The sequence below is a fragment of the Eucalyptus grandis genome, chromosome 8, assembly GCF_016545825.1.
Source record: "Eucalyptus grandis isolate ANBG69807.140 chromosome 8, ASM1654582v1, whole genome shotgun sequence".
Taxonomy (NCBI): domain Eukaryota; kingdom Viridiplantae; phylum Streptophyta; class Magnoliopsida; order Myrtales; family Myrtaceae; genus Eucalyptus; species Eucalyptus grandis.
The window spans coordinates 20,886,084-20,947,535 of record NC_052619.1 but is presented as its reverse complement, the minus strand read 5'-3'; the positions used below and the strand labels follow the sequence as shown (position 1 = coordinate 20,947,535).

At 39.2% G+C, this 61,452-nt stretch overlaps 3 protein-coding genes across 3 annotated transcripts; 1 reads left to right on the top strand and 2 right to left on the bottom strand.

The window, feature by feature from the left end:
• The first annotated feature begins 16,049 nt into the window (after nucleotides 1-16,049).
• Nucleotides 16,050-19,955, top strand: LOC104456944 (serine carboxypeptidase 1). The gene is given in 14 exon segments (XM_039300713.1): nucleotides 16,050-16,352; nucleotides 16,440-16,462; nucleotides 16,465-16,587; nucleotides 16,682-16,758; nucleotides 16,971-17,093; nucleotides 17,190-17,292; nucleotides 17,485-17,612; nucleotides 17,823-17,903; nucleotides 18,061-18,294; nucleotides 18,529-18,594; nucleotides 18,674-18,795; nucleotides 19,216-19,329; nucleotides 19,538-19,583; nucleotides 19,785-19,955. Coding segments are annotated over 14 exon segments (1,497 nt in total). The 5' UTR covers nucleotides 16,050-16,179; the 3' UTR covers nucleotides 19,869-19,955.
• A 17,103-nt stretch (nucleotides 19,956-37,058) lies between these two features.
• Nucleotides 37,059-41,110, bottom strand: LOC104456945 (serine carboxypeptidase-like 20). Its single transcript, XM_039300712.1, has 14 exons — nucleotides 40,714-41,110; nucleotides 40,477-40,625; nucleotides 40,304-40,380; nucleotides 39,983-40,105; nucleotides 39,785-39,887; nucleotides 39,675-39,712; nucleotides 39,468-39,569; nucleotides 39,172-39,252; nucleotides 38,780-39,013; nucleotides 38,456-38,521; nucleotides 38,255-38,376; nucleotides 37,719-37,832; nucleotides 37,470-37,515; nucleotides 37,059-37,278 (listed from the first exon to the last, which is right to left on the bottom strand). The coding sequence occupies exons 1-14, from the start codon at nucleotides 40,884-40,886 to the stop codon at nucleotides 37,195-37,197; spliced, it is 1,512 nt and encodes a 503-aa protein (XP_039156646.1). The 5' UTR covers nucleotides 40,887-41,110; the 3' UTR covers nucleotides 37,059-37,194.
• A 5,390-nt stretch (nucleotides 41,111-46,500) lies between these two features.
• Nucleotides 46,501-50,465, bottom strand: LOC104416517 (serine carboxypeptidase-like 20). The gene is made up of 14 exons (XM_039300711.1): nucleotides 50,130-50,465; nucleotides 49,893-50,041; nucleotides 49,721-49,797; nucleotides 49,386-49,508; nucleotides 49,188-49,290; nucleotides 49,076-49,113; nucleotides 48,867-48,968; nucleotides 48,586-48,657; nucleotides 48,200-48,427; nucleotides 47,901-47,966; nucleotides 47,700-47,821; nucleotides 47,165-47,278; nucleotides 46,911-46,956; nucleotides 46,501-46,719 (listed from the first exon to the last, which is right to left on the bottom strand). Exons 1-14 carry the CDS (start codon nucleotides 50,402-50,404, stop codon nucleotides 46,636-46,638), a joined length of 1,599 nt encoding a protein of 532 aa, XP_039156645.1. The 5' UTR covers nucleotides 50,405-50,465; the 3' UTR covers nucleotides 46,501-46,635.
• Nucleotides 50,466-61,452: the final 10,987 nt, after the last annotated feature.

Here is a 61,452-nt window from a genome sequence, read left to right as displayed (position 1 = left end):
AGTTGAAGGGTGTCCATCCTACAAGTCTGAAAAATAAAAGGGAATGAGTCAAAGCTCAATAAATGAAATTTCTAGTTTTAAGTTAAAAGAATCTTCTTACCACTTTACCTGGCACACAAAAAATGAATGCATAATAATCTAGTAAGTGTGATAAAAATATTATTAGACTTTACCTTTCCCATTTCATTAAAAATATTATTAGACTTTACCTTTCCCATTTCATTTACCACAGAAGTCGTCAATCAATAATATGTTCATCCAAACTCATACATGTACACACCATGTTTTACAAAAACTTTGGCGCCCAGGTACATCACCCTACTTTTGCCATCTTAATAGCCATTATTTCTTCTTTAGCGCGGAGGCATTTATAACATGAATTATGCAAACAGGCATAATCACAAACATAATAGGTCTAGGTCAATTTCCATTTCATTGGCTTACTTATTTAATTACATGGCCGAATGCAACCAAAACAATGATTAGTTAGGGTAAACCAAAAAGAAATCTACACCCCCTAGTGACACACACGTGCCACTCCATCCACACGCCCACCATAGGAGCAAAACCAAAAAGTGATTGTCGCGGAATCCATTACCATGGAAATCAACTCGCATATAAACATCTACCATCCCTGAGAAAATATTCAGTGGTATGTGCGCGCCACGTCATCCGCTGATGCGGTGCGCACATACCACTAAGATGTCGACACATGTCATGTGGGACCGCTGAAAATGGAAGGGCTGGCTCGGCTTGGCTTGGCTTGGCTCGGCTCACCGGTAGAAGAAAAGACAAGTCACACTTGTGCGCAAAAGATTTCTCTCTCCTCAATTGAATTTTCTACAATTTTCTCTCTCTCTCTCTCTCTCTCTCTTCTCTCTCTCTCTCTCTCTCTCTCTCTCTCTCTCCTCGTGGGAGAACAAACAGAGAATGATCAAGACTTACGTTTCCTTCTCCACTCTTGTTTCCACCTTCGGCTCTGGCTCCACCTCCTCAAAAGCCTCGCTGGTCATCTGCCTGTGGCACGTCGGAGCCTCACCAGTTATAGTCGGGTCTTGACCCCCTCCACCTCCGATTGTTCCGCGGAGATTGGGCACAAGGTTTGTGTTCGCCTCCGTCTCCCTCCCTCGAAAGCCTCATCGGTCATGTCGGAGCCTCACCAATTGCTGTTGGGTCCCGACCCCCTCCACCTTCAACTATTCCCACAGAGATCGAGCACAAGGTTTGTGTTTGCCTTCGAATTTGGCTCTAGCTCCGCCTCCTGCCCCCAAAAGTCTTGTCGGTCATCTGCCTCTGGCATCCTCCGTTTGTGGCATATGCTCGTCCTCCCTGTCTTGTCGGCCTCCGCCACGAAGCCATTAACCTTCGGCAGGAGGGAGGTGGCCTCGATCTCGTTCTCAAGCGGCATTAGGCTTTCTGCCACTGACCGGGCGTTGTCCCTAATGCTGGCCCGCTTGGTCGCGAGGGAGATCTCGACGAACTTGGGCGGGGCAGAGTTGACAGCACGGAGAAGAAGGATAGGCGCAGGTTGGAGAAAGATTTCTGCTTGTTGTGGATCGGATGAGCAAGAATCATATTCCCATTGCCTCTCTCTTTGAATTTCAGTCACACTTCGTTGACTTTCTTTCTTGTTGGAGAAAACTTCCTTATTGTTTTGAAATTGACAAAATGTTTCCATCAGTTTAGTCTAAAGATTTGCAAACTCTATATCAAAGTCTGAAGACCTCCAGACTCAAGATTTAAAGTCTACCCTCACTGATAGTTTCTAGACCGACGAAGAGAAGATTTATCCAGATACAAGTTTATCTTTAATAATTTTGTTCGTACGGTTGAAGAAGATTTCACGGCTGGAGATAGCATCCCGTAATCGATTATTGGAATCAATTTGGATAATTAGATCTGTTGATTGGTGAAGTAAACTTGGAAGGTTCTACTTATGAAAACCTAGATCCTGATTGTATTGGTGAGCAAGACTGGTGGGCTATTATCACATTCCTTAAATAGCTCGAGATCTCCTTAAATTGATTATGTCCAACGGGTAGATTGGAAGAACTCTTTTGAAAAGTGCCAACGGTTATAAAGACATGGAGAAGTATATAAGAAAGACGCTCAAGTTATTCAAAGGTGTGTGTGAAAAAAAAATCCGAAGTCTGAAACTCCTAGATCTTTTGCTATTTCAATCGCTGAGCTTAAGTTGTACTCAAAAGAGAGATTAAATACTTGTGAGACCTTGAGGAAGTGTGGTAGAGTTTCTACACTGTGGAATCAAGGATGTGAAAGTGTAAAATCTCTTTTGATTCTCAATAAAATCTAGCTAGTGGGTTGTTAGTGCGGGAGAGTTGACGTAGACTTGGTCTAAACTGAATCACTATAAACATTGTATTTCAATTTTCTTTCCCTAAACTCTTTATTTTAATTTGTAACCTTATATAACTATTTATAGTTTTTTACATCTTCAGTCTATTATCTTCAAAAGACAAATTCAGTTGTTAAGTCTTGCAAAACTTCATTGATCACTTATTCACTCCCCATCTAGGTGCTCTTACTAGCCTTATCATCTCTGACTTAACACTCGTTCTGCTCATGTTTGTGCATTTCTCTCTTGATCGGTGAGTTTCCTTCTTCATCCCCTCTCATGGGTTGGTTTTGGAATGCACAGTTGAAATCCCGAATGGGTTGTTTCTGCATCTTGTTGGGTTGTTCAGTTACCGGCGAATGCACAAGTAGTGAGGAGCACGAAAGTGGATTCATTCGATCATCATATGCCGCCACGCCTCGTGTTTTTTTTTTTTTTTTGGTTAATTGGAACCTTGCAACTTGGGTGGACTAATCTATTAGGTGATGCCATTAAGGAATATAAATGCAGCAAACTGAGAATTCGATCGGAAATCGACTGTTCGACCGTAATAATCGGCAATGGTCAATATGACAACATTATAATCGAATTGTGATCGGGTATAAGTCAATTCGATGGAATGACGTAATTGAATTGTGGGTGATTATGCATGATTGTGAAATTCGCGTCTAACGGTACTAACCCGATTTTCTATTGATTTTATACTCGGGACACGTAATTGAAGCCTTGCTATTTTTACGACAACCAAGACTCGCCTACGAGTTGGAGATGCACAAACGTGGATAAAAAATTATCAACTATGGGTCAAACGCGCTAAAATCCCTAAAAGCTACTCGATAGGTTAGGTTGTACTAAAATCGCGTTCGGTCGATTTTAACCATGAAATTGAATTAGGTTTCAGGAATCGGACATTCGAGCATGTCACGATTCATTTTTAGGACGTCATCTCATCTTTCGGAGAATTTTCGTCGAGTCCGGAATTTTGCGGAAAAATCAATTTTGGACAAAATTAAATAAAGGAAATTCGGATGGGCTACTTCAAGACTTTATTTGGCTGCCAAAATGGATTAAATTGTGAAGAAATGGAATGAAAATAGCCATTGGAGGAAGCCTTGACTAAGTGGGCTAAAGACTTTGGAGGTTTAACACTTGAGTACTTAGATATTTCCCTAGGATTCTAATTGGCCTTGTCTTGACTTTTTGACTACCTTCTTCTCTCTCCAATTCCCTCCATCCCATGCATGTTCATCCCTTCAGCCGATCCCCTTCCCTTCTACCTTCTTCTTCCTCTCTTTTCCTTCATGCATCTTCCCTTTTCTTTCCCTCTAGTTTTGCTCCTCTCATTTCCTTTGTGCTGCAAGCCTCTAGCAAGCTTGTCCACCTCACACGCCAACACCACTAGCCTAGCAACAATAGCTGCCCGTTTATGCACCTTGCCACCAGCACCACCACCGTTGCTCCTCAACGCCTTAGCCCAGTCTAGTCACTAGCATGCTCAACTCCAGTAGCCATCGGACCCCTTGGCCGCACCACCACTACCGTTCCAGCAGACAACGCCACCCGATCATCCCAGTAGCGCCCCTGTGTCCAATTGCCATTCAAGAACCACGCCACCAACCACACTGCCAGCTCCTCCAACCAACAGCCTACAAAACATAACCTAGACCAGCCCTTACTGTGAGCCCCTTGCTATTTTCAGCCTCAATTGGTCCTCCGTTGGAGACGCGGTAGCCTCAAGTCTTAGTCACTGTCACGCCACCGTCGCCGTGAACCCGTCGCCGTTCTAATTAGGTGAGTTAACTCCGTAATCCTTGATTAGATAGTTAATTCTCTTAGGGGTTAGATTAGTGTTAAACTAGATTAATGTTAATTACTTAGTTAGATGAACTAGTTAGTTAGGTTAGTTAGCTAGTTAGTTAGGTTAGTTAGTTTAGTTTAGTTAGCCTACCCTAGGTTAGATTAGTTAACTTGAATTAGTTAGTTAACCATGGTTAGTTTAATTAAATTATATTTATTTAATTAAATGCAATTTATTTAATTAATTGTAATTAGCATAAATTATGATGAAATAGCCGTTTAGTGAAATTTTATGTTGATTCTCGTGGTTGAATTTATATGTAAAATTGATTGCTTATTTGTGCAATTGAGTGCTTGGTGATCGTTATGGATTACTATTACAAAATTTGATTTTTTGGGTATTTAATTAGAAAAATACCATGTGTCAATTTTTGATGTCGATTTTTATGTACTATATAAAATTGTGAGTTTTGAACTGGGAGTGTACCAAATTTGATGGTTTGATTTAAATGCATGACCACGCACGATTATATAGTGGGATGATTTTTAATACAAAGAAAAGTGGCCAAGTCCATTATTTGAACACGAGGTATTTGAGTGCAAAGCATGGTGTTCTTGGCCAAGTATGTGCTCGTGTGATTACTATCGGAACTCGTCACCCGACAAGAGTCGGGAGGTGATGCCTGATTAAGTTCAGATGCCCCATCTTAACGGATGTCGGTTGCAGTGGAGGCTAGGCCGATGCTCCCTTATGGAATGCCGTCTAGGTGTAGACGTTGCCGTACCCGACTGAGCGGGACAACACCCGGTTATGCCAGATGACCTTCAACTGTTGAGTTGGCCGTGGCCAATGGGTCATAATAACTAGGAGGTTGTGATAGCTACGCCTTTGGGGCAAAATGCAATGAAACATGTTTAAGGACCGTGATTGGTTGAAATATGAAATGATGTGTTCCAGTAATTAATCATGCTTGTGATATTTATAAGTGCATGAGCCTAATCGGTATGATGCATGTTTAGGTTTTGACGTCATCGAGATTTAGGGTTTTGACTCATTGAGATTTATCTCATTGTAGTTAACCCTTTTAGGGCCTTAGTATGGAGAGGCGACCAGTTCGTTTTAGGGTAGGAAATAGACTATGAGCCCTCCTACTTCCCTATTCTCGAGACAGCCTAGAACCGTGAGTTAGTTGTGACCAGTATTTGGGTCGATGAGAGTGTTTGTCGCTGGGTACCTCATCACTTCAAAGCATGGTTCATTAAATATTCTAATGGGGCTCGGAGGGTCCTTTGCAAGGTTTTGATGAACCTCCCCATCGGAATCGAGGATGGGAAGTAGCCCACCCCATGGACATTGACATCCATGATGGTGTCGTGGAGAATCTAGAGTCCGAAGCTGAAGGGTTCGGAGCATAGGTGGCCTAGGGCTTTCTTTTTTTAGGTATAGACTTGTAAATATGAACCCTTAGGTTAACCCGATATGTTTATAAAGTGTGGTTTGTGAAAAAGTGTTAGCATGTTTTACTATCCTTATGTTTGATGATTGTTTGGGTGTTTATTTATTTTGCTTCCGCATGTGCTTAATTAAAAGATAAAAAGAAAGGGTCGGCGATGCATCCTAGGACGTCACATTTTAATCGACCATTAAAGGATGTGCGCGTGCCGAGGTTCGGGGCATGACATTTGCATGGTACAGTCAAAAGGTTTTCGGATTTTTAGGATGAAGAAAAGGCTGTATCATTTAAGGGCTCCTAAACAGTGGTACAAAAAACATAACACCTATACATGTTGTAGCAAGTTCACTAGATGTGAAATGGATTATTGTTGTTACTTTAAGAAATTTGATGATTGTCATACTATTTTGATCTGATATACGAATGATATGCCTGTTGTAGAATATAACACAAGGGTAATCAATAGACTAAAAAAAAAAAATTGGAAAAGGAGCATGAACTAAAGGACTTAGAAGCAACAAATTATACGCTTGGGATGAGAATCATGCAAAATAAATAAGAAGGCATTTTGAAATCATCTAAAAAAATTACATTTAAAAGGTGTTGGATAGATTCAAAGTTCAGAGCATAAAGTCCAAAAGCACTCCTTTAGGAAGCCAGCTCAAGCTTCCAAAGGAGCTGTGAAACAAATAAGGAGGCGAAGTATATGGTTAAGATATTGTTGTTAGCAGTTTGATATATGATATGATGTGTACCAAACTAGACATAGCTCGCATAGGGAGAGCTATGAGCATATATGTTTTTGATCCAGGTATAAAACATTGGGGGCAGAAGTACAGCACAAGTGCCATAACTTGGCATGGGGGGACACTTATTTGCCCAAAATTCCTTCGTCGAATCTTGGAAATGGAGAGCAGGACTTGCAGCAGCGCCTCAATTTCCTCTCATCGAAGCGAAGGAGAAGGCCAGCATTTCTGTTTTTGTGGGTTACCGAGTCCAAGAAGAACATCGTGGACTCAAATCAATCTGGGGAGAAGATTTTATGGATGCGCTCGATATAAAGAAGCGTCGAAGTGCAAATACTTCAAATGGATCGATGAGAAGTTCTCTCGACCGAGCCACGAGAGGTGATATTGGATCTACTTCATAAAAGACAGCAATCTCCATCTGTGTTCGTGGATGACTTGGACGATGTTGATTCAATGCAAGCTCAAGCGTTTTCAGTTAAACTTTTCAAGAATGAAGTCTCAATGCATGCTCAAGCATCTTCAACTAAACCTTTCAAGAATGAAGTTTCAATGATGAAAATTGAACGAAAGTGTTACCAAGCATGTATTATGGTGTTGTTTTGTTGTCTATTGTACTTTATGATGAAATGTAAAGTACTTGAAAATGAGAAAAAGTTTCTCCGACTGCCATAGTTAAAAATGGTGTTGTTCTAGATTAAACGTAGGGTTTTTTCTTTTTGAAAGATGCGAAGAAGTTTGTGTTGTTCCACAAGATCATTGTGGCTTTGTTGTTGTTTGTGCTATCATATGGAGTTGCCATAAGTTTACCATCATCTTCTCTGTTTTGATGCAGACCAACATATACACAAGACAAACATGAGTGATTACCCGAGTGCCATAAGTTGTATTTAGTAATCACGTAAGTGCTAGTCGCGATGAAAAAAGGATCACTTAAGCGTCAAGTTATTGTTAAAGTGATCGGTTAAGTGTCACTTGTAGTTAAAAGTGAACAGTTAAGTACCAAGTTTTTTTAGAATAGGATTAGTTAAGTGCCAATTTTTTTGTGGGTTTTCTCGAAAAATTGCGCCAGCCACCAGAACTGGCTGCACCACCAACCATCACCATCACCACTAGCCACATTACACACTAGGCGCTCCAGCCACCACCATGCTGGTGGTGTTGCTGCACAAGATACTAGTGGAAGCTGAGCCTTGCACTAGTTTGCATCAGTACACATGGTGTAAGATGTGCAAACTGCACACTTGTGCCAGGTGTAGGTGTAGCTGCTTAAGCCTATAACCCCCACCACAAACCGATAATCACCAGGCATCACCACCAGCCACACCATTTTGACCACCACATTAGCACCCCAACAACAAACCGACTACCACCAAACATCACCATCCACCATCACCCGGATACACCAGCATTCTAGCTATCACCACGAACACCAACAAAGAACAAAGCAACAAGTAAAAGCAGAATCCATGATAAACAACAACATAAATTGACAAGCAGCACAAGATCATTTCATTGATATTTCATCAAGTCTGAGTCTGACAACATCAATGAATGACAAACTAAAGAAAAAAAAAAGATAACCATCCATAGAAAGTCTGACAACATCAATGTTTACATAACTGTTTTGACTCCTAAGTTCCACAAATCCTATCACGTCTCATCTCATCAATCAATATGCACGACACCCTTGTTCGTGCTCCTTTCGATGGGCCTTTCACTTGATTCATAATTCCGGCACTCTTTTCTAACCGGACGTGCAACTTCTTCTTCAACCTTCTCGGTATCCACCGACTCGGATGGAGCTGCAAATGTCCTAGGCCGAATTGAATCAAAAGGAGCCGGAGCTGGAGCTAGGTTCTTTCTTTTCTTTTTGTTGGCACGAGTTGATGTTTTCTTTTTGTTGGTGCAGCCATCGATTCTTGAGTTGGGCCTGAGATAAGAACCTCTGAACTTCTCTCAGGCTACAAAAAAACAATAAATTGTTAGCAAAAATCTACAGCATAAATTAAAATTAAATTAAATGCAGCCAATAAAACTTACATTGAGAATAACTGTTCCAGTACACTCATCTATATAAAGGCCATAGCCATATTGTCTTAACCTCTTCCCAAGTGCCCCTCTTGTTTGAATAGGGCGTCACTTTCAGGGAACTTGTGATTTGTTGCCCCTTTTTTCCCGCTTTCTTGGGCCCTTTAACTACAGCCGGGGCTTCTTCAACCAATTGTCTGGGCGTCTTCTAGATGGCCTTTGTGTACCTACCCCTTCACCTGGCCTTGTTCTAGTTGTCCTCCGTGTAGCCCTTCAACTTGGTGACACCTCCTTCGTTGGGCCTTCGGTGGTACTTGGTGGTGGTACTTGTGGTGCCCCTTGCGGTGATTCTTCTAGTGGCCCCGTGATGATCCTTGAGGTGGCTCCTGTGATGGCTCTTCAGTTGGGAGTTGAGTTCCAACTTGCTTTCTTCGAACCTGAGAAAGAGGCCAAAAGATACCATAAATATAATATCGAGTATTTCTTTCGCTGGGTATTTACCACTGAATACAAATTAATTGAATTTACCACTGGGTATTTCTTTTTTTTTTTGAAGAACAATCATTTGACCGGCCGTGATGCTACTTGGGCTAATCCTTTAGCTGGCCCCGATCCGCTTGGGTCAATCCTTCAGCCTGGCCGTGATGTTGCTTGGGCCAATCCTTCACCTGGCTGTCTTCTACCTTGCCTTCTTCGAACAGGCTGTTCAGTTTCATGACTTACTGAGGTTCTTCTTGTGACCTAACAAACACATTACATATAAGGCCAAATAGGATATTATGTACATTTTTATGATAAACGACAAGAAAGCAACATAAACATAAAATAAATTTCATGACTTACCGGGGTTCTACTTGTTGACTGAAGAACAGTCGACTCACTTGGCTCTGTTGTGTGCATTTCTCCAACTATCTCTTCACTAGGCCCTTCACCTTGCCTCAACGGTTGTTGTTGCTTCCTCAATTGACAACCTTTAATATTGTGGCATGTTAGGCGACAATAAGAGCACGTGATCTTTGCACCCTGCCTGCTCATTCTTTGTTAACCCGAGACCTCTCCCTCCGCCATTCTTTGTCTTCGTTTTGTCCTTCCAATTTTCTTCTTCAGTGGCAAAGGTTGAGGTGCTTCATGATCCGTGGGCTCCAAAACTTGCTACTTCTAATTGGCTGCATCATGAAGCGATAGGAAGCAAGATATTTTGATTTATGGTACCAATCATTGATGTAATCATATGTATTGTCGCCCTTCAACTGGATGGCACATATGGCATGTGCACATGGAATTCCACTTACTTGCCATGCTCTACATGAACACTTCCTACTTCCTAGATTGACAACATACTTATCGCACCCTTCATTATCTCATATCCGTCATCTCCATTCCAAATGGGATGACAATGCGTACTTCTGCAGCCAAGTTCTCATCCAATTTCTTGACAATTCTAGGACCATATTGTCTTGTCCACTTTACACCCACATCTCTTTGTTTCGCAGCTAAAGTCATAATCGCAACTCGTATATCTTCAAGCATTGAGATGACTGGTTTGCATCGGCATCTATTATCTTCGAATTAAAGACTTCACAAATGTTGTTGTCGACGTTATCGCACTTGAACTCCTCACTGAAGAATGCCCTGCACCAATGATTCGGTTCTAGTTGAAATAGGGTAGCACAACCTTCCTTTGTCAACTGAAGCAGTCATTCTTTGGCTATTCTAAAGTTAGCCATGTTTGCACTCTTTGTTAATTACCAAAATTGCAATTGCAGCTTATCCCCTTTATAGTTCTTTGCCTAATTTCCGTATATGTGCAGCGCACACATTCGATGTTCAGCATGGGGCAACAACTCGGCTACTGCTGGAACCAATCCTTGCAATAATTCAAAGTAAGAAATACTAGAGCAAATTATATATTCATATTACAAAGCAAAGCAAACTATTGACTAAATTTTTCAAAAAGCAAGCATTACCTTTTGTTGGTCGCTCATGAATGCCCACCCTTCCCCGTTTGTTATCTCCAAGTCAGCCATCAGATTTTTCAAGAACCAGGACCAATTGTCCTTTTTCTCAATCTTTACAATAGCCCAAGCTAGTGGGAACATTTGGTTATTCGCATCTCTTCCAATCGTTGCCAACAATTCTCCCTTGCACAAGCCCTTCAAGAAACAGCCGTCCAATCCTATAATCCGTCTACAACCAGCTAAAAATCTTCGTCTGCATGCATCAAAGCACACATAGAACTTATCGAACTTGGTCCCATGATCGGAAGCGGTCTCTCAATCACCTCTACATACACTCTACTTGTAGGGTTTTGCAGCCTACACTCCCAAGCATACTCCCACGCCTGCCCATATTCCTTAGCATATTGACCAATAAGTATCTTTACCACCTTTTGCTTTGCTCTTTTGCACTGATTCCTAGATACATTGACACCTACACGCTCCTTCACCAGCATCCTAAAGTTAGCAATTTTCATCTCGGGCATCACCTTGATCAGATCAAAGAAGTGCTTGGACAACCATGCACTTGTTACCCTTTTGTTTTGAAAATTAATGGAACAAGTGTGTTCCTCTTAGTAGGCTCTAATTTGAAAAGACCCACTCTTCTTAACAAACGCACCGTAAATCTTCCATGGACAGTTTTGCTGCGAACACCTAGCTCTTACAAATTTCTTGGTATTTATAATGAAATCAATATTTCTTTGTGCAAGCAATGGAGTTCTTCAGTATAGCTTCCCTAAATTGTATCGCATCATGGAATTTCATACCTACCGACAAAGTAGGAGAGGCACAGAGATGGATCATAGGAAGGAAACTTACTTTTCCTTCTATGAACAGCTCGTTGATCTTCTTCAACTTCGTCCTGGGAAGTTGCAGTGTCGATGCTTTCTTCATAATCTGTCTCCAGGACCTGGCCAACAACACCAACATCTACAAGGCCTTCGTCTCTATTTGGATGAACAGCTACATGTAAAGTTGCAAATCTATCTGACAAAAAGTCCCTTTGTTTTTTCCTTGACTGTGTAAGCTCCTCATCGTCGGCGTCACTTAAGATTAATAAATTTTCAGCTTCAACAGCCAACCCTTCATCATCATTGTCATCATCACCGTCACTGGATTCAGCTACTTCCCAATCTAATTCAGTGATTGTGACATCACCCATGTCACAATCGCTCTGGTGAACAACATCTGCGCCCCTCTCCTCCCCATCCTGTCCATCATGCCCTACTTCATCCCTAACCTCAGTACTAGCTTGAATACCATCTCCTCCTTCTCCTACTTGGGTGTTATCTCTGTCATCATCTTCGTCCTCACTATCACTATTGTTTTCAACAAACACTTTTGCCTCTTCGCCATGAAGATAATGATATAAGACATCCCTAAAACCATTATCATCTTCCAAAACTCTCAAACCATCTCTCAAGCCTTTCCCAGGAACACAGTACAATAACTTTTGTACTCTACAAGGCAAAAATGTCACTATATCCCTAACAAATCCAATATAAGATGCCTTCTTTATATCTACAAAGATAGTACCCTCATTCCCCCCTCATACTCCCACTCATCCTCCCCAATCACAAAATCTCCACTTTGTAGTAAACGATGACATCAACATAGTCTTTATGCGCCATTTACGCAACAAAAGAGGACAAATATACAATTAACTTTTGGGACCACATTCACAAAGAACAGACAATTGCAAGTGGAGGTCCCTACACTCTTTATTAAAGAAAGAAAAGAAGAAAGAGAGAGGAAGATGCGGTCGGGCGACAAACTACGGCTTGAAAACAAGAGGCCTCGGGACAAGGACAAATAAAAATAAAGATGGGACCACCCGACAACCTGCTTTGATTATGCCGTCGCATTCCTCTAAAATATGAGATTCCTCATCATGGGTCCTCAACAATGCAATTTATTAAAAAAATATCCAGAAGTCCACATCCCCATAACCTTCGATTCGAACATGTCCAAAGTCCAATACTCGAACCCTAACAATCACCAATCATCGCACATTTCACATCCGACCACTACAAATTACTTTCGCACATCACAATTCAACACCCCTGGATGAATCACACATCACAGTGGATGAGGCGACGTCGAGCCCTACACCGAGCCCTAATTTTCCCCCCGCTGAGCCCTACACTGAGCCTATATTTCAATGCTGCTCCTAAACTGTCAATTGGAACCCCCAATAGGATTGTAGCACCACATCCGAGCCATAAATCTCACATCAAGCCCGAGCTTTCCCAGCCGACCCCCAAATTTCAAGTTCGAGCCCTAATAAACAAGTTGGAGCCCTAATTTCACCACGGGGAGAGGAAGAAGAGAAAAACCTGAGCAAATCGATGACGGCGAGCGATGACGGCGAGCGATGACGGCGAGCGACGAAGGTGAGCGACGACGGCGAGCGACGACGGCGAGCGACGACGGCGAGTGATCACCGCGAACGGCGAGCTGTGAACGGCGATGGATGGAGAGGACGTCAGACCTAGTGTGAACTAACGAAAGGTTAAGATCCAAATACACCAAACGACGTCGTTTAACACTAAGGAAAAACGACGTTGTTTAGTTTGGCCAAATGCACAGTGGATGGGGCGACGTCATTTTCCTCCTCCACGTGTGCTTTTTTTTTTTAAAAAAAAATTGCCACATCAGTTAAGCATGTCGCCAGAAAATGCCACGTCTGCATTTTGGCCGGTTTTTAGCCGGATTGGCACTTAAGTGTTCCATTTTACTCCGATAATGACACTTAAGTGTACCATTTTAAAGTTATGGCACTTAAGTGTCCATCCGTGTCAAGTTATGGCACTCCAGGTGTCCCAACCTAAAACATTGGGAGATTGTAAAGTGACTACAAAGATACATTAGAGGCCCTTTGGGTATGTCACTTTGTTTTATGAAAAATAGTATAACTTTACAGGACTTTGTTGATGCAAATTTTGGTGTGTTACCGTTGAAAAATTTAGGTTTAAACCCCTTATTTTCCCTCCATGGTAGTGACAAGGACATGAACCCTAGTGGAAAATTTAAGTTACAAAAATGATTGAAGGAGATGAGAAGCTATTGCTGTTTTGAAAATCAGCCTTCAAATGGGAGATTGATGAGATTCTGAAGTTTGATAAATGAAAGTACCGTTAAAGTTGAAGCCCAAAACTTGGGATCCAACTCTTTGGTGATTTGGGGAGTACAGGGTAGCGCCTTTGGCTTGTAAGGTAAATAAAGGTTAGTGGCTATGCCTCTGAGGTGAATTTTTATTAAAGGGTACATATGTAACTTCCACCATACTTTTAAATGCCCCATACCGTTGTACATTAGAGCAATCTCTCTTGTAATCGGAAAAGATTTTGATACTAATGGTGAAAACGATTGCATAGTGCACTAGCGTGCTTTTTTCCTTTTTGTTTTACATGTAAAATAATTGTCAATCTTCTTCCCTAATTTCTTTTCTTTTACATTTTTTGTTCCTAATAAGTAATATCAAAATTGATGATTAATTGGTTGGCCCCAATCCAATATAATGTATAATGAATATCTCAAAGAAGTAATCTCATAACCATCATGATGTTAGCAAAATGAATATTGAGCTCATATTTGAGGAATATATTGTTGAAATTCATGTGTGAATTATGTTAGCAAAATCCCACATCAAATAAAGTAAATGACATGGAGCAATTAGTAATTCTAATTGGTTTATATCTCATTAGCTTAAACTAAATAGTTAACATGCTAGGTCTCAAGCCCTCCCTTGACCATCTTTTTATGTGAAGAATTGTTGGAATCTTGCATGCTTCCCACAAGTTTTCCTCTAGCTGATATTAATATAGACAAGACTGGACTACCGCATTCTACAACTAGAATTACAATGCAACATTGCCACCATCCCTTTTCATACACACTGTCAAACTACAAATCCTACTGGGATAAAGGTATTGATATGATTGTCTTTCCATCTGAAGAATGCAGCTTCAAACCACCCAAGTCCAACTATTAAAAGTCTCCATTGATAACGGTCTCGTTCTAATGGCCACTAACCAAGGGACTTGAAAAACACAAAGGATGAATGAAATGAATTATATCTCTTTAACATAACCATATACATATAAGAAAACATTTTTAAATCAATGATATCATGATAAACATCAATGGTCAAGTCCATTGATCAATATCAACAAAACATACATCAATGGTCCATTCCATTGACAATCTCAAATCACATGTCCATATCCATCCATTGATCAAACTCATGCTCAAATATCATCCATGGTCATGCATAATGTCCTGTAATAAGATGACCAAGCTCTCCCATTGGCAAGGTCTCCATTTATAATGCCGGTGGCTGGCTCATAAGAATATCTTAAACTAATATACATACCCATAAGGATATTCTTAAACTAATATATATACCCACAAGTCCCTGCGTCGTCTACCATTGGGTTGGAAAGGAACCCACAACAATGTTGAGTATCAACATCAATCCACTACATTCTCCACAATTTACAAGGCCAAATCTATAAATCATTTCATATATCTTAATATTTCCAAATTATTTGAAACCCAATCGTAAATTAGTTCACACTTCAGTATATAATCTTTCATAAATCATATTTAAAATCAAGGACTTCTCATGTATTTTTTCCAAAAGTTTTCACAAACCCATTCGTAGGTAATCAGTTTAGATTATAATACATTTTCATATATGATAGTCAAATGGTAGTAAATGCTCGATCTAATTTATATAAGAATTATGCTCGTTTCTAACTCATAACATAACTAATCAATTTCGTTTTTGAAACATGAGTTTATAAAAAAAAAGAGATAACACCATTTACCTAGAAATTCCCAAACCAAACAATTAGCAGCAAAACGACCCGATGATCTAGCAATCTTGTCAATTAAACAAAAATCGATGTTAAAACTAAGTGAAACTCTACCTCAATTATGAAATGGCTAAAATACACCTAAACACTGACAAATTGACTCATATGCGCTAACATATCACTCACCCAAAGCAATTACTCAAACTTAAACCCAACACGGAACTCACACACGAAACCCTAAAATCTCTCTCTAACTAAACCGTTACTCTAAACTGACCCTTGGCAAAGGCCATAGCTCCACAACGCCATAATCCACCACTCAAAATTTGGACTTTGCGGCTTGATTTTCACAAAACTTTGGATATACGACCTAACTATGAAAGTTACTTTGATTGAATGAATAAGGGGTTCAATCACTTATTGGGCATTGCAACGTAATTTAATTGGCTTAACGAGGCGTTCATGGCACGCACAAAGCCCTCTCTCTGTTTTCCCTTTCCTCTTCTTTCTATTTCCCCTTTTGTTTCCTTCCCTTCCACGCAGGCGCTCTCGGTTTTAATTTGTCAGCCGAGCGCACCCTTTCTCTCCATATTGATCAAATCAATTTACTTTTCTTTCTTGCTTTTTTTGTTCGGGCCCACCACTCTTGACTTGGCCAAAATATTACGCGTACAATAGTTTCGAACAATGAATTATTGAACCTAAGCATGGGAAACAACTCATTCCGTTTGTCTCTTTCATTTGCTACTTTCCCAAAATTTGTATCAAGTTCTCTCCTTCATCGTTTATAACGATTGTCCTTGCTCTCTCGAGGCCAGAAGTAATTTTTACCACACAAGATAATTGCTCAGAACATTTCAGCTTCTCCTATTTCTCTCTTCCCTTATATCTTTACTCCGTCTCTCTCTCTCTCTCGACCACTCATTGTACTGGACTCCTGGTTCCATCTATATATATTTTATAGGTCACGCGGGATATATGAGCTTCGAGAATTTCTGTACTCGTGCAGACATGATAATCTTAAAGTTCATGTGCAGCATTACGCTTGCTTTGCTTCTCACTGTTTCATCTGTTAGTGCAGCTCCTAAGGAATCTCTCATAACTTCTTTGCCTGGCTTCGATGGAACTCTCACCTCTGAACATTATGCAGGGTATGAAGCCACATATATGTACTTGTGACTAGCTTTTTTCGACTTGAATCTGTGTTATCACACGAGTTCGAAATTCGAAATTGGCAGGTATGTGACTATAGATGGAAGTCCTGGAAAAAAAACTTGTTTTACTATGTCGTTGCTTCAGAAAGAAATCCTTCAGAAGACCCTCTAGTACTTTGGCTTAATGGTGGACCCGGGTGCTCCAGCTTTAATGGCTTCATCTATGAACATGGTATCAGTCATTCACTGGTGATCATAGTTTATGTGATGAGAGTAATTCCTCGGACATGTCATGCCTCGCTTAACAGCCTAGTGCCTGTTTCCAGGACCATTTAAATTCCACGCAGGAAAGCCAAAGGGAAGCTTGCCCGTGTTGCACCTCAACCCGTTCAGCTGGTCCAAGGTCATTGGAAACTTATCTTTTTAGTTGCAACTAAGCAGTATGGTTTGTTCCAGATTAAAACTGAACAATATGAAACAAGCATGCCGCATTGACTCATGGAATGAGTTTACAGTCATTTCAAATATCAATCATCTTCGCACCCTGACCCTTATTAGTCTCAACATTATTTGCCTTGTGCAGTCTATGATACCATATTCTTGCACATCTTTCAGGTCTCCAACATAATATACCTGGATTCTCCATGTGGCGTCGGTTTATCTTACTCCGCTAATCCTAAGAATTATGTGACGGGAGACCTACAGACTGCCTCTGATACGCATGCGTTTCTTCTCAAGGTACTGAGGTCCTAAACTAATCTGGATAAGCTTTGGAAAACCATCTGGCCAAAATAATGTGTCACAGCTAACACTAGTTCCTTTTTTTCCATCTAGTGGTTCGAACTTTATCCAGAGTTCCTTTCAAATCCATTTTATATTTCCGGAGAGTCATATGCTGGAGTTTATGTGCCAACTCTTGCTTCAGAAATGGTAAAAGGTAATACATACTCACCAGAGGCAAGGTTCCTGCATTGGATTGAATAAGTAATAGGAGATTTACTCTCCCTGTAGGAATTCAAATTGGTGAAATGCCTTTTATCAATTTCAAGGTAAGTTTTCTTCATATTCTAATGGTTTGGGCAGTGGCAGCATTCAATGAATGATCTTGAATTTGATACAGCTAGTTGAGATCTCAGACAAAATGGCATCATGCAGGGTTACATTGTAGGAAATGGGGCCACAGATGAAAAATTTGATGGCAATGCTCTTGTGCCTTTTGCTTTTGGAATGGGGCTGATTTCAAGTGACATATACGAGGTGGGTTGGATCAGGGAGTTCGCTCAGAGATTTTACTGCACTAAAGCTGCTGTAGGAAGATAATTAACACCGGCATGACTAATTTTGCTACACAATAACTAAGTATCAACTACATCAAGCATTAATTGTGGAAATCTCTGTGTGATGCCAAAAGCCATCTATATGCTAATTAACAGTGAGCTTAATATGGATCATATTTGATTGTTTCAGGCTTACCAAACCACATGCAGTGGGAAATTCTATGATCCTCCGAGTGAAACCTGTCAGAAGAATCTTGAGAAAATTGAACAGGTGAGATTGTCACCATACTGTCTTATACTGGAAATCAATAAGGCCTTCTTAGTACTTTCTGCATCTTCTGTAAATTTTAAGGAAGATGGAAAGGTACTCAAGTTGATACAAATGAGTCAAGGTTCTAACTATCTTGAGTGCTTTGGCCACTTTTTAGGCTGTCTCAGGTCTAAACGTGTATGACATTCTTGAGCCATGCTATCATAATTCAGAGAACAAGAATAAAAGTGAAAACACAAATATGCCTTTGGGCTTCCATCAAATGGGGGTGAATAAGAAGCCTCTCCCAAAGCGAACAGGAATGTCTGGTCGAGCTTCACCTTTTTGGACCACAAGAGATGCTGGAGCTTCAAGCCCTGGATCTCAGGAAGAGGTTCACGTTGAATGTGTGGTGAGTCGGTCAAAGTTTTATTAAGTATGATTTGATTTTTCTTCATTAGCTTTGTTCAAGGATTTTTTTTTTTTTTTGGTGGGGGGGGGGGTTGGGAACAATGAGCAAAACACTTTGGATTGTCAGAACAAATTAATTGCCTCACCAGATTTTTGCTTCACTTGGTACTCCCATTCTTCCCTTTGATTTCCAGTACATACAGTCCATTTTACATGCTGAATTTTGATGGCACAGGATGATGAAGCTGCAGTAGCATGGCTGAATGATGAAGCAGTTCGCAAAGTTATTCATGCAGCACCAGTAATAAAAAACATTATCCTCCTTTCATATCATTGCATCAAGTGTCAAATTACTGATCAATCTGGAATGCATTCAATAGGCAAGCGTGGCAGGTTCTTGGTGGATATGTGCCAGTAGAGTCAGTTATTCAGGTGATACTGGAAGCATGATCCCTTACCACAAAAACTTAACTTCCCACGGTTACAGAGTGCTCATATACAGGTGAGATATCTGACAGAACAATCCTACATCCACAATAGCATGGCAACATGCTAGACCTCCTATCAAACCCCACTGGTTTCCAGAAAAAAATTGAATTTAACCAAATATATATGGTTTTTTGCTAGTTGAGGAGAACTTGGATGAAATTAAACTTATATTGTGAAGACTGACAAGTACAAGGGCCAGAACAATGTCCTAACTTTTTGGAATCAAGGACGCTGGTCGTGACCTTAAACTTTTTTGTCCGAGCTAAAGAGAGCATTGGTTAATAAAATCCAAGCAAAATCTTGGATGGACCTTGCTAGGGACTGAGTTAGTGTGTTGTTGTGGCATCTTTACATTTTGCTAACTAGACAGATCAACACAGGTTTGCTTATGCATTGAATAATTTAAGTTAATAATTCATTGGTGTACTGACAGTGGAGATCATGATATGAGAGTACCATTCACTGGGACTCAAGCATGGACCAGATCATTGGGATACAAGATCATTGATGAATGGAGGCCTTGGATGGCTGATGATCAAGTTGCAGGGTAAGTTTGACCTCTTTATGCATTCCGGTCACGTCAGCAGCACCCACAGATGTGGCTACTTCACACCAGAAATATGACCTTTTACCTATAGGACTTTTCATCATACCTTTTCCTTTCATTACCTTTTTCTGTTAAGCACACCAATTTGTAGTGGAAATAAGCTATGCTGTTAAACATTAACTTCACAGGCCTTCTTAAATTGGTTCAGGTATCTGCAAGGATATGACAACAACTTCACATTCTTAACAATCAAGGTTATGTACAACATTCTCCCTATATACCTATCCCTGTTTCATCATCCATTATTAAAAGCTAACCAGCAAGTGAAAGTCCATTGGAGGAAGGGACTTTATAAAAGGCAGCTTGATGCATACCATTATCTTGCTTTTCCTTGTAAAATCTGCAGACATCCCTTCTGATTCTACCGTCTATCTCACTGGTTCTCACTGGTGCAGGGAGCTGGGCACATGGTCCCTCAAACCAAGCCACGAGAGGCATTGGAGTTTTATAGTCGCTGGTTAGATGGAAAACCAATATAGCGTCATTGTATTCCCAGCTCATTGAATCAAAATGATCTCATCATACAATTTTAGCACATGAGGACATATAACTTCCTCTTAAGTACCTGAAAGATTGCCAAATCATTCAATAATATCTTCTACTTCAAAGTGCTCCCTCCCTGGCTTAATAATTGGTTGTGATGAGAGCATCGAAAGTGAAGAAGTAGAACAAATTCCATATATATCCCACACGAAAACACTTGACTAGGCGTGACTATAACGATCAGGATTGCCTCTCCAAAGCATATTATAACCCATTTAGCCCAAGAATTTCATCTGCTTAGCTCTCTGTTCATGTCTTTCGAGGCCTTCAAGAAGTTGTTCGAGTCCCTGTGCTTTTCTGTTTCCTCCAGCTCAATGGATGCACTTGCTTCCTCATCCCTACACACCGAGGCAGCATGTCTCTTCAGAGATACCCGATCTCATGCCCTGGGGCAGCATGTTGGGAGTCACTTGTTACTAAGGCTGATCTTTCAGAGGACATCTCAGTTTGCAAACATAGTTCCTAGGGAATGCTCAATTTCTAGGAAGGGATATCTACACTAGAAGTCTTAAATCTTGTCATGAAAGTGTAGTTAAGTCCAAAAACTTGTAAGAAATGCAATCAATTTCTAAAAATTGCAATCAACTTCTAAAAATTGTAAAATTGATTCAATTAACTTATTCCATTAACTCTGTCCAATTTGGCCAACAGAAAATGCTGATCTGGCTTTTTCTTATTATTGTCTCTATCTTACGTGGCGATGACTTGGCCAAAATGATGTCGTTTTGGTCCAAATCTGATTTTTAATAGAAACTTCATATAAGTTAAATTTGAAAATTAAGCTAAATATTAAAAAAAGAAAAAAACAGAGACGGGACAAACCAAGTAGTGAGGGCTGCAAGCCCTTGCCGCCACTGTCCCGCCATTGCCGGGAAGGTTGGTGTTTTTAATAAGTACTCTGGCTTTGGAAAATCATTGACATCTGTTTTCAGATTTGCATAGTTGATCTTTACCTTGTACTGTTAAATACTTGCTGTCCCCGGACTAGCTTGACTTTATAGGCTAACTTGCGGTTGTTAATATGGAGGAGAGAAAGAAATGGAGGAGTTTTCAAAAAGTGTGATGGGAGGACTAGAAAATGTGATGTGGTCACTTCAATCTTTTATTTGAAACAAAATCCATTTTAGACCCTTTTTAAGAAAATGATCACGCTCTAGGTCTTTACTACTGATGATTGGTTTTGTGCAGACCAAAATTTTTTCCCTTTTGGACTTTTCCAAGAATGAGTCTATCCTTTTCTGATTCAATGCTCTTCATTGATACAGGGAGCTTGGCATATGGTCCCACAATACAAACCAAAGGAGGCATTGAACTTCTAATTCGTTGGTTATTAGATGGAAGAACAATCTAACATGAATATTTACGTGGTTCATAAGGCAAAATCGTTTTATTATTCAGGCTACAACATGATAGTAGACAACTTCTATGTACCTAAACGATCGCCAACTTATTCAATAAAATTCTCCCATTGACTGGAGTTCTCCCTGGGACATGACAATGGGTTGTGAACGAGCCGTACATGTGACTTATGAAAAGATAGTGCATGGAGAAAACAGGATCCCACCAAAATTTAACCTCTATCCACAGCCAAAAAGAGAAAAAAGGCGCTGCGGGGTTGTGGATTATAGCCGCGCTTACCTCTCCAAAACAAGCCCCATAATGAAGTAGTTGGCTCTAGTCTGAAGATGAAGAAATTGAAGAAGGCAAGGAAAAATTGTCCACAGGAAAACACCAGAGTCATTCTGTTTGATCAATCTCAGGAGGCATTTTTAGCTCTTTTTCTGTGATTTCAGCCTTTAATGACGGTTGTTTGGCTCCTCAAAGATCATGCAGTGCTTTTTTTTTCTTTTTAAATTCCTATTACTTAATATTGGGGTATGGTTCATACTCCTCATCAATAGGATGGCACGGGGGTCCTACTCCTGGTGAGCAGGCAAGATTTGACGGTAGCGCCTCGAGCCGCCAAAGGACCTTTATAATTTAAGTAGAGAAATGCAACATGTCAAATATAGTGGAATTCTCTACTGAACGTGACTTTAATTTTAAGGTGAACCATAATAATAATCTTTTGTCTCAAATTTTCTTTCTCACTTTTATTTTCATATTCTTTGTGATTATGTGTCGAATACAAACACTTAAGGGAGGCCCTTCCTCGTCCGTTGATGATGAAGCAGGACGTTCACACCTCGTACTTTCTAGAGTTTTGTGGCACTTAAACACGATGGTGTGCCACAAGCCACGCGAATCAATTCCCAAGGGGACTCTGCTAAAGTGGTCTTATCTTGTATCCTAGACGCACGCGGTGTGCATGTCATAATATAGCATGTTATGCCTAGGTGTGACAATTTGTTCTAATCGAGATAGTGGCAGCTAGTACGGTGGCTCGATGGCCTCTCGAATTGCCCTACACAAAAGCGTGAAGCGCCAGCTGATGCGATCAAAATGGTGGCAGCAAGGTCGTGTGATGACCACTCCACTTGTGAGATTTTTCAAAGTAGTTCGGGCGAGAGGACGGAATCCGTGACTCGTTTTGCAACCAGATCACCGTGGGTTAAGTTCCATTTCCGGACCGCGAGTAGGAACGTGAGACTAGTCTCTTGTTTATTTGATAACCAAAAATAAAACCATATGCTAAATTCGTCCCTCTCTTTATTGTTTGTTTCGTCCTTTCATCTTGAAAGTGCTAGTATTACCACTTAGAAAGGGGTGGATAAGTGTAAAAACAAATTAAGCTAATAAAAACAGTAAAAGTTATTTTCTTCAAACAAAGTCTGATTGACACCATACTTCTAATATAAATTGAGATTTAACTAAAAATGTTTTGGAAATTAGCAGAATTCACAAAAATATTGCAACAAACAAATCAAAAGAGTTTACGGAAGAGAAAATTAGACATAAAATTTAAAGTAGTTCAGCTTAGATTAAGCCTACATCATTCTCCCACGCTAATAACCTTTTGGCTAAATTTCACTAAGGAATCAACAGAGAATTACAACGATTTGAGTACAATTACTTAGTGAAGAGTTTCTTTCTCTCTCACTAAGTCACTCTTTTTGTATTTTTCTCTCTTGAGTATAATTATAGGCACTATAGATGAAGAACAAGCGGTTGGAAAGGCTTCAAACTTTGGAATTTTTTCTCTCGCGCACTCTCAAAGGACCGAATGACCTCCTTAAATACTCCTCCATGCCTTTCTATCCGGTGGTACTTTCTAGAGGAATTTCTTCCAATCAACCCATTTGATAGAATCAATTAAGGAAATCTTGTAGCTGTTTAAAAATTGAGATGAAAATATTGTTAGGGAAATCCCTTATGATGTTTTGAAGATGACAAAATAAATCAAATGCTACTAACATGTTTAATGGTTAAGTAATAGACCATGCAGATGATAGAACATGTAAAGGATATTGTCAAAGTGTGAAGACGACCGTAAGACTGAACGTAACATATGTCCCAGTATATTCTGAAGATTTCCAGACTTCGTGTCAAAGTCTGAAGACTGCCAGACTCAAGACTCAAAGTCTGAAGACTGCTAGACTTTAGTGTCAAAGTCTGTTATACATCAGAAGTCTGCTCACTCTGACAAATTCCAGACTGAACGTGAATGATGAACCGGAAGACGGATTCTATCTTGGAAGCTGAACCAGGGTACAGACCTTAAAGCTAAATCTGTTCAGAAGTAGATATGTTCAGACCCAGATTGTAAAGTCTACAGACTTAGATTGTAAAGTCTATGACTATCAGACTTTACATCCAGATTCAATGAATCGTAACTCAAGCCCAATCATATAACGGCTAGTGATCTGGTTTGGATTCCACATCAACATTGATTTGATTGATTCAATCTAATTGATTGATGACTGGATCTTGAAGACAATAACTTTCTATACGAAGAAGCTTTACTTATGGAAACCAAGATTTCATTTGTATGGGCGATCGGAATCAATTTGGGATTCTACCTTTGTCACTCAACGGCTACCAAATCTTTTAGATACAGAGCTGTCCAATTGGTATATTGGAAGACGATTCTTCGGGATACTGTCCAACGGGTAGTTTGGAAGTGGAGGAGTATTTAAGGAGATCATGGACCGATGAGCAAGTAAGAGACGGAGCGTAGAATTTATAATTCCAAAGTCTGAGCGACTTTCGATCATATACTTGTCTCTTGAGAGCTTAAACGTTTGTAATCGTGAGAGAAATACCAAAAGAGTGACTTAGTGAGATAGTGTGATCTACTACTAAGTGTTTGCACTCGAAGTTATAATCTCTTGTTGATTGCATAGTGGAATCCAGCCAAGAAGGCTGTTAGCGTGGGATAGTGGACGTAGGCTTGGATTAAGCCGAATCACTATAAATCTTGTGTTCTTATTCTCTTCCCTAACTCCTTTATTTTGTTCATACTAGCAATATCAAATATGACGATCCTAATCGCCCATACAATTAGAATCTAGATTTCCATAAGTAGATGCTTCCCAAAAAGGAACTTGTCTTCAAAATTGATTTTATCAATCCATGATTAATTTCATCAATATTTAGAAAATGTAAGTGAGAGTTTCCGTCATAAAGCCAGATACTAAGGATAAATCTTGCACGTACTGAATCCTTGTTGAACGATCAATAATCCTGAGTCTAATTATATCTCCGTTCTTGACTTGAGTTCAGTCTATATCTTCATCAGAGTGGGAAAGACTCCCGATGTAAAATAGACTTTAACAGAATTCCTCTTATGAAGAAAGCTCCATTGCTTCCTCAGATAAACAAACACACCAAGAGAAGATTCCACTGTCTTCTTTTCTTTCCACCCTAAATGCCGTTTATTATGCTGTTGACATAATGTGTGTACATAAGTAGCTCACTTCTATGTAATAGTGATCTCAACACACCATTTGACATGGCATAGTGTGACATCCTGAATTTTGACTCTAATTCGATAAAATGAAATTGGTATTTTATCGACGTGCTTATGGTCCTTTTTCTCTGAGCTGATCACTAACGAGCTAACTAACCTAGTAGGTGAAGCCGTTAAGAGATATAACCACATCAAAATCCTTAAAAGCTACTCGGTAGGTTAGATTGGACTAAAATCGCATTCGGTCGATTTTAATCACGAAATTAAATTCAGCTTCGGAAATCGAACGTTCGAGCGTGTCATGATTCATTTTTAGGACCTTGTCTCATCCTTTGAAGAATTATCGGCGAGTCCGAAATTTTCGGACTAGAAATTATCAGATGAAAAATCAAAGATCGGAAAGAAAAATAATAATAATAAAAAAATTATATTACTATTATTTTTCTCTTCTCTCTCTCCTCCTCCCCCGCGTGATTCTTCCCCCCCCCCTTCCCCTTTCTTTTTATCTCTCTCTCTTTCTTTCTTTTCTCTCATTTTTCACACCACCCTTCTACCACCCCCTTTTTCCCTCTTATTTTATTCTCTCCCTCTCTCGATCGAGCCTCTTCTTCTTATTCTTCTTCTTATTTTCCCCTGCTGTCGTTCTACTCCCCACCACCAGCACCATCACAGCCCCATGCCCTACTCGCCACCACACCACCTTTGTCCGCCACTTGGAGCCGCGCTGTTTGCCGTCCTCACCGCCGAATTGCCATCTTGCCGTCAAGCCCGACGAGCCGCCGCTCGCTCGGCGCTGCCGCTTGCCCAACGTCGCCACTCGCTCACCGCCTCTTGCCGCCACTCGCTCGGCCGTCTAGTCCACCGTTGCTCCAAATTGCCACCACCACCCCCAAGCCAAGCCCTCTCCCCCCTTGGCCGTGGGTTTGAGCCGCGGCCGCCACCTTTGTTGTGCCGTTGGTGTCGCTGTTGGTGCCTTGAAGACTCATGACTTGGTCGCCTTCGTGCCGCCATCGCCGTGGACCTTTCGATTTGCTAATCCAGTGAGTTAACTCTCTAATCCTTGATTAGGTTGTTAATTACGCTTAGATGGTTAGTTTAGTGTTAATTCTTAATTAGATTATTACTAAGTGAGATTAGTCTTAAGATGGATTAGTGCTAATCTAGTTTGATTAGATTAGCCTTAAGATAGATAGTGTTAATATAATTGGTGAGATTAACACTAATGAAGACGGATTAGTCCAATTGAGTGGATTTTTCCCGGATCAGTTCACTAGACCCTCGCCATTTGCCATTTTTATAGATCGAAATGAGTTGCGAATTTGAGGTTGATTCCTTTTTTAGAAATGTTTAAGACATCTTCAGCTATGACATATATTTTACTTAAGATTTTTAGAGATTTAAAAGTATGAGATTTCAGCTCTGTCATTTGCAAATAGAATCTCGGACTGTGCTGGAATTTGTGACCTTTTGAGATTCTAAGGATTTTTATCAACTCTTAGGGTTCTAATTTCAAAATGGTTTCTTCACAAAAGTTGTTTTTCACATCATTTAGTTTAACATATGCAAATTTCAGATCAAACGAACAAGTTTTGGACCTCAAACCAAACTGATTTTGGAAAATAGACTTTTTGGAAACGGACCTAGTTTTTGTATTGGATTGAGTGATTTACTGGGCTTAATCTAGAAAGATCTAGGCTAAGGTGTCTTCATGAATTTTTTTTTGTCCTTTACAACATATTCAAATTTGAGAATTTTCCGAACTCGTTTGATTAATATTCTTGATTTAAACTTGGAGACGTGTGAGTGGATCGCTTTTGCCGGTTAGGGCCGGTTATGATTTTGTGGTGTTATTGGTGCAATGCTTGCTGGTTTGTGCATATTTGATGATATGGTTGGTTTGTGACACGCTTGGAACTTATGCATGATGATGTGTGAATAGTTGTGCCATGGTGATGGTTTATGGTCATGGTAAAAGATGGCTATTGAATGGCGATATGTGATTATGTGAGGACTATTGAAAGATGAGGTGATATGTTGAGGCAATCATATGTGTTGTGTGGAGGAAACTAAATGGGTGGTGAGCTGGTAAAGAACTAAGTGCTACACGATAAAGTAACTTCGTGTGAGCTACCTCTAGAATCTTGTACTGTTGCTTATTATAGTCAATGGCTAAGTGATACATGGTGAACTGAGTCACATGGGAGCCACCTCTAGAACTTTGCACTATTGTCTTGCATAGTTAAAGGCTAAGTGTTACATGACAGGGTGATTTCGTGGGAGCCACCTCTAGAACCTTGTACTAGTGTTGTTTGTGGAAAATGACTAAGTGCTACACGATAACAGAATTTTGTATGAGTCACCTCTAGAACCTTGAGCTATTGCTCATTGTGGTCAGGGACTAAGTGCCACACGATAACGGAACTTCGTATGGGTCACCTCTAGAACCTTGAGTTAGAATATGGAGTTTGGATATTGAGAGTGAATATCGGGTGTGGATTGAACCACCGATATGAGTTACCTGCGCCTGATTATGGGACGAAATTGTGTGGCACAGAATGTGACGTGTCATAATGATTTGGCCTTATAATTGGGACTTCTGTGAATATTTGATGAGTGAATTGATGTGTTCTAGTTCTTGAATGCATTTGTTGTATGCATAAGTGTTTATGAGGTGTACTAATATGCAGGAATGTACTAAGGCAAGGTAAGTTCTGAGTGATGCATGTTTAGGACGCTTCTAAGTGAATTATCGTACTAATCGGGGTTTAGAGTGTTGACTCACTGAGATTTATTTTTACCATGTCGTGGTTTACAATTTTTCAAGTCTCTAGAATGGAGGATTCAGAGTTCGAGGTGGAAGGGTCTGGAGTTTAGGTGGCCTCATAGTTTCTTTTGAGACGAGACTCATGTATATAGATTGGTCGGATCGGCTTGCTATGTTTATAAAGTTTGGTTCGTGAAAAATGGTTGTCCTACTTTTACTATCCCATGTTTGTTGTTGTCAGAGGGTTTGTTTAATTTGCTTCCGCATGTGCATAAAATAAAAAGGGTTGGTGATACGTCTTGGGAACATTGCAAATTTTAGTTGACCGCTGAGGGGTTGTGTGCGCCTGGGTTTCAAGGCGTGACACCCTTTGAAGCTTGGTTTGGTGTCACACCAATTATAAGAAATTTCAAGGTGTTTGGATGTTTGTGTTTTTCTCATATTCCACAGGTTAAGAGAGACAAGATGGGAGATAAAGTTGAACTTGGGATCTTTGTTGGCTACAGTTTAGTGTCAAAAGCTTACACAATCTATCAACCACAAACAGGGAAGGTCATCACTAGTAGGGATGTTTAGTTCCTGGAAGATGAGAAATGGGATTGGACAAATGAGTCATAAGGCAAGCACAATGAAGTCTCACTGGAACTTGACGAGCTGGTGGATAATGTTCTAGTTAGAGATACCAGGGGCACACATGACAAAATTTCTGTTCAAAAAATTGATTTCTGGTCAGAAATTGATTTCTTAATTTCTATTCCCTGGACAAATTTCTGAGCAAAGAAATCCGTTTGATAACGACTCAAAATTTATATTTCTGGAACAGAAATTCGTTTGATAACAGAATAAAATTTCTATTTTTATGAATAGAAATTAGTTTATAACAACATAGGAAATCCTCATATACAAAATAATAGTCGAAATAATACTAAAACAACATAGGAAATCCTCAAATACAAAATAATAGTCGAAATAATACTAATACATTACAAAAGTGAAAATACAATTTCATGGAATTTCCTATTACATGTGCTTACGTTTCCTATTACTTAATATTTTCTTTCGAAAAATAAACAACGTGGCAAAAAAAAATCAATTGAAATTCAATTGTAGTGAATATGTCGTTATGTTTTTGCCAAAATTGATTTCACATTAATCAAATAAGTCTAATGATAGCCATGATTATAATAGTCTAATCTACTAAAAAAAAAATTCTAACTTCAAGTCTAATTCAATTTCTTTCCAAATTTTGTTAAAAAAATCCTCACCATGTTAAAAAATCATCACCGGTTTTTTTCAAAATTATCAACACTAGGATTATTTAAAAATTTATTATCAAAATTTGTATTTTCATCAACACTCTTACAAGAATAACATATTCTTTATTAGATCTCTTTTTACCCACGTCTTGATAAGTGATGACACTATATAAAAGAAAAATCATATGAAACCCTAATGATTTGACCCCTTTTTACCGCCTCAATATCAAGTTTATGATTAAAAAAATAGTTAGCTAGATAGAGCCGTTGTCTGGCGTACTATGGAAGAATAGGTGAAGAAAGACTCGTTAGATATGAATATGGCAAGTTGACTATTACCATACGTGAAATCTCTTACGTGTAACAAAGGAAGCCTTGTTCATTCAATTCCCACCATCTAGCCCAATGATTAAGATTTTCAATCAATATTGATTAAAATGATTATATTAAAAAATCATTAAAATATTTTGGACTAAATTAACTAAATTGAAAAGTTGAGAATTTTTTTTTTTTCTATTTCTATTTCAGAAACTGAGAAGTTAAAAATTTCAGCTTCTAATTTCTTCGATTTCTCTATTTCTGGAATAGATCTGTTTCAGAAATAGAGAAATCAAATTGCGTTACCAAATGGATTTCTGTTCCAAACCTATTCTGGAGAATAGAGAAACAGAGAAATCGAGAAACATAAATTTTATCATGCGCGCCCCAAATCTCTGACCGATATATGTCAAAGGTGTAGTGTGGCTGTTTTGGAACTTACAAGTTATGAGGAAGCTAAAAGTGATCAGAGGTGGATGAATGCAATGAAGGAAGAGTTAGATATGATAGAAAAGAACTAGACATGGAAGCTAGTGGAGAGGCCTGAAGATAGGAAGGTGATTAGAGTAAAATGGGTTTTTAGGACCAAACTCAATCCTAATGGCTTAGTGAATAAGCATAAGGTCAGGTTGGTGAGGAAGGGATATGCACAGGTTTGGGGAGTTGATTTCTCAGAAACCTTTGCTCTTGCGGCAAGACTAGATACAATTAGAATGACTTTTGCATTAGCAGCTCAACAATGATGGAAGACGTATCAGTTAGATGTGAAATCTGACTTTTTGAATGGAGTGTTGTAGGAGGAGATTTATGTTGAGCAACCAAAAGGCTTTGTCACGCTAGGCTAGGAGGAGAAAGTGTATTTGTTAAGAAAGGCTCTCTATAGCTTGAGGCAAGCTTCCAGAGCATGGTATAGCAAGATGGATGAGCACTTGCTGGGCTTGGGTTTCAAAAAAAGCCTCAGTGAATCCACTCTATATGTCAAGAATTTAGTATCTAACTTAGTGATGGTGTCTTTTTATGTGGATGATATACTGGTGACATGGAGTAATAGTGCTCAAATTAGTACATTTAAGCAAGAGATGATGAAGTTGTTTAAAATGACTGATCTTGGTAAGATATTGTATTTTCCGGGAATGGAGGTTAGGCTGACTCATAATGAAGTTTTTATCTGTTAGAAGAAGTACTTGAAGGAGATCCTGAAGAGATTCAACATGGAGGAGTGCAAGAGTGTGAGTACTCCAATGGGTCAGAAGGAAAAGCTTAAAAGAAAAAGGATGGATCAGAACCTGCAAATGAAAGAGTTTATAGAAGTTTGATTGGGTGTCATATGTATCTCACTGCAACTAGGCTAGATATCACATTTCCTATAAGTGTCTTGTCTAGATTTTTAATTGTGCAAGTGAGTTGCGTATGATAGCTACAAAGAGGGTGTTGAGGTACTTGAAAGGTGCTCTTTCATATGGGATTTAAGTTTTGCAGAGTTTAGGAGTTTGAGTTGCAGGGATATTTTGACAGTGACTAGGCTAGATAAATGGATGATATAAGGAGCACTTCAGGTTATTGCTCTACATTTGGGTCGACATGTTTTTCCCGATATTTAAAGAAGTAGGAAATAGTGGCTCAATCAACTGCAGAAGCTAAGTTCATTGCAGCTAGTGCAGCTGTGAATCAAGATAATGGTTGAAGAAGTTAATGGATGATCTGCATTTGCAACAAGAAGAAGACATAGAAGTATTTGTGGATAATCAAGCTACTCTGGCTATTTCACATAATCCAGTATTTCATGGAAGAACAAAGCATTTTAAGGTCAAGTATTTTGAGAGAAGTGCAGAAGGCTAGAGAGGTGAAATTGGTGTACTGTAGTTTAGAAAACCAAATTGCAGATATATTCACTAAGTCATTTCATGTTGGTCAATTTGAACTTCTCAGGGCAAAGCTAGGAGTGTGGAATACTTGATCCAAGAGGAGAGTGTTGGAGTATCAAGGCTGCACTATCTTTTTTTTTTTTTTTTTGGTTAAGTCAGTTTGCTAATGTCCTGTTTTCAAGGAGTTAGTTATTCGTTGCTTTTACTTGGTCAATCCTATCTTGTAGGAGTGTTTAGCTGCATGTTTTTTTGGTTATTCTATTAGTTTGTTGCTGGTTTTGTGGACCAAGCAAGCTGTTAGTTAGTGGACAACGTGTGTTTATGGTGAAGTTTTGGTCTGTATTTAAGCAATTTCAGTTTTCTAAATAAAAAGAAGTTCCCTTCCAATAAAATAAAATAAAACTAAAGCTTTTGCTGTCAATTCTTCTTCTGTTCTTTAAGAAACAACACAAATGATGAGTTTTTTCTATATTTTATTTTCAGGATGCTCTAGATATATACTGTTGCTTCCTCTGTGTTTTGTCTCGCTCTTGTGAATCAGTAATTGAAGGACACGATTAATGGCTCACCTTCATTCTCAGATAAACTATATTGAATTTCCAGCATGAAGTTTCTGTCATACAGACCTCTAAGATTATTTAGTTTATTCTGTCTTTATCATTCTCGGGTTTATCTCATCATGAAAGAAGGGAATATTGAATGTGATTTCCCTATTAGTTTCGAGTGACTATCATTGATAAAAAAAAGGTCGACTATTAGAAAAAAATGAAGAAGAGAACTTGAAACGAATTTTAAACAAGTAATAGATGAAAGAGACAAACAGAATGAGTTGTTTGACATGCTTTGGTTCAATTATTCAATTATTTAAAAAGAATTTTATCTATCGAATGGGATATTGGCAAACTTACATTCTATTTCTTGTTCCGGCCCCCCGTTAATCCACTCCTCTAGTCTGTATCTCATCTGCTATTGACACGTGATGGAGTATAACTTACGGAAATGAGAGGTAACTTGTTCTCCTGTAAAATTTCCTCCTCCTGCCTGCCCTTAAATTTTTTGTACCTTCTTATATACATTGGAAAAAGTTCTGGCACGCAGCCAGTATACTTAAATTTAAACATCTTTGTTAAACAAATAAAGATTCAGATGTATTAGACTCATGTAAATCTGTACCATGCAATAACTTCTCATTAACAAAATTGTTTGTTCTAACTATGCTGCTCCACTGTGCTAGGAAAAAAATAATGAGTTGCTGGATAGCATATTACCAAACAAGATTCAGAGAGAGGTACAATCAACTATGACCAAAAAAAGCCTTTAAGGAGCCCCAAGAGTATATGAAAGCTGGAAAGTACATGGTGCTGAAATGTTTATGCCTATTGTTCTCTCGACAAGGAACTTTACTTGTAACGACTTCATACAAGCTGTGGTAAAGAAAACCTTACGCTTTCTCATGTGATAGAATTGATGTTATTATTTACCGAGAATTCTCACATGCTATGCCATGTCAAATTGAGATCACCATTACAAAGAACAGAGCTACTTATACACGCACATCATGTAACAACGTAATAATTGACACTATTGTGTTTTGATTGTAGGAATGTGGGAATGTCTGGTAGTGAATGTCACGCCCCGAACCTCGAGTGCATGCACATCCCTATCTGGTCAATAATAATTTGCGACTTTCCAGGACGAGTCACCGACCCTTTCCATTTTATTGCACATGCGGAAGCGAATAGAAATCCCCTGACAGTAATCATCTCAGGATAGAAAAGCAGGATACAAATTCATAAACAAACATGCTTTTATAATTACACTGAGTCATGTACAAAGGTCTATGGTCAAAAGACTACAAAAGATTGGCCTTCCAAAAAGAAGCGGTCCTAACTAACCTACGCTTCCGATCACCTCCTCTTAGCTCCAAGTCCTCCACTCGACGACCCTGAAAATGTTGTCCCACAATAGGGTGAGATATCATCTCAGCGAGTCTAAGCTCTAAACCCCAATTAGGAGGGAAATACGCCCAGAAGTGTCTTAATCACACAATCACACAATCAAGGAGACTTACCTCGTCTCAGATTCACCTTGCAGGTCAGTATAATTTATATCCCAGACAACATAAGAGCATGAGCAATAATAAGCTCCAATAACTAAAACGCTACACTCAATTAATCATGCGTTCCTAGTTTTGATCTCGGCATATAGCACGGCCTACTCTCAGTTTGGCGGTCTTCTGGCATCGCCAGGCTTCATTTCACCCCATTAAGCACGGCACGTCTCTTTATCAGATGGCTTTCCCGAAGGAGCATAGGGTCCAGAATCAACTGCGACTGGCTTCCCGTTGTCCAGGGGTATCCCGAATAGGGATAACATCCAATTCAACAACACGGGAAGATTTCTCTTAACCATCACACGATCACTCAAATATGGCCTAGGGCACTGTGCATTGCCCTCAAATGCTTCAATTAAAATGGTGAGCCTGGCATTTTTCTTCGTATTAGAAATTCACATGAAATTACTCTTGTGTGGGTACACGGTCAACTTGATCCAGAAAAATTGATATTCATCCTTTTTGAAATCCCACTATTTCATATAGTACTAAAAACTATTTTCGGTGTCAAAACCCGACACTTGGGATTTTTTGAATAAATATTGGAAATTCACAATTTCTGGAATTAAAAACCAAAAATCCATCAGCACTCAATTTGCATAATTTAACACTCAATTGCAAAAATTAACCACACCATTGCAATTAGCACGAAATTCCGGTCACCGGCTATCCCGGCCTAATTTCCGGAAAAATAATTATTTATTAATTAATTTCGAAATTTAATTAATTAATTCAATTTAATTTCTAAAAATACTAACCTAGGCCAAAATTCTTAAATTAAATACTAATACGGACTCGGAAAATTCCCGAACCCTTCTAGATAAATAGTACAATTTATTTAGGCTTTAGCTAAACCATGCTAACCACCTAACATGCTCAATTAAATAATTACATTTCTAATTTAATCTAACTAACCACTTAATTCCTAATAAAATAAATCTAAACACCCCTTAAACGTCATTAGCCTACTAAGCAGAGTTTAGAGTATAAACTCACCGGTTAATTGTGGAAACCGGTTCACCGCGATGACGACGCGATGGCGGCCGAAAACCGAACTTCCGGCGGCGTCAACGGACTTGGACCGGGCCCAAACTTGGCCCAACAAATCTCAGCCCAACTGAGATTTGTTGCTGAAACGGGCCAAGCATCACTGGACTGAGCTGACTTCAAGATGGGCTGCTGGACTTGGGCTTAAAGGAGCTGCTGGGCCTTGCTGGACTAAGCTTCAAATGGGCTGAATTTGCTGGACTGACTTAATGGACTGAGATGGGCTGGCTCTTTGGGCCGAAATGCTGCAATTTAAGCGGGCCTGGAGACTGCTGGATTGGGCCGGTTTTGGCCTGACTTGTGTTGAAGAAGCTGGGCCGAATTGCTGGCTCGAGGACTGGAGGCTGCTCGGTGGGCTTACGGCTTTGGATGATGATGCTGCTTCGCTGATGGGGTGCTGCGAACGAAGGAGAAGATCGTGGCTTCGCTGGCAGCTTCAGTTGGCGAGATGGAGATGCTGAGTCGGTGGTAGAAGACAAATGACCATGGAGCAGCAGGGTTTTGTCGCCGGCTTCGTGAGGATAAGACGAAGATGCTGTAAAGATGGGCCTCCGGTTGGAGGCTTTGACCTCGTGCCGTCCAAGTAAGGACACGAAGAAGGTGGGCTTCGGTGCTGCAGGACGCGTGGGCGTGGAATGCACGCGGTCAACCGAGGGCTTCCATGGTTGATGGTTGACCGAGGTAAGCTAGGAAATTGGCAAGTGGCGTGGTTGAGTGGGGGAGGATTTGGTGGCCGCTTAAATGGAGAGGAAATGAAACTTTGGTGGAGGAAGAAACAAGCTAAGGGGATGCTGTCGTGAGAGAAATAAATGGAGAGAGAGAGAATTGAAGGGGATGAAGTTGCGGTCTTCGACGGAAATGAGGGAAAACGGCAACAAAGAAAAAAAGAAGAAGAAAAGGATCGAGAAGCCGTGAAGAGGAAGCCAAGGAGGGGGCCCAAAATCATCAAATTTATCCCTTTTATTCAATGCTTGGTCTCCTTTAAACTTGCATAAATATCTCAATGTCCCCCAAATACTTTCTCCACATTAAAACCCCACAAATTATCAAATTTTGAAGCTAAAATTCCAGCTCCATCCAAGGCTCCGAATTTTTAATTTTCGGACTTTCGATATCTTCGACAAATTCCCCATATTCGATGTCCAATTTCCTCGGAGAAAAAGCCCATAGAATTTCTACAAGTGCCCCTCGACAAATAGCTCGGCTTGAAAGTCAAAACTCCATTAAATTCGGCCCATACAAATTTCCGTTAATTTTCTACAGCATCCGAATCGATTCTCAGTAAAAATCTCGGAATTTTTGAAAATTCTTCGGAGGATGATTTGATGTTCCTCAAATAACTCGTGACATTATAGAACTTTCAATTTTTGAAATCGGGTTCAAATTCACGGTTATTTTCAATCCAGTGCGTTTTTAGCATGACCTAGTCTATCGGGTAGCTTTTAGAAATTTTTAGTACAATTGACCCGTGATCGATTTATCTTGAGTCACAATGTACATTTTCGACACATTGGTGACTCTCGATTGTCGTGAAAATTTCAAGGTTTCAAATACGAACACAAGGTACCAAAAACGATAGAAAATCAATTTAGTGCCGATCGATGAGAATTTTGCAATCAGGTGAAATCACACACATTTTGATCACTCATCTCAATCGAATCGACCTATCTTTGATCTCTGATCGATTTTTAATTGTGCCTATAATGACCCTTGCAAATTAGCATGATTGAGCAATCGATTCCTAGTCGAATTCTCAAGTTTTTTGTGTTAAAATTTCTTAATAATTTTCCTAGATAGTCTAGTTATCTCGAGTGATCGGCTCAGAGAATAGCACTATAGAGGCGTCGACGAAAGACCCGATTTATTCAATTGAAATCAGATTTGAAAAATCAGGAGACCCGATTTATTCACATCATGAAATCAGATTTGAAAAATCAGGATGTCACTAAAACTTGTGTTTCAAAATACACGTTAAAACTGGAGGTGAGATTTAAAAACTAAAAACTTAAATTTATTCTTATCATCATAAGGAAAGTAGGAATGTCTAGTAATAAATAAGAGATCATAAAGAAACTGGACGTGAGTGAAGACATAATACACATTGAAAGGAAAGTAGGAATGTCTAGTAATGAATAAGACATGCAGGAGCTCTGTGATGTTGTAACAGAAAATAAACTGATCTGGAGGATACTACTCGATGGTGGATTACACAATGTAGTAAGACGAGAAATTCAATAATATTTGAATGGAACAAGGCGTAAGTAACAATTGAAAGAGACAAGTTAAATGAGTTATCTCAGATGCTTAATGCAGTTAATTCCATTATTATGAAGGATCATCTAGGTGGAAGGCCCTCTAGCATTGCTTCTTTCCGCTTCTAGCGCTCTCACAGGAACAGACAGAACATGGGTTATTCCGCATAATTTTATAATACTTGCTATCTTGCTTAATATTTGTATGTAAAATCCGCATTAAGCTTGGATTTTATCAGATTCATTAGCTTGCCCTCGTTAAGAAAGATGATACTTATATGTTAATTAAAAATCTAGACCCTTGATCTTCTTGTCTAGAGTGCATCACCCAATCTTCATAAAGGAATGAAAAACCTCTGTGTGATGAGCTAACAATGCTCTATAGGCATGCCCCACTTGAGAGGAAGATTGCCAATGCCACAAATGAGTTTTTTTCTCTATTTTTTATCTATTGGGATGCTGTAGACCTATACCATTGCTTCATCTGTGTTTTTTTTTTTTTTTCTCGATATGCGACTTCTTAAATGAAGGATGTGATTAGTGACTCACCTCAATTTTCAGATCAACTATAACGAATTGCCTGCATGAATTTTCTTACATATAGATCTCAATGATGATTGTGTCACCGTTCTCCTCATCACAACCAATTATCAAGCCAGGGAGGAAGCAAGGTGAAGTTGAAGATATTATTGAATTATTCGGCAATCTTTCAGGTACACAGAGGAAGTTGTATGTTCTCATGTGCTAAAATTGCATGGTGAGATTATTTTGATTCAATGAGCTGGAAAAACAATAACGCTATATTGGTTTTCCATCTAACCAGCGACTATAAAACTCCAACGCCTCTCGTGGCTTGGTTTGAGCGACCATGTGCCCAGCTCCCTGCACCAGTGAGATAGACGGTAGAATGAGAAGGGGATGTCTGAAGATTTTACAAGGAAAAACAAGGCAATGGCATGCATCAAGCCGTCTTCTATAAAGTTCCTGCCTCTTATTGACTTTCACTTGCTAGTTAGCTTTTAATAATGGATGATGAAACAAGAATAGGTATATTGGAGTATGTTGCACATAACCTTGATTTTTAAGAATGTGAAGTTGTTGTCATATCCTTGCAGATACCTGAACCAATTCAAGAAAGAATGTATAGTTAAAACAGCATAGCTTATTTTCACTACGAATTGGTGTGCTTAACAGCAATAGGTAATGAAAGGAAAAGGTACGATGAAAAGTCCTATAGGTAAGAGGTCATATTTCTGGTGTAAAGTAGCCACATCTGTGGCTGCTGCTGACATGATCGAAATGCATATAGAGGTCAAACTTACCCTGCGACTTGATCATCAGTCATCCAAGGCCTCCATTCATCAATGATCTTGTATCCCAATGATCTGGTCCATGCTTGAGTCCCAGTGAATGGTACTCTCATATCATGATCTCCACTGTCAGTACACCAATGAATTATTAACTTAAATCATTCAATGCATAAGCAAACCTGTGTTGATCTGTCCAGTTAGCAAAATGTAAAGATGCCACAACAACACACTAACTCGGTGGCTAGCAAGGTCCATCCTAGATTTTTGCTCAGATTTTATTAACCGATCCTCTCTTTAGCTCAGTCAAAAAAGTTCGAGGTCACTACCGGCGTCCTTAATTCCAAAACTTAGGATGTTGTGGCTCTTGTACTTGTCTGTCTTCACATCACAATATAAGTTTAATTTCATCCTAATTCTCCTCAACTAGTAAAAAAATGTATATATTTTGTCAAATTCAAACTTTTTTCTGGAAACCAATGGGGTTTATAGGAGATCTAGCATGTTACCATGTTATTGTGGATGCAGGATTGTTCTGTCAGATATCTCACCTGTATATGAGCACTCGGTAACCCCGGGAAGTTAAGTTTTTATGGTAAGGGATCATGCTTCCAGTATCACCTGAATAACTGACTCTTCCGGCACATATCCACCAAGAACCTGCCACGCTTACCTATTGAATGCATTCCAGATTGATCAGTAATTTGACACTTGATGCACTGATAGGAAATGAGAATAATGTATTTCATTACTGGCGCTGCATGAATAGCTTTGCGAACTGCTTCATTATTCAACCATGCAACTGCTGCTTCATCATCCTGTGCCATCACAGTTCAGCATGTAAAACTGATTGTATGTACTGGAAACCAAAGGGAAGAATGGGAGCACCAAGTGAAGCAAAAGTGTGTTGAGGCGATTCATCTGTTCTGACAATCCAAAGTATTTTGCTCGTTGTTCCCAGCAAACCCCCCTTCCCCCACCCCAAAAAAAAAAATAAAAAAATAAAAGAAAATAACTTCCTTGAAGAGAGCTAACTAAGCAAAATCAGATCATACTGATAACTTCAACTAACTCACCACACATTTGACATGAATTTCATCCTGTGATCCAGGGCTTGAAGCTTCAGTGTCTCTTGTGGACCAAAAAGGTGAAGCTCGACCAAACATACTTGTTCGCTTTGGGAGAGGCTTCTTATTCACCCCCATTTGATGGAAGCCCAAAGTCATATTTGTGTTTCCACTTCCATTCCTGGTCTCTGAATTACCATAACATGGCTCAAGAATGTCGTACACGTTTAGACCTGAGACAGCCTACAAAGTGGCAAAAGCACTCCAGATAATTAGAACCTTGACTCATTTGTATCTACTTGAGTACCTTTCCCTTTTCCTTAAAATTTACAGAACATGCACAAAGTACTTAGGAAAGCTTTCTTAATTTCCAGTATAAGACAGTACAATGACAATCTCACCTGTTCAACTTTCTCAAGATTCTTTTGACAGCCTTCACTAGGAGGATCATAGAATTTACCACCACATGTGATTTGGCAAGCCTGAAATGATCAAATATGATCCATAATCAGTGCTCAGTAGCATAAAGATGGCTTTCGGCATCAGACAGTGGTTTCAACAATTAATTCTTGATCTTAAGTTGTGGGCACTTATTATAGTTTTTCTATGGCACAATTAGTCATGCCAGTGTCAATTATATTCCTATAGTAGCTTTAGTACAGTAAATTCTCTGAGCAAACTCTCTGATCCAACCCACCTCATAGATGTCACTTGAAATCAGCCCCATTCCGAAAGCAAAAGGCATAAAAGCATTGCCATCAAATTTGTCGTCTGTGACTCCATTTCCCACCATGTAACCCTGCATCATGCCATTATATCTGACATCTCAACTAGCTGCATCAAATTAATGACCATTGGATGATCCACTGCCTTAACCAGTCAGTGGAGTATGAAGAAAACATACCTTGAAATTGATAAGAGGCTTTTCACCAATTTGAATTCCTGCAGGTAAAGTAGATCTCCTATTATTTATTCTAGACAATGCAAGAACTGCCTTTTGTGAATATGCATTACCTTTTACCACTTCTGAAGCAAGAGTTGGCACATAAACTCCAGCATAGGACTCTCCGGAAATATAGAATGGGTTTGAAAGGAACTCTGGATAAAGTTTGAACCACTAGATGGAAATGAAGAGCTATTGTTAGCTGGGACACATAATTTTGGGCTGCTGGTTTTCCATTGCTTTTCTCAAGCAGTTCAGGACCTCATTACCTTGAGAAGAAACGTATGCGTATCAGAGGCAGTCTGTTGGTCTCCCGTCACATAATTCTTTGGATTATTGGAGTAAGACAAACCAACGCCACATGGAGAATCCAGGTATATTATGTTGGAAACCTGAAAGATGTGCAAGAATATGGGATCATAGACTACACAGGGTAAATAATGTGGAGACTAATAAGGGACAAGCTGTGAGGGTGATTGATATTAGAAATGACAGTAAACTCAATACATGAGTCAATGTGGCACGCTTGGTTCATATTGTTCAGTAACCATACTGCTTAGTTGCAACTAAGAAGATAAATTTCCAACGACCTTGGACCAGCTGAACGGGTTGAGGTGCAATGTGGGCAAGCTTTCCTTTGGCTTTCCTGCTTGGAATTTAAATGGTCCTGGAAACAGGCACTAGGCTGTGAAGTGGTGCACGACTGTCTGAGGGAAATATGCTCATCACATAAACTATGGTCACCGTGAATTAACTTGGATACCATGTTCGTAGATGAATCCATCAAAGCTGGAGCACGCGGGTCCACCATTGAGCCACAATACTACAGGGTCTTTTGAAGGATTCCTTTCTGAAACAATGAAATAGTAAAACAAGTTCTTTTCTCCAGGACTTCCATCTATGGTCATATACCTGCCAATTCCAAATTTCAAACTCACATGATAACTCAGATTCAAATCGAAAAACAGCTAGTCACAAATACATATATGTGGTTACATACCCTGTATAATGTTTAGAGGGGAGAGTTCCAACGAATCCAGGCAAAGAAGATATAACAGATTTTTTTGGAGCTGCTCTAACAGTTGAAACAGTGAGAAGCAAAACAAGTGTAATGCTGCATATGAACTTTAAGATTATCATGTCCGCATGAATATAGAAATTCTCGAAGATCATATATCCTGCTTAACCTACAAAATATTTGTAGATGGAACCAGGAGTACAGTAGAATGTGTCGTCGGTGGAGAGAGCAGAAGATGAAACGGAAGAGACGACTTGGTAAAGCTGAAATGCTCTGCGCAAGTATGTTGTACTGTAAAAAGTACCTTTTGACCTGTAAGGTGCAATGAATCGGTGTAAAGAATGAAGGAGAGAGCTAGATACAAATTTTGGGAAAATGGTAAATGAAAGTGACAAACAGAATGAGTTGTCATGTGCTTTGGTTCAGTCATTCATTATTTAAAAGTTGTATGTATCAAAAAGGATGGTGGTAAAGTTGCATTGTAATTTCTAGGGGTAGAACTGTTAGTCCACTCTTTTTGGGAGCATGATGAGTTCCAACTGTCCTTCACATGAGGAGATCATCAAGGGAGAACTGTTAGTCACGTGCTTTGGTTCATGTATCAAAACGGATGGTGGTAAAGTGGCATTGTAATTTTAGGGGTAGGACCATTAGTCCACTCTTGTCGGGAGCACGCCAAGTTCCAACTGTCCTTCACTGAGGAGATCGTCAAGGGAGAACTGTTAAGTCACATGCTTTGGTTCAATCATTCATTATTTAAAAGTCGTAAGTATCAAAAGGGATGGTGGTAAAGTTGCATTGTAATTCTAGGGCTACGACCATTGGTCCACTCTTGTTAGGACCACGCCGAGTTCCAGCTCTCCTTCACATGAGGAGATCGTCAAGGGACAACTATTGGTCCATTCATGTTTGAATGGGCAGGGCCATGAAGAAGTAATAATGTGGAAATTTAATGCAGGGGGTGAAAAGTCAACTGATGACACGAGAGGATGTTTTTCCACTTATGACCTGAAAGGATGCGTTTCCGCTCGTGAGTTGGTTGAAAAACCATTAACTTGAAGTTACTAGAAAAAAAATGGGATAAAAAAAGAAAAGACTTAGGTCCATTTACTTCAAAAACGCAAAAAAAAAAAACGTTTTCTCATTTTTTTCAATGCTTGATTCACTTAGGAAAATGAATCAACGAAAAATGTTTTCCTACTAAAACTTAAATTTAGGAAAGCGATTCCTTCTTTAAAAGAATTGGAAAACGTTTTCCGAAAGGTTTTCCTGATTTTATAGTCATTGATTAATGAAAATTTTATTCTTATAAAATAATTTTTCTTCGAATTTTTAATTATTTTAATTATTTTTTTTTGTTTGATTTTTTCCTTTTTTCTTTGCTTTTCTTTTTCTTCTTTTCTCTTTTATTTCTTTATTTTCCTTTCTACTTCTTCCTGCATCTTCCTCTTATGACCGCGTGTCTCAAACTATCAACAACCCAAGGAGCAACCAAGATGCAAGTTGGCAACCTTAAGCCCCAGCCAATCCAGGTGAGCTCGAGATTGCCAGCCATAGCTTCGTTGAGGTCACTAAGCTCGTGGCCTACTAGATCTAGGCAAGCTCAAGCTCGGCTAAGGTCGGTGAGCTCGTGGCTTGGCAGATCCATGCAAGCTCAAGCTTGGAGACCGAAAAACTTGGGGCTCACCCAATCTCTATGAGGCGGAGCTTGCTTGGGGGCCATCACCAGCCGGTAGTGGCAAAGGAAGGGAGAAAAAAAAAGGAAATTAAAGAATAATTAAAATTTTATTCTTTTAAAAAAAAAGTAAATACAAATAAAAAAAAAGAGAAAATTAAAATAATTGAAAATTCTGATTTTTTAAATATTAAAGAATTCAAACTTCTTTTTACTTGAAATAAAGTCATGAAATTGAAATTATTTTCTAATAATATCTGAACATAAAAAAAAAAAAAAAAATCAATCATATATTATCAAATAAAGGAAAACTAATGATATTCCTAGAAAATATTTTATCGAAAAACATTTTCTTATATCATTGAATTTTTCACATAACAAATGCACCCTAAGTGTAATTTTTGTTTCGATAGCAATAAAGTCGATGAACTTGCCGGGTCCCTCGGACGCGTTCGCGTAGTGGCACGGACCGATACTTGCATCCGTACAAGATTCACGAGGCCGGAAGCTGCTTGCAGCGGATGCAATATTCTGAGGCCAGCGAATAGGGTTTCTGGACCTCTAGCGCTCTAGTGGGGCTAAGGTGACGAGACTTGTTAACCTTGGGCTTACTAGTCACAAGTGGCGCCGGGGGCCCGATTTGAAATGGTTTCCGGCATAAGGCGTAATATTTCTTTGCCTAGTTTGGGACCCTCGTGATAATATTCAGTGAGGCAACTATTTGAGGTGAGCATAATCCGGGTGACGGTTTCCATTCTAAAATCGGGAACCCCTAACTAAGGATCAATTCCAAAAAATTAGAACCAAGAACCGCCTATTGGTTTCATAGATCCATCCGATAACCAAAATCGGGCGATTTCCCTTTTTTTTTGCACACCTCTAATAGCTACGCTAGTCACCTCTTTTCGCCTTTTAACATTCACATGGCTCTTTCAAGACGAGTTACCGGAATTACACAGGATACACTGCATAACACACACCATACAATATTGCCGCCGTATCATGCATATAACACACATGCCCAAAAAATGAGCATGAACTATCAAGAAAAGTCTTCATATAATTTTAGTAACTCTTAAAACATGATTAGTAACCTTAAGCTAATAAGGTTCAGCCCAACTAGAATTAGTAACTACTCCACGCCATACTAATTTACATGTACATCTCAACAATCTCTTCCTCAAAGTGTGAGCTTAGTATTAGTTTTGTTGCCATCCGGATGATTATGAGATTCCTTCCTTGTGACATTTACTATACATTGGATCAGATTGGAGCCAACCAATTAACCATTGGTTGTGATATCACTTATTAGGAACGAAAAACGTAAACGAAAAGAAATTTGGGAAGAAGACAGACAATCTTTTACATGAAAAACCTTTCAAAGTCAGAAAGGGAAAAATCATGCTACCGCACTATGCAATCTTTTTCACTATCAATGTCAAGGTTTTTTTTCAATTACAAGAGAGATCGCTATAATATATAAAAGATTGGGCATACGAATGTATGATGGAAGTTACATGTATATCCTTTTATAAAAGTTCACCTCGGGGCATAGCCCCTAACCCTTACCTTATAAGCCAAGGGCGCTGCCCCTGTACTCTCCAATTCACCACAGAGTTGGATCCATGAGTTTTTGTCTCAACTTTAACGGGAGTTCCCTTCATCAGACTTCATAATCTCACCAATCTCCCATTTGGAAGCTAATTTTGAAAACGACAATAATTTCTCAATGCTTTCACTCATCTTTGTAACCCAAAGTGCCCTAGTGTGACGGCACACCTCATCGCTACCATGGAGAGCAACTGAGACAATGCACAGCCTTAATTTCTTCAAGATAACGAACGCCTTGGTTGACACATCAACTGAGACAATGCACATCTACTGGTTGGAAAGGGCTTTAGCATGGCTTCTTTCTGCTTCTAGCACCATCATAGGAACAGACTTAAGATGGGGTATTCTGTGTGACTTCCGTTAATACTTATTATATCCCTCAAAGTTTTAATGTAAATTCTGTGCCAAGCTTGGATTTTGCCGAATTCATTAGCTCACGCTCCTCAAGAAAATTGATCCTTGTTATGTTATTTAAAATCCAGCCCCTTTATACTCTTTTCGAGAGTGCATCATCTAGTCTTCATCAAGGATTGAAAAACCTCTATGTGACGAGCTAATGAAGATCTATAGGCATGCCCCAGTTCAGAGGAAGATTTCAATTGCCCACAGATGATGAGTTTTTTCTATATTTTATTTTCAGGATGCTCTAGACATATACTGTTGCTTCATCTGTGTTTTTTTCTCGCTCTTGTGAATCCTTAATTGAAGGACCCAATTAATGGCTCACCTTTATTCTTAGATAAACTATATTGAATTTCCAGCATGAAGTTTCTGTCATACAAACCTCTAAGATTATTTTGTTGATTCTGTCCCCATCATCCTCAGGTTTATCTCATCATGAAAGAAGGGAATATTGAATGTGATTTCCCTATTTGTTTCAAGTGACTATTTTGAGAGAAAGGTCAACTATTAGAAACAATGAAGAAGAGAACTTGAAACGAATTTTAAACAATAGATGAAAGAGACAAACAGAATGAATTGTTTGACATGCTTTGGTTCAATTATTCAATTATTTAAAAGGATTTTATCTATCGAATGGGATGGTGGCAAACTTACATTCTATTTCTTGTTCCGGCCCCATTTTAGTCCACTCCTCTAGTCTGTATCTCATCTGCTATTGATACGCGATAGAGTATAACTTACGGAAATGAGAAGTAACTTGTTCTCCTGTACAATTTCCTCCTCCTGCCTGCCCTTAATTTTTTGTTACCTTCTTATTTACACCAGAAAAGTTCTGGCACGCAGCCAGTATACTTAGATCTAAACATCTTTGTTAAACAGCTAAAAATTCAGATGTATTAGACTCATGTAAATCTGCACTGTGCAATAACTTCTCATTAACGAAATTGTTTGTTCTAACTATGCTGCTCCACTCTGCTAGGAAAAAAATAATGAGTTGACTGGATAGCATATTACTGAACAAGATTCAGAGAGGTACAATCAACTATGACCAAAAAAGGCCTTTAAGGAGCCCCAAGAGTATATGAAAGCTGGAAAGTACATGGTGCTGAAATGTTTATGCCCATTGTTCTCTCGACAAGGAACTCTACTTGCAAAGACTTCATACCAGCTATGGTAAAGAAAATTTTATGCTTTCTCGTGCCATAGAATTGATGTTATTAGGTACAGAGAATTCTCACACACTATGCCATGTCAAATGGTCTTTTGAGATCACGCTTACATAGAACAGAGCTATTTATGTACACATATCATGTAACAGCATAATAAGTGGCATTATTGTGTTTCAATTGTAGGAATGTGGGAATGTCTGGTAGTGAATTCGCAAACTAGAGGTGAGTGAGACAAGTAGGAATGTCTAGTAATAAATAAGACATCATAAAGAAACTGGACGTGAGCGAGACATAATACAATCGAAAGGAAAGTAGGAATGTCTTGTAATGAATAAGACATGCAGGAGCTCTGTGATGTTGTAACAGAAAATAAACTGATCCACTTCTAGCACCCTCACAGGAACAGACAGAACATGGGGTATTCCGCATAATTTTATAATACTTGTTATCTTGCTTAATATTTGTAAGTAGAATCCGCATCGAGCTAGGATTTTATCAAACTCATTAGCTTGCCCTCGTTAAGAAAGATGATACGTGTATGTTAATTAAAAATCTAGCTCCTTGATACTCTTGTCAGGAGTGCATCCCCCGATCTTCATAAAGGAATGAAAAACCTCTATGTGATGAGCTAACAATGATCTATAGGCATGCCCCACTTGAGAAGAAGATTGCCAATGCCCACAAATGAGTTTTTTCTCCATTCTTTATCTATCGGGATGCTGTAGACCTATACCATTGCTTCATCTGTGTTTTTTCTCGATATGTGACTCCTTAAATGAAGGATGTGATTAGTGACTCACCTCAATTCTTAGATCAACTATTATGAATTGCCTGCATGACGTTTCTGTCATATAGATCTCAATGATGATTGTGTCACCATTCTTCATCACAACCGATTATCAAGCCAGGAAGGAAGCAAGGTGAAGTTGAAGATATTATTGAATTATTCAGCAATCTTTCAGGTACATAGAGGAAGTTGTATGTCCTCATGTGCTAAAATTGCATGGTGAGATCATTTTGATTCAATGAGCTGGGAATACAATAACGCTATATTGGTTTTCCATCTAACCAGTGACTATAAAACTCCAATGCCTCTCGTGGCTTGCTTTGAGCGACCATGTGCCCAGCTCCCTGCAACAGTGAGATAGACAGTAGAATCAGAAGGGGATGTCTGAAAATTTAACCAGGAAAAGCAAGGTAATGGCATGCATCAAGCTGCCTTCTAAAAAGTTCCTTCCTCTGATTGACTTTCACTTGCTAGGTAGCTTTTAATAATGGATGATGAAACAAGAATTGGTGTATTGGAGTATGTTGCACATAACCTTGATTGTTAAGAATGTGAAGTTGTTGTCATATCCTTGCAGATACCTGAACCAATTCAAGAAAGCATGTATAGTTAATGTTTAACAGCATAGCTTATTTTCACTACGAATTGGTGTGCTCAACAGTAATAGGTAACGAAAGGAAAAGGTATGATGAGAAGTTGTACGGGCAAAAGGTCATATTTTTCTGGTATGAAGTAGCCACATCTGTGGGTGCTGCTGATGTGACTGGAGTACTTAGAGGTCAAACTTACCCTGCGACTTGATCATCAATCATCCAAGGCCTCCATTCATCAATGATCTTGTAGCCCATTGATCTAGTCCATGCTTGTGTCCCAGTGAATGGTACTACCATATCATGATCTCCACTGCCAGTACACCAATGAATTATTAACTTAAATCAGTCAATGCATATGCAAACTTGTGTTGATCTGTCCAGTTAGCAAAATGTAAAGATGCCACAACAACACACTAACTTGGTGCCTAGCAAGGTCCAACCTAGATTTTTGCTCGGATTTTATTAACCGATGCTCTCTTTAGCTCAGTCCAAAAAGTTTCAGATCACTACCAGCATCCTTGATTCCAAAAATTAGGACATCGTTGTGGCCTTGTACTTGGTTAGTCTTCGCAATATAAGTTTAATTTCATCTAAGTTCTCCTCAACTAGTAAAAAACTGTATATATTTTGTCAAATTCAAACTTTTTTCTGGAAACCAAAGGGGTTTGATAGGAGATCTAGCATGTTACCATATTATTGTGGATGCAGGATTGTTCTGTCAGATATCTCACCTGTATATGAGCACTCGGTAACCCCAGGAAGTTAAGTTTTTGTGGTAAGGGATCATGCTTTCATTACCCCGTAAATAATTGACTCTTGCGGCACATATCCACCAAGGACCTGCCACGCTTGCCTATTGATTGCATTCCAGATTGATCAGTTATTTGACGCTTGATGCAGTGATATGAAATGAGGATAATGTTTTTCATTACCGGTGCTGCATGAATAGCTTTGCGAACTGCTTCATCATTCAACCATGCAAATGCAGCTTCATCATCCTGTGCCATCACAATTCAGCATGTAAAATGGATTGTATGTACTGGAAATCAATGGGAAGAATGGGAGTACCAAGTGAAGCAAAAATCTGGGGAGGCAATTAATTTGTTCTGACGATCCAAAGTGTTTTGCTCGTTCCCAACAACTCCCTCCCCCCCCAAGCGGAAAAAAAAAATTCCTTGAAGAGAGCTAACGAAGCAAAATCAAATCATACTTGATAAAATGACTGACTCACCACACATGGAGGCTCTCCGTGTGATCCAGGGCTTGAAGCTCCAGCATCTCTTGTGGTCCAAAAAGGTGAAGCTCGACCAAACATTCTAGCTCGCTTTGGGAGAGGCTTCTTATTCACCCCTGTTCGATGGACGCCCAAAGGCATATTTGTGTTTTCACTTTCATTCTTGGTCTCTGAATTACCATAGCATGGCTCAAGAATGTCGTAAAAGTTTAGACCTGAGACAGCCTAAAAAGTGGCCAAAGTACTCAAGATAATTAGAACCTCGACTCATTTGTATCTACTTGAGTACCTTTTTCTCTTCCTTAAAATTTACAGAACATGCACAGAGTACTAAAGAAGGCCTCATTAATTTCCAGTACAAGACAGTACGGTGACAATCTCACCTGTCCAAATTTCTTAATATTCTTCTGACAGGTTTCACTCTGAGGATCATAGACACATATGGTTTGGCAAGCCTGAAACGATCAAATATGATCCATATTAAGCTCACTGTTAATTGGCATAAAGATGGCTTTTGGCATCACACAGAGATTTCCACAATTAATGCTTGATGTTGTCGAAACTTAGTTATTGTGTAGCACAATTAGTCATGCCGGTGGCAATTATCTTCCTTCAGAAGCTTTAGTCCAGTAAAATCTCTGAGCGAACTCCCTGATCCACCCACCTCGTAGATGTCACTTGAGATCAGCCCCATTCCAAAAGCAAAAGGCACAAGAGCATTGCCATCAAATTTTTTATCTGTGATCCCATTTCCTACCATGTAACCCTACATCATGACATTTTGTTCAAGATCTCAACTAGGCGTATGAAATTCATGATCGTTCTTTGAATGCTGCACCGCCAAAACTATTATAGAATATGAAGAAAACATACCTTGAAATTGATAAGAGGCGTTTCACCAATTTGAATTCCTACACGGATAGAAAATCTCGTATTACATATTCAATCCAATACAAGAACCTTGCCTCTGGTGAGTATGTATTACCTTTTACCACTTCTGAAGCAAGAGTTGGCACATAAATTCCAGCATAAGACTCTCCAGAAATATAGAATGGATTTGAAAGGAACTCTGGATAAAGTTCGAACCACTAGATGGAAAAAAAAGAACTAGTGTTAGCTGTGACACATTATTTTGGCCCGCTGGTTTCCCAAGCTTATCCAGAATAGTTTAGGATCTCATTACCTTGAGAAGAAAGGCATGCGTATCAGAGGCAGTCTGTAGGTCTCCTGTCACATAATTCTTTGGGTTATCAGAGTAAGATAAACCGACACCACAAGGAGATTCCAGATATATTATGTTGGAAACCTGAAATATGTGCAAGAATCTGGTATCATAGACTGCACAAGTTAAATAATGTTGCAACTAATAAGGGTCAGGCCGTGAAGATGATTGATATTATAAATGACTGTAAACTCAATCCATGAGTCAATGTGGCATGCTTGTTTCATATTGTTCAGTTTTAATCTAGAACGAGCCATACTGCTTAGTTGCAACTGAAAAGATAAGTTTCCAATGACCTTGGACCAGCTGAACGGGTTGAGGTGCAATAGAGGCAAGCTTCCCTTTGGCTTTCCTACGTGGAAGTTAAATGGTCCTGGAAAAAGGCATTAGGCTGTTAAGCGGGCCACGACATATCCGAGGGAAATACGCTTATCACATAAATTATGATCACCAGGGATTAGCTGATACCATGTTCGTAGACAAAGCCATCAAAGCTGGAGCACCTGGGTCCACCATTAAGCCACAGTACTACAGGGTCTTTCGAAGGATTCCTTTCTGAAGCAATGAAATAGTAAAACAAGTTCTTTTTTCCAGGAATTCCATCTATAGTCACATACCTGCATATTCCGAATTTTGAACTCATGTGATAACACAGATTCAAGTCAAAAAACAGCTAATCACAAGTACATATATGCGGTTACATACCCTGCATAATGTTCAGAGGGGAGAGTTCCATCGAAGCCAGGCAAAGAAGTTATGAGAGATTCCTTAGGAGCTGCTCTAACAGATGAAACAGTGAGAAGCATAGCAAGTGTAATGCTGCATATGAACTTTAAGACTATCATGTCTACACGATTATAGAAATTCTTGAAGCTCATATATCCCGCGTAACCTATAATATATTTATAGATGGAACCAGGAGTCCAGTAGAATGAGTTGTCGAGAGAGAGAGAGAGAGAGAGAGAGAGAGTCGAAGACATAAGGAAGAGAAAAATAGGAGAAGCTGAAATGCTTTGCACAATTATTTTGTATGGTAAAAACTACATTCTGACCTCGAGAGAGCAAGGGCAATCGTTATAAACAATGAAGGAGAGAACTTGATACAAATTTTGGGTAAGTAGTAAATGAAAGAGATAAACGGAATGAGTTGTTTCATATGCTTTGGTTCAATCGTTCATTGTTGAAACGGGTTGGATGGGTAATATTTTGACAAGTCAAGAGTGGTGGGCCCGAATGAAATTAAAAAAAAAAACGAAACTAAAAAAAGGAAAGTAAATTGATTTGGTCAATAAAGAGAGAAAGGGTACGCTTTGTCGACAGAAGGAAACCAAGAGCACGCGCAAGGGAGGGAAGGAAAGAAAAGGAGAAAAAGAAAGGAGGAAAAAAGAAAGAAAGAGAAGGCTTTGTACGTGCTTGAGCACGAAATGCCATGAGAGAGAAAGGGTACGCTTTGTCGACAGAAGGAAACCAAGAGCACGCGCAAGGGAGGGAAGGAAAGAAAAGGAGAAAAAAAAAAGGAGGAAAAAAGAAAGAAAGAGAAGGCTTTGTACGTGCTTGAGCACGAAATGCCATGCCAAACCAATTCAATTATGTCGCAACGCCTGATCAGTGATCGCATCCCTTGTTTGTCCAATCAAAATAGTTTTCAGAGTTAGGTTGTATATTCGAAGTTTTGTGAAAATACGTAAAATATCAGTTTTGAAAAATGAAAGGCGGAAAAATAGAAGAAACCTTGAAAAAGTCAACAAAAGAAAAGCAAAAGGTGAACAGTGGAATGCTTCAACCCTTTTTTGAGGACGAAAGCGCCCATGCATGAGTAGAAGGGAGGAAAAGAAAAATAAGGGAAATAAGAAGCAGGAAGGAGAGGGAAAACAAAAAGGAGATGGATTTTGCGTACGCTCACCACGAACGCCTCGCCAAGCCCGAGTAACTACGTGTCGCAACTCACGGTAAGTGCTCGTGTCCCTCATTAATCTGATAAGAATAGTTGATTGAGGGCTTAAAATTGGAATTTTGAAATTTGAGCCGTGTAGTATGAGATTTTAGTTGTCAAGTTATGAAAATTCTTAGGAATAGTGATGTGACGCTCCAGAACATTACAAGTGACACATGTTTTTTTATAATATTAATATCTTTTAGCATGGAAAAGCATAATCAAACGTTTTCCAATCCCTTCACAAAGAAAATCGTGTAAGTATAGACAACATATTTATACCTTTTTTTATTTATACCATATTTCAAGTTCACAACTCTACTAGATTTCGAGCAAAAAGGCAAAAGTCTAGGTAGGGGTTACAGTATAATTCCCAAAAGTCAACCGATATAAACGTCTAAATTGAAGTCACAGGTCGATCACTTTTCCCTCCGATGTGTCTCCATCATCAAGGTCGAAGCTCCTCAACAAATTTACTAACTCGCTATTAAGATTCTGGTACCGGGCAATAAATCGAAAAGGAATCCACTTTGTGAAACCTCCTCCATCAACCCACACAGTAAAGCTATACTTGGTATATATTATTCCAAACTAAGGTTCAAGCACAAACCCTCGTATTGCATAGGGATGCCACAATGTAAAAGTTGAAAGGTGTCTATCTTACATGTTTGAAAAATAAAAGGAAATGAGTCAAAACCCAGTAAATGAAACCTCTATTTTTAAGTTAGAAGAATTCTCTTACCACTTCACTTGATATACACAAAGTGAATGCATAATAATATAGTTAATGTGATAAAAAAATATTATTAGACTTTACCTTTCCCATTTCATTTACCATAGAAGTCATCAACCAATAATATACCCATCCAAACTCATGCACATGTACACCATGTTTCACACAAACTATGACGCCCCAAGCATGCCACCTTGCTTTCACCATCTTAATAGCCATTATTTCTTCATTAGTGCAGAAGCATGTATAACGTGAATTATGCAAACAAGCACAATTAGAAACATAATAGGTCAATGTCAATTTCCATTTCATTGGCTTACTTATTTAATTACATGGGTGAATGCAACCAAAACAACCATTAGTCCTAACCTTGGGGTAAACCAAAAAGAAATCTACACCCCGACTAGTAATGCACACACGTGCCACTCCATCTACATGCCCGCCATTGCGAGCAAAACCAAAAACTAAGTATCATGGAATTCATCGCCATGGAAACCAACCGTCCCATAAATCTACCATCCCATGTCACTCCCAACCGTTATTATCTAATTCCTTATTGGGGTCACTGTACTCCGAAGGTCCACTGCTACTACTGTCATTGTCGTCTATGCTGTTGGTGTCACTATCGTCCCAATTTCGGAGAGGTCCCTCCAGCTCATCTCCCTCTCAAATGAACCAGGCAACGAAACGATACGGTATCATGTGAGTGTGCCCTATATCTACCCAAACAGTAGAGCTCTAGCGTACGTATATGATTTCGGACTAGGACAAAGTGACGCTTTCAAAACCGCACTTAAAATGATACAGTTGCCCATAATGAGCTAGTGGGGGTACTTCATTTTTCTAATTATCTGAAAATTTGTAATACAACATGCATAAGCCAAAGTTTAGCAAAAGATAAGACAAATACATATGTCAATCGATCTAACGCACTCTTGATTCCTAGGCTTCACCTACAGTGAACATATAATGCAAATGACAAGTACTTAGTACTTATAATGTACTCACAAGCGCGCGTAGCACACAAAATGTAATTACACTCAACAAATGTTCCAATTCATGCATAACACATCATTTGGTCCACCTCCAATTCACGATTTTAACCAAAGGCAAGTCGATACCGTGTGGGTCACTTCCGACACTTCCGACCTATCACTCAACTAGACTTATAGGGAACCCTGTTACCCTCTAGGCATCCCACTCCAAGGCATCTAGGGAACACACAACATTCTAAGAAACTCTCTCAACATCCATTCCAGGTCATCATTGAGGAAATCACGCCACATAGGCTTTGGGTACCACTTTAGTAATCCAATCACACATTGCCAAGGGTTGCCATCTTAGCCTCATACGCATCCATCACCACACACGACATGCATATGATGTGGCATTTTATTCTATTAATTTTGTGCATAGGCTATTGTTAGAGAAAACTCATTAACTGTTTTTGAAGCTGACAAAACCTTTCCAAAAGTTTAGTCTAAAGACTTGCAAACTCAAGTGTTATAGTTTGAAGAACTTCAGACTCTTCTGTCAAAGTTTGAAGATCGCTAGACTTTAATCTCAAAGTCTGACCTCACTGACAGGTTCCAGATCGAAGAGTAAAGACTTATCCAGATGTGGGTTTATCTTCAAGGATTCGGTTTGTATTGTTTGTGGAAGATCTTACAACTGGATATAACACCTTATGATCAATTATTCTAATTGGAATCAATTTGGATGATCAAATCTTTTGAAAGGCGAAATATATTTGGAAGGTTCTACTTATGGAAACTTAGATTCTAATTGTATGGACGAACATGATTGATAGGCTTTTATCACATTTCTAAAACAACTCGAGATCTCCTTAATTGATTCTGTCCAATGGGTAGATTGTAAGAACTCATTTGGAAAGTGCCAACAGTAGTGAAGGCATGAATGAGTATTTAAGGCGGATTCTCCAGTTGTTCAAATAAAGTGCATGAAAGAAAAATTTCAAAGTCTGAAGCCTCATAGTTCTTTGCTATTTCAATTCTCGAGCTTAACTTGTACTCAAAAGAGAGGGCATACACTTGTGAAACTTTGGAAGAGTGTAATAGAGTTTCTATATTGTGAAGTCAAGGATATAAGATTGTAAAATCTCTTTTGATTCATAGTGAAATCCAGCCAATAGACTCTCAGTACGGGAGAGTGGACATAAGCTTGATCTAAGCTGAACTACTATAAACCTTGTGTTTCCATTCTCTTTCCTTGAACTCCTTACTTTAATTCGTAGCTTTATATAACTGTTTATAGTTGATTACATCTTCAGTCTATTATCTTCTAAAGACAATTTACTTTCATTAAGTCTTGAGAAAACTCATTTTAAAACCTATTCACCCCCTCTAGGTGTTCTTACTAGCCCTTGCAATTGGTATTAGAGCTTGCGTGCTCATTTTATTGAAGTGTTTTTACTTTTGAGTTAAAGATTTATGACTAGTATTTTGGCTCCAGGTTTGGATGAAGGCCAAAGCAACACTAGACCTTCTTATTTTGATGTGAATGAATACAATGTGTGGAAAAACAAGATGAAGGCATTCCTGAGATCGAAAGATCCCCTAGAATGGGATGTAGTAGAAAAAAGAATCATTCTTAAAGTTACATCAATCTCAAAAAGAGGAAAATAAGTTGTAGGCACTGGCGAAATGGCATAAGAAGAAATAACCAAGATACAAGTTCTTGATGCTAAAGCCATTTACTCTTTATACTATGTTTTATCTCCTACTGAGTATAACAAAATTTCATCTTGTGAAATAGCCAAAGAAGTCTGGGATAGGTTGCACGTTACCTATGAAGGAACCGATCAAGTTAAAGAAACAAAAATCAATATTTTACTAGGACAATATGAAGCCTTCAAAATGAAACTAAGAGAATCTATCACTAACATATTTAGTCGTTTCTCATAAATTGTAAACAGTCTAGCATATCGGGGATAGCCAATCTCAAGACCAATGAAGGTCAATAAATTGCTGCATTGACTCTCCAAAGACTAGAATCACGTGAAACTTCAATAAGAGAAACCTAGAGAATCATGCTGCTTTCTGTAGACGAAATAGTTGGCATACTTCAATCATATGAAGTAGAGCAAATCAATGAAGAAGAAGATCCTAAAGGTAAGAAGTCGATTGCTTTAAAATCTAACAATGATTCTGATACAGATTCAGAAGATGATATGGACAATGAAGAACTAGCACTCATGATAAGGAAATTCAGAAAATTGCATAGAAAGGGAATAAGATTCAACTGGAAAAAGAAAGGCACTCAAAAGTTTCAGAAAAATCAACTGAGGATGATGAAGTCAACAAAGATGTGATCTCCTTTGAATGCAAGAAAAATGAGCACATTAGACCCAACTGTCCTTTGTTGAAGAAAAAGAAGGAAAGAACTGAGAAATACAGAAATGCTCTCAAAGCAGAGACATGGAGCAATACTGAATGCAAAGAAAGTGATTAAGAATATACAAATATGTGTCTAATGGCAAATTCAGATTCAGACTCAGACTCTGAAACAGATTCAGACTCAGACTCAAACAACGAAATTGAGGTTAGTAATTTAAAAATTCCTACTAAAGTCTTGAAGTACATAGATGAACTTTGTCTTAGTCTCAAAACCTTTTTTAAAAGGATTTCCGAGTTGAAGGGGGAAAATTCTAAACTTACGCAACAGGAAACTTGTTGAAAAAAAAAAAGTTTGAAAATCTAGACAAAAGTTTTGTTAATTTGAAAGAAAATGCAAATTCTCTTTTGAAGGAAAATATTTTTTTGAAAGAGAACATTTCAAATATTACAAAAATGTTTTCAATAGAATCTGAGAAGTTGGAAAAGATTTTTTTCAGTATAAAGACCTTATTTCAACAAATCTAGTTTGAGTATGCCATTAGAAACTATCCCTTTAAAGAACCGCATCACTATTTGCTTCTCCTTGTGTGTTGTCCTTACAACCCACAATTCCATTTACGTAAAACTGGTATAGAGGAACAAAAGACCATGGCCTTCATGCTCGATTTACCTTTACCTTTTTGGGTATCAAAGGAGGACAAATGTTTTTATCCCATTGTACTCCGGCTTGGTGCACAAACACCATACAATTCACAAACTTAATCTTATGGTGCATGTAGTCAAGATAAAAGAATTAGCATCTAAGCATTTGTAGTCTAATTACATCCATAAGGAAAAATATCATATAGATTGATTCTATGAATTTATATATGGTGTCATTTGATTTTCAGATAAGCCCAAAATGAACAAATGATTGATACTATATAATTATGTTCTTTGATACACCGAAAAGTCAAAGAGTATGTTACAAGTAGAAGAGTATATAAAAAGGGAAAGGACCTCTAGGTAATAGTTTTTCCACCAAGAGCAAATCTGCGGCATCGGGTAAAGTAAGACGCAAATTTTAATATAATTATTACGAACCTCAAAGTAGAGTAAGAGTCAAAAAAGAAAAACCTTGATAGTAAAAAAGAAACGGATGGTAACAATGAGGAACGATCAAATCAAATGAATGTCCCACTAAGTAAGAAATCCGCATTTCACGGGATTGAAAAAGAGAGAATGCGATGATGACAAATGGGAATCACGTGAAGGGGCAAATTAGAAATTACATTTTCTCTTTTTGTTGAGAATTTTTCCTGCGTTTTCAAATTAAAAAGCAGCCTTCCTCAGCAAAGGCATATTGATCATCACTTATGGTGGCCTACCTTGTCACATCAATCAGAACTTTTTTTAAGGGAGTGGTTAGAAGGGAAGTGAAGTGCTTCCTTTCCTTATTCTTTTTTCCCCTCTTTACTGTTCATTGTAGGCTCAACTTTTTATGCTAGAAACTTGTCGTTATTGTAAGTATCTGTTTTATGCTGACTTCATTGGATTGATGTCTAGAATCACGTGGCGGGGGTCACGCATGTCACAGTCCATCTAGAAAATTCGCGATGAGCAAATGTGTATGCATGTGATATAGATGGAATTTTGCGTACAAAAACTTACGATGTCATTTTTTCTGCTCCATTCTTCATGACTTTGTAGAGATACGAATCAAACCTAAGTTGGGGGCATACTCATCCTCAATTACTGCATACTCATCCTCAATTACTGCATTTCCTTGGGATATCTCGATCAAAGAAGGCTCCTTCTGCAATAAATTAATGTTCATATAGTTCTCATTCAAATAATGTATAACACATTTTGCTTTTTATTTTTTCCCTCTATTGAATCACAATCTCATTGACTGATACCATCCTCAATGATGCCAATCACTTGAATTAATTAGACATTGTAGCTAAAAAAGACGATTGATTGGGCAAAGAAAACAGAGTCAGTATTATGAGAATTGACTTGATGTTAAAGCTTCAAAATGTAATGAAGCACTTAAAATTTTTGGTCGATGTGGCCCTCTTATTTCTTATATTTGTTTTGTCCAGTTATGTTGAGTTTAAAAGATCAATCATAGTTGGAGAGGCTTGGCAGATCTATCTGTTGCAACATAGATATAGTTGTTGCAAAAGTAGTCAAAATTCTTCTGAGACTTGTTACAATGCATTAATAACCTTATAAGTTTGTTATAATGTGTTACATTTCCTATATCATAAACACTGTGTAGAAAGAATGATCAAATATACTTGTGTTAGTACCCAATTTTACTTCCTTTTTCCTCCAAAAAGTGAGGTAAGCGGTCCATTTACTCAAGTAGTTGCCCCAAAATAGGAGAATTTCAAAGTGGACGGACATGGTGCTACTTTTGAAGAACATTAAATAGGTTGAAGTGGCAGGCTGACCAACGCACCCTTCATCTAGAAAGTCATTTTTACTTTCCTTTTACTTTTATTTCATTGTTCAATTCCTCGTAACTTCATTTCGAAGTAATTTCAATTTCAACTATATCAATTGATCGTCAATTGCAATTCCAATGCACTCGACATTTTCTCGTGTTTAGATTCGTGGAGTCTCATTACTCCATTTTAAGCCACATTCATGCACTTTTTTGCTCAAATGTGAAACTAAGAAGCATTTTCCATCATTTTCCAATCGTTTGAACCAGCTTTAAAGTGACTTCAGTCACTTATAGTCTAGCCCTGATTTTAGCTCCAAACATCTCAGTCCTTTGAGGTATAGTTCCCGATTATCTACATTCAAGAAGATCATGTGATTATCAGCAAAATGAGTGAGTGAATAAATAGTTAAACTTGATTTTCTTGTGCATAGATTGAAATCTGTTGTGCTTTTTCTCTACTGCAGAATTTTAGTGAAAACTTGCACTGTCATCACAAACAAATAGGAGGATATGGGATCACCTAGTTTGAAATCATTCTGCCCTCTATAAAAGCCAATGAGCTCCCACTAACAATTATAGAGTAGTATATAGGAGTGATAATCCATCTTTCCGCCCAAGTCAAGAATACAGTGGAAACACCAATTGCAGTCAACAATGCAAAAAAAAAAAATAAAGACACTCTAAACTTCATAAGTCGAGAATGCAGTGGGGAACATCATTTGTTTGCTTGTTTTTGGTTTGAACTCAGGGAGGGTTCATGCGTGTGGTGCGTTATCACTTTTATCGGTTGAACAACCTTTATCCTGTTGTCCTGTTGTGATCCTAGGGAAATATAATGTGGGACAATGGCAAAATTACAAAAGCTTATAGAAGTGCCGACGACTATTACTTTATGAAATGTGGGGGAAAGGCAAAAGGATGGATGTGTTTTTCTGCATTTATCGTGTTAGCAAATCAGACTTGTTGATCATACATTTTTTTATAAAAAAAAATTATGTATTGTGATGAAAATGTATCACGAACATGTGCTGTCATGATATTTAGCTCGAAAAATTCAAATAAACATGAGCAATATTTTGGCCCAAATATAGAATATGCTCCATAGTATCAAGTATCTACACATAAATATAAGTTAAACAATTTATTAAACACGTTTTACGCATATAAATGAAAGGAGTAGTGATAGAGAATTGAAAAACCGTTTGACAGTAGTCTAGTCCAAATGGGTGCCTACTCCATTTCTAGAGACTGCTCAAGAGTTATGCCTAATCAACCATACTCAATGTCACGCCCCGATCCTCCGAGTGCACGAACATCCCACTCTGGTCGATACAAATGCGACTTCCCAGGACACGTCGCCGACCCATTCATTTTTATATTGCACATGCGGAAGCAAAACAAATCCCCTGACAACATTTAACTTGGGATAGAAAAGCAGGCAATCAATCACAACCGAACAAGCTTTCTATAAACACATAGGTTTATATACAACATTGGATTGTCTACAAAATAGACAGGCTCAACAACTAGGGAATTGTCCTATGACCAACTTGTCAAACACGTTCGCCGCTTCTTCAGCCTCCACCTTCCGAACTCCAGGACTTCCGGTCCTCCATGACTGTCATCTAGGGACCTGAAATATTATCCCACAACCGGGATGAGACTACGTCTCAGCGAGTCCTACCCTCTAAAACTCAATTAGGAAGAAAATACGCCTCAGGGCGCTCTAGCCACACAAATGGGATAGAGGACTTACCTCGCCTCAATTCCTTCATGCACATCAGTTTAATCAATAAATATTGACAAGCACATCATCCAAACAATTCAATTACTTGGATCGATTCAGCGATCAATCGACTTAGTCGATTACATGTCTTCGAAATCATCACACGGTTGTTGACACCTAAATTTTGGCAATTTAGTTTATTTATTTATTGCATAGGAAATTAAGGGTTAATTTTATTAATTGCATAACATATAGATTTAGGTTGTATTTATTTTGTTATTTGAGTTTTTGCATTTTAATGGACCGGTGGCGGATGAGTTCGAATTAGATGGATCAGGCCCACGAAGCGAGCGGGTTGGCCAAGCCCGCGTTTTAAATAATTAAAAATTATCTCGTGGGAATATAATATTTTAAAAATTTTCCGAGATATGAATCTTTTTTAGATAGGCAGATGGTTAAAAAAATATTGCGATTTGGCCTTGAAAGATTTGGATTTAGAAAAAAATCTCATCTTAATCTTGAATCCTTATCGGTATGGGATGAATTTTATGAAAAATATTGCGATATTGTAATTTATCTTTGCGAGATTTGGATTTCGAGAAAATATTTATCATAATCTTAAATTTTTATCAATAGTGATCGGTTGGTGAAAATATATCGCGGATGTAGATTTGAAGGGAAATCAAAGGCTTATCTCTTACCCCTATAAAAGCAACCGTGTACGAGGACATGAGGGGGAGCTTCTTTGGAAAAAATTCAGAAATAAGTGAAGAGAAAGGTCAAGAGAGGTTTTGGCTTCTGCGAGAAAAAGAAAAGAAAAAGGAAAAGTCAGAACGTGAGAGAGAGAGAAAGAGAGGGGAGAAAGGTGAAAAGGGCAAAAGGTGATTTGACCCCTACTATTCATCATCTTCCTCAAGTCCGCTGCCCTCCTCTGCAACTTCCATCCGCAGGGCTTCCACAGCCGTGCGTCCGCACCGCCACTGGTTCGCTCGCCTCGCCGACGCCACGCCGCTGCGCCGTCCCCGCTCGCCCGTGCCGGCATCCGAGCCCCGACGTCCGTCAGCTGCACGCCGCTCCGTCTGCAACCTCTCGCTGACCTTCACCGCGAGCCCCGGTGCCTGAAGCTCGAGCCGCCCCGACGCCCTGCAGCGCCTCCACCGGCCGTGCCTGCATCGCTCAGCCGCATTAATCACCGCCGGACCCCCTCGGCCTCCGTCCCCGCACTTGCTCGGAACCTGATCTGCCGCTCCGGTCCACCAAAACTCTGCAGACCGGGCTCGAGCCAAATCTGCCCATCACCGCCCGTCGCTCCACCCGCGGCGACGCGACACCAGCAATCGCCGATCGCCTCCTCGCGACGACCCGAACCTTCCGCCCAGACGCAGCAACGCTGCCCCGCCTTCAGCGGTGATCCGCTCCAGCCCGTCCGTCCGATGCCCCTGCAGCGCCTCCACCCGTGACGCCTCTGTTCCGTCCGACGAAGCTGTTGCTGTGCTGCTCCGAGGTCCCCGACGACAGAAGGCCCGAACCCAGCTCGACGCTTCCCCTGCCGACGCCGCTCCTGCCCTGCTCTGTCACTCGCCCGTGATTGCCCAGCAGCTGCTCCGCCTCCGATCAGTGACCACCTGTCCTTGGAGACCTACGAGCAAGCTGTGCTCAAGAAGGCAGAAAAAGAAAACAGAAAAAGAGGAAAAAAATCAGATTAGGTAGTTTTCTTTTATTATTTTTATTATTATTTCTTTAATATGCTGTTTTAGTAGAATTGTTCCTAAATATGTGATTGAGATCCAATATGAAATAGTCCTCAAGCTAGTGGATTGACAGTCCGATTTTCGCGCCCGAAATC

Excerpts from the sequence above, each read along its gene's own strand:
- LOC104456945 (XM_039300712.1), bottom strand. The coding sequence starts at position 40,886 with ATGATCTTCGAGAATTTCTATATTCATGCGGACATGATAATCTTAAAG. Across the intron at positions 40,626-40,713 it reads CCCTCTAAACATTATACAGG|GTATATGACCATAGATGGAA; the intron begins GTATGTAACCAC and ends TGGAATTGGCAG. Across the intron at positions 40,381-40,476 it reads TGGATTCATCTACGAACATG|GACCATTTAAATTCCAAGCA; the intron begins GTATCCAAGTTA and ends GCCTGTTTCCAG.
- LOC104416517 (XM_039300711.1), bottom strand. The coding sequence starts at position 50,404 with ATGTCTTCGACTCTCTCTCTCTCTCTCTCTCTCTCTCTCGACAACTCA. Across the intron at positions 48,658-48,866 it reads TCTCAAGTGACATCTACGAG|GCTTGCCAAACCATATGTGT; the intron begins GTGGGTGGATCA and ends TGATCGTTTCAG. Across the intron at positions 47,279-47,699 it reads TACCGAGTGCTCATATACAG|TGGAGATCATGATATGGTAG; the intron begins GTGAGATATCTG and ends GTGTACTGGCAG.